This window comes from Eulemur rufifrons, chromosome 8, assembly GCF_041146395.1.
Source record: "Eulemur rufifrons isolate Redbay chromosome 8, OSU_ERuf_1, whole genome shotgun sequence".
In the NCBI taxonomy this organism is placed as follows: Eukaryota; Metazoa; Chordata; class Mammalia; order Primates; family Lemuridae; genus Eulemur; species Eulemur rufifrons.
The window spans coordinates 28,109,809-28,180,204 of NC_090990.1; the positions used below are offsets into that span (position 1 = coordinate 28,109,809).

Genomic DNA, 70,396 nt, shown 5'->3' on the forward strand with positions numbered 1-70,396 from the left:
TATTATTATGAAGTGTCCCTTTTGTCTGTAGTAATAGTTCTTATTCTTAAAGCCTATTTTGTCTGATATTAACATAGCCACTTCAGCTCTCTTAGGGTTACTGTTTACATGATATATCTTTTCCCATCCTTTTACTTTCAACCTCCTTGTGTCTTTGAATCTGATATGTGTGTCTGATAGCATGTAATTGAATCTTGCTTTTAAAAACATCTAGTCTGACAGTGTCTGGTTTTTTATTATGTTTGTGTTTAGTCAATTCACATTTAATGTAATTATTGATAGAGCTGGATTTATGTCTGCCATTTTGCTATTTGTTTTCTATATTTCTCCTGTCTTGTTTTCCTGTCCCTCCCTGACTGCCTTCTTTTGTGTAAAAAAATATTTTAGCGTATAATTTTAATTTATCTATTGATTTTAAACTATATTTTATTGAATTTTTTCACTCATTAATTTTTTTAAAAAAATGTTTAGAGACAGGGTCTCACTCTGTCACTCGGGCTGAAGTACAAGTGGTGTGATCATAGCTCACTGTAACCTTGAACTCCTGGCCTCAAGTGATCCTCTCACCTCAGCCTCCCAAAGTGCTGGGATTACAGGTGTGAGCCACCATGCCCAGCCATCTTGAGTATCTTGAATCTGTAGATGAATGTTTTTCCTCAAGTTTGGGAAGCTTTTGGTCATTATTTCTTCAAATATTCTTTCTGTCTCTTTCTCTCTCTTTCTCTCTCTTTTATCTTTCTGAGACTCCCACAGGTGTCCCACTTATCCATACGTAGGTATGTTTCATGATATACCACAGATCTTGGAGGCTCTGATCCTTTTCTTCCATCTTTTTCTCTCTGTTCTTCAGATTAGATCATTCCTATTCAGCTGTCTTCAAGTTCAGCAATTCTTCTGGCATTTCAAATCTGCTGTTGATTCCATCTAGTGAATTTTTAATTTGATATTTTTTTCTTTTAACAATTTTTTTTTTTTTTGAAACAGAGTATTGCTCTGTCACCTGGGCTAGAGTGCTGTGACATCAGCCTAGCTCACAGCAACCTCTAACTCCTGGGCTCAAGCAATCCTCCTGCCTCAGCCTCCTGAGTAGCTGCGACTACAGGTATGTGCCACCATGCTCTGCTCATTTTTTCTATTTTTAGTAGAGACGGAGTCTCACTCTTGCTCAGGCTGGTCTCAAACTCCTGAGCTCAAGCGATCCTCCTGCCTCAGCCTCCCCGAGTGCTGGGATGATAGTGCTGGGATGATAGGCGTGAGCCACCAGGCCTGGCTCTATTTTTATAATTTTTGACTCTAGAATTTCCATTTGATTCTTATTTATCCTTACTAATTCTTTATTGAGATTTACTATTTGTTGAGTCATTGTCATTAAATTTTTTTCTCTAAACATGGTTACTTATAATTCTTTGAACATATTTATAATAGCTGCTTTGATGTCTTTGATAAATACAACATGGAGGTCCAGTCAGTGACAATTTTTGACTGATGGCTTTTTTTTCTGAGTATGAATCACATCTTTCTGTTTCTTTGCATGTCTCATGTATTTTTGTTGAAAACTGGAATTTAAAATAATACGCTGTTTATGATGCTGAATAAAGTGTGAAAAGTAAAAAAAGAAAATAATATAAAAATAAATTTTCAAAATAATACACTGTAGCAACTCTGAATTCTGATTTATTTATTTATTTATTTTGCCCAAGGGTTGTTTCTGTTGCTGGTAGTTTTTTGTTTGTTTGTTATGTGTTTTGTCTTTTAGTAACTTGCCTGGATTAAATCTGTAGAATTTGTCTTTCTAGCAGTGCCCTAGAGTTGCGTGTCTCAGTTTTTTGTTTTTTTTTTTAATTCTTATTTTTATTTTTCTAGCTTGGCTTCCTAGGGTATGTTAGTGGTAAACCAATGATTAGTCAGAGGTTTTACGCAAGTACCTTGTGCTAGAAAGGCTTCCACTCTCTGCCTATGAATCTGTGTGTCGGTTTCAAAGCGCATTCAAAGTCTGGGCATTTTTTAAGTCTTTCCCAGGTTTTCTTTTTCGATGGGCTTTCCTGGTACTTCCTTGTATTTGGGGACAGTCTCCAAGTCTGCCAGGAATGTGTGCAGAGCTTGAGCCCTCTGGATCTTGCCTGTATACGTGTGGTGCAGCCTTCCAGCCAGCCAAGGATGTGGGGAGAGTGTATCCAGGGCCTCTGCAGTTTTCCCATTTTCAGGATCTCCCTGCTAAATGTCTGGCTTCACTGCCAAGTGGGACTGCAACCTCAGGCCAGCAGAGCTACCGGCTTTCCCAGTTTAATTCTCACTGAGTTTGGTATTCTTGCTGACAATACTCCTTGCATATGTTTTTTTGCCTCTACTGTAAATCAAGTCAGCCCTTTCCAACAGCAGCAAAGCCGCTGGTTTTCATAACCGGCTCTGCCCTGGCAGTGCGGATGGAGGGGAAGGGAGAGATATGAGTACCCAGGGAAGAACACCACAGAGTCCCACTATTCTTAGCTGAAGTTCAGCAGTTTTTCATGAATAAACACTTCTCAATGTGCCATGTACATTTAGTCAATTTCTAGAGCTCTGAAATGGTTGTTTTTGACAATTCTGTCCAGTTTTATAGTTGTTTTTCCTGAGAGAGTTTGTGAACTCTTCATTCCACCATCACCAGAAGTCCTGCCCAATCAACTATGCTTTTTGTTGTGGCAAAATACACACAATATAAAATGTGCCATTCTAACCATTTTAAAGTGTACAATTCGGTGGCATTTGGTACATTCACAATGTTGTACAACCACTATCACTACCTAGTTCCAGAACATTTTCTTCACCCCAAAAGGAAACTCTGTACTCTTTAAGTAGTCACTCCTCATTCTTCCCTAACCCTGGCAGTAGTAACCACTGAACTGCTTTCTAAGGATTTGCCTATTCTGGACGTTTCTTATAAATGGAATCATACATGATGTGGCCTTTTGTGCCTGGCTTCTTTCCTTTAGTGTAATGTTTTCAAGGCTCATCTGTGTTTTAACACGTATTGGTTATTATTCCACTTTATTCCTTTTTATGGACAGAATGATATTCCATTATATGGCTATATCACATTTTTTATCCATTCATTTGTTGAAGGGCACTTGAGTTGTTTCTACCTTTTGGCTACGGTAAATGGTGCTACTATGAACATTTGTGTACAAGTTGTTGTTTCAATTCTTGTGGGTACCTACCTAATATTTGAAGCACTTGGTCATATGGTAATTCTACGTTTTTAACGTTTTGAGGAACAGGCAAACTATTTTCCACAAGGGCTGTACCATTTTACATTCCCACTAGTAACATACAAGGTTCCAATTTCTCCACATCCTTGCCAACACTTGCTACTTATGATTTTTTAGGTTAGCCATTCTAATGGGTGTGAAGTGGTATCTCATTGTGGTTTTGATTTACATTTCCCTAATAACTAATGTTGATCTTGTCATGCACCTATTGGCCACTTGTCTGTCGTCTTTAGAGAAATGTTTATTCAAGTCTTTTACCCATTTATTAATAGGCTTGTTTGTCTTTTTGTTGTTGAGCTGTAAAAGTTCTTTATATTCTCAATGCTAACCTCTTATCAGATATATTTGCAAATGTTTTTCTCCTATGCGTAATCTTTTCACTCTCTTGATAAGTGTCCTTTGACGTATAACAGCTTTTAATTTTGATGAAGTCTAATTTATCTTTTTTTTTCTTTTCTTGCCTGTGCTTTTGGTATCTTGTCTAGGAAACCATATCCAAATCCTTAGAACAATTTTAAAGCTTATTATTTTACTGTACATTGTTCAAGGCTGAACTGTTTGCAAATATTTTGTCTTAGAAACCTCATCCAACTTCATTCCAGAAAAAAATATAACTTGAAAAAGAAAAATCACACACAACTATATATTTTTTTCATTTTAAATCTATTGTTTAAATGCAGAAATCTGTAGTGACACAGTGGTCAGAGACACAAAGTGTGTTCAAAGGGAGCTTGCAGGAGCTCAAACCATTCTGAACCAGTAAGAGCTTCTGTTCCACATAAGCACATGTAGCTCAGTCCAAGTGTCTTGGGGACAACTGTATAATAAGATTCCCAAATTAACTTTTTTATAGAATAATACCGTGTTTATTAAGGATAAATAATAAAAACATGCCAATTTGAATCACATTCAAGAGTATTCACAGCAACTATTTCAACTTAGAAACAATTGAAAGTTTTTTTCAGGAGGAGTATTTTGTGAATGATATTGTTCAGAGATGCCTGAGCACAATGGAATAAAAAGTGACTGACTTTTTAGTTGTTTTATTATTGTTCTAAAATTCTCTCCAGACAATATACCACCTTATTGTTTGCACCCAGAATAGGCTGCTTCTACTGTCCTGTTCTTACTGTGTCATAACTTTTCATGGAAAAAGTGGTTCTCAGAGTGTGGTCCCCAGGCCAGCAGCCTCTGCATCACCAGGGGACTTGTTAGAAATCAACATTCTTTGCTTCACTCAGGACCCATTGAATCAGCAACTCTGGGAGTGGAGCTCAGCAATCTGTGTTTTAATGAGCCCTCTGGGTGGTTCTGATGTGGGCTAAGGTTTTAGGACCACTGTCTCAGAATATGGAACCTGCCAGACCTAGGAAACTGGGGTCTAGGGCACTGGTAAATCCGGTCCTAGGAGATGGTAGTGTAAGGCAGCAGAAGTGAAAGTGGCCACCAGCTCTAGGTTCTGGCAGACTTGGACATCTGTCCCTCCTGCTGTCAGTGAAGAAAAGTGTCCCTGGCTGGCAGATAGAATGTTTTAGCTTCTGGTCTTTCAAACAGTCTCCATGGTACAAACACTGACTCAGTTAAGAATTAAAGAAAGAGTCTTGGAGACTGTGGTTGTTAAGAGTGGTGAGCTTTAATTTGGTTTGTTCTTTTCTTTGGGGATCCCGCTGCTGTGTGGCACATAGCACCTGTGCCACCACACTGTGCTCACTGCTCCTCCTCGGGCTGTTTCTCCGTACAAACACACCACCTCCAGTGCTGGCAGCCCACGGCCTGTGATTCAGCCTCTGCAGGGAGCCCAGCACCCAATGTGCTAAGAATAGAATTTTCCATCTCAACTTGATTCTCTGCTTCATTCATCAGATACTAAAACTCTACTAAATGCCAAGGAATTATGCAGTGGGCTGGGGTTACAGCGGTAAACAAACCGACCTGGTCCCTGCTTTCAAAGTGCTCTTTCTCTAGAAGGAGATAAAGGAATTTAAAAAATAAATACAGATACAAATTGGGCTAAGTGTGATTATAATGTCTAACTGCTGCCTTCAGAAATACAGGGAGAAAATGATGCTTCCCACTCTCCCACTCATTTCACCTACCTAAAGCTCTCTAAAGATGAGCTTTCTTTTTTTTTTTTTTTTTTTTTTTTTTGAGACAGAGTCTCACTCTGTTGCCCAGGCTAGAGTGAGTGCCGTGGCGTCAGCCTAGCTCACAGCAACCTCAAACTCCTGAGCTCAAGCGATCCTCCTGTCTCAGCCTCCCGAGTAGCTGGGACTACAGGCATGCACCACCATGCCCGGCTAATTTTTTCTATATATATTTTTAGCTGTCCATATAATTTCTTTCTATTTTTAGTAGAGATGGGGTCTCGCTCTTGCTCAGGCTGGTCTCGAACTCCTGAGCTCAAACGATCCGCCCACCTCGGCCTCCCAGAGTGCTAGGATTACAGGCGTGAGCCACCGCGCCCGGCCTAAAGATGAGCTTTCTAAAACTTAATGCCATGTGGAAAGATATGAATCCTTTCCATTGCCTTCAGGGACCTGCATCTGGGCTTGAGCTCATCACTGGCATCACATGCTAACGTTCTAGAGCATTTAATGAAAGAAGTAGTATGGTATATAATAATTATAACTGTTGTGATCTTTATACCCTTTGGCCCTGTCACTTCTGGAAATCCCTCCAAGGGGGATAATGTAGTCTTTTGAAAAAAAGCTGTATTGCTAAAGATAGTTACTGCAGCTTTAAACATTCAATAAACAAATTGACTACTCAGTTATTTTGCTAGTGTGAGTACATTGTTTGATCTCACTGGGTGTCACGGGGTAAAATGGGGTAATAAATTCTATTTCAAAAAGTTATGAGGACTAAACGTCTGTGACAATATCTCCCTAGCACTGAGCCTGACATAGATCATTCTATATGGGTTCATATCACTTTCTCTTTCTAATTATGTTGTGCTTTATTATGTACTAATATATGAATATATATAAGAATCTGTATAGTTTTTGTATCGCCACCACTCCCCTCACAATGGATGGAATTTGGTCAGGGACTGTTGCCTCTTCTCCCCTTCCCAGGCATTGTAAATGGAAGCATGCAGGTGTTGAATGGTTGGACTGTCCTAACTTTGACCACGGTCAAGCATCATCCTTTCCTCAGTGCTAACCCTCTGCCTCTCCTGGTTCCCAGACCCCGCCCCCCCCCCCCCACTGCCTGTGGTCCATGTGCAGGGGCAGGAGCCTCTGACCAACTCCATGCTGGCCGCAGCATCCCCCCAAGAACAGAAGCAGGTGCTGGATGAATGAATGACCCCGTGCTTGCAGAAGAAGACGGGGCCAAAACCTGGTGCCAATCTGAACACCAGTGGCTATTCTTCATTGGGATTCAATCTGGTTTGTTATTAACTATCCTCCCCAGCAGAGAACGTTTGTTCCTGCTCATCCAAACAATGCATTCAAACCTGGCAGGAAAGATTAGAGGAAAAGATGCACAGGGCAAGGTGAGAGTTGAGGGGGGATGAAGAGCTTCCATGCCCTCTCCAGGCATGCCATACTCCAAGCACATCAATGTGTTCACCAACCTGGCAACTCCCCGAACTCTGTTTGGAGTTTCTATATGGGGTTTTCATTACCTGGGGACAATTGCTCAAATAATTGGCCATTGGTGATTGAACCCAATTTCCAGTCAGCCCCCCTTCCCTCCCCAGAGGTCAGGGGGTGGGGCTGAAAGTTCCAACCCTATAATCATGTGGTTTCTCTAGTGACCAGCCCCCAGCCTAAAGCTATCTAAGGGTACCACCATGAGTTCCCCCCTTAGCATAAACTCAGGTATGGTCAAAATGGGCTCATTATGAATAACAAAAGACACTGATAGCACTCAGGAAATTCCAAGTGTTTTAGGAGCTCTGTACCAAGAACTGGGACAAAGACCAAGTCTATATTTTTTATTATGCCACACCCAAATAAAGGACATCTGTTTAGACTTTTCTCAAGAGTAACCTTGTTGGTTTGGAACGGTGATGGGCACATGGTACACAGAGTTCTCCTAATCAGATCCCAGAGCCTCATTTCTATGGGCAACATCTCCCCAGTTTGGCCTGAGGTTAGTGAGGTTGGCTGCATGCATATACAGCCACTGCTTAGCTCTGGGAACACAATGGATACAGGCCTTGGTGTCAAAGATCTTGATCTAGTAAGAGAGAGACATGCCTGACTACAGTTATGGGTGTGTTCCAATTGACTTCTAGACTTGGGGGCCATGGACTGTGTTGATAGGGGATTTAGATGAGTGGACCTTAACTAGGACATTTGAGAAGGAATGGTGGGTGCCTCCCAATGGAAAAAGGAGAAAGAACCCAATGAGCAAAGGCAGAGGCAAGGAAAAAGAGCCGTGGTAAGTAGATGAGGAGCTGGCATGGAGCTCAGGTCGACTTTGGGTAGGCATGGCCCCCTTGTCAAGGGCCTTGTTATCAGCAGCAGTGATTTAAGCAGGGAGCTCTAGAGAGTTTAGGCTTAAAGGAAGATCACTCTGGACAAGCTGGAGGGTGGACTGGAAGGAGAGAGTCATGATCAAGTATTCCCTAGTCTACTGCTTAAACTCCTGGTCTCCAGGGTTCCATCCAATCCATTCTGGGCCTAGTGGTCAGTGCACTATTTTATTATTGTTATTTTTTTTTTAGAGATGAGATCTCTCTATGTTGCTCAGGCTGGACTCCATCTCCTGGGCTCAAGCAATCCTCCCACTTCTGTCTCCCCAGTAGCTGGGACTACAGACGTGAGCCACTGAGCCTGGCTCAGAGCACTATTTGAAAACATAAATGTGACCATGTAACATCCCTGTTACAACTTCTTCAGTAGCTCCTCCAGGCCCCCAAATCTTCACATGGCCTACGGTGCCCTGTATGGTGTGACCCCTGCCCACATTTCCGGCCTGAATTCATGCCCTCCACCCCACCCCCTATGCTCTGGCCTCTCAGTTCCTTGAGTGTGCAGAAGCTGTCTCCCCTCCCTGAAATCTTTTGCCGCTTCCTCCTTTCACTGTCTCCTTTTCCTTCAAGTTTCACCTTCAATGTCGCCTCGGGGAGGTCTTAACCCCCCCCACCCCCGCTCTATCTAAAACAAATGGCTCCATTATTTTCTACCACTTATGTCAACCTGTGATTTATGTATTAGTCCAAGAGTTGGGAAACTTTTTTCCTAAAGGAAAAGGGCCAAGGGCCAGATGGTACATATTGTAGGCTTTGCTGGCCACAGAGCTCGTGCCCTCGAAGCAGGAAAGCAGCCGCTGACAACACTTACAAGAATGAGCGTAGCTGTGTTCCAATACAATTTTTTCTATGGACACTAAAAATTCAATTTCATATAATTTTCACGTGTCACAAAATAATCTGTTGATTGTTTTTTCAATTATTTCAAAATGGAAAAACCATTTTTCACATTCCGGGTGGTCCAAACACAGGCGAGCGGGGCGGCCCGCAGACCTTAGATTATTTGCAGTTTACTATTTGGCGATAACACCCTGGTTTATTTGGCCACGGTTTGCTCCCCACAACACAGCGAGCACTGGGCGCGCCGCGATAACGCCCCTAATTCCAGCACCGCGCCCTTTGCCGGGCGCGGGAGGCTCCCTGCAGCGGCACGCGGGTCTACGCGGCAGGGCTGGGCTGGGCCTGCGAGCTCGGTGCAGCGAAGGCCGGGCGAGGCCAGAGGGGGCGGGGATACGGGGATGGGCGGGCCGAGTGCCGGCTTCCGGCGGAAGAGCGCAGGAGCAAGATGGCCACTACCAAGCGTGTGCTGTACGTGGGTGAGCAGGCGCGGGCGCTAGGCGGAGTCTGGGCGAACCAAGTCCCCGAGTGGGTCGCGGCGGGGACCGCGAGGGCGGCGAGCAGCTGTCAAGGCCGAGTCTTGGGGCTGTATCGCTTTGCCACAAGCCCGAGATGTAACGATCATTCCGGCTTCCTTCCTAGCCCGCTCAGCTTCAATAGGGTCTGGAGGAGTGGTAGAGGAATATTATGGTCCTCCACATCCTCGCTCCCATTCATTTCATAGACATTCACTGCAGCGATGGTTCAGCCCCAGTCCCTGCCCTAAAGGGAGGAGTTCCCAGGCTAGCCAGAAAAAAGTGGGAATAACCTCATTAGCATACTTTGATAAGCGCTGTGGTGGGGATGGGCGATGATAACATGGGCCTGGGTGCGGAGAGAAGTGACCCATCCATCTGGAGAGGTGAGGGCAAACTTTCCGGATACTGTGACGCTGGAGCAGAAGCCCAAAGGTGTGAAATGGCCTGACACTTGGGGGCAAGTGGCTCATTTTTTGGGAAACCCAGGGAATTGGGGAAGCAAAGTGAAAAAAGCTGGAAAGGTGTTAGCTCCAGGTGTAGAAACTGTTACTAAGTTTGCACTTTATCCTGAAGGCAGTGGGAAATCTTTGAAGGAATTTAAGCGGACAAGTGATGAGTTCAAAAATCAGCACTTTTCCAATGTCATTCTAGTTGGCTTCGTGGAATTGATAGAGGGAATGAAGGCAGCGAGGCCAGTTATGAACCTATTGCAGTAATCTTGGGGCTAGATGAGGGCTGAAAGAAGGGTGAAGAGAGGTGTGTGTTTCATGAGTGGGCAGTAGATGAGAGAGGGGAGGTTGTGTACCCAAAGAACTGGATGGAAGCATCCCTTCCCTTCCCTTGGCTAACGTGCTAACCAGGCTGCTGGGACTTCTCCAAGAGTATGGAGGACGATGGCTCAGAAGGCCCTTGTCTTATTTGCAGGTGGGCTGGCAGAGGAGGTGGATGACAAAGTTCTTCATGCTGCTTTTATTCCTTTTGGAGACATCACAGATATTCAAATTCCTTTGGATTATGAAACAGGTGAGTTCTTTTGATATCTCTCATGTTTAGAATCCTCCTTCTAGGAAAAGAACTTAAAAAAAATTAAAGTCACATCACAATTCTAAATATGGTTAGTATGCAGTATAAGACAGTTCATGCGGGTGCCTGGTCAGCATGAGAGTGATCTTGATGCAAAAGAAATGTTCTGAGGCCGTGTGATTGTCAGCTGTAAATATTTTGCAGAGTCTCTCCATCTCTTGGGTTTGAGATAAGAAATTTTTCAGTAGACCAATAGGAAGATGGATTTTGAACTACATCGACACCTGTTTTTTCAAACTACCTGCTGAGTACTTCATCCCACCTGCTCCCTTCTTAACAGCTGTGCTATTAAATGAGGCAGCAGGAAAGCCTGGCCCCACAGTGGGGTCTTGGCTTCTTCACAGCTGGATGGGTTTTCCTTTAATTCTTATCACAGTTATAGTTCAGTTTTCTATTTTAGCTTTGTTGTCATTTTAGGCCCATCTCTATGATTAACCTTGCATATGATCGTTAGCAAAGTCTTTAAACTCACTGGGCCTAAGGAATTTTTATTTGCCGAAGCAATGAGGTTATATTGGCTTTCTAAGGGCCCTTTTCGTCTCCAAGTTCTATAATTAACACTGTTGTGCTTGGCCTTTCTAGTTAGATCAGCATTTTCCTGAGGTTAAAGACTGAGTATCCTTCAGGCTTTAGGATTCATGCTTTATGAACGGTTGATTCACAAAATGGATATTTTGTGAATAATTGGTAGGTTAAATGACTTCATTTTTCTAGTTGCCTTGCCAGGTTAATGTTTAAAGTTTAAGTGTGGCTGTGGTAGAAGAATTGAATGCTTATTTTAAAGATTAAAATTATAGTTCATTATTTAGCTATGTCCACTAAAAAACAGTTTATTGCTTAAAATCTTATTTAAGAAGAATCAAAAAATGAAATTCCTTCTTCCTAAACAGTGATTGGGTAGAATTTCTGGTGTCTGGATATAGCATGTAACTGATTACACTTTCTTTGTTACCGTCCTGTTTCTTCCCATTGCACCACATGGTAATTACTTTCTTTTTTCCTTTTTGCAGAAAAGCACCGAGGATTTGCTTTTGTTGAATTTGAGTTGGCAGAGGTGAGAAAAGTCTGTGCTGCTTGTGTTTAATCTTTGGTTTGTGTTATTGTTGCTGATTACAGAGGAAGCTGTTCTCCATTTGGTTAGGTTTCTGGGCCTTAGTCTAATGCATCCAGACCAGAAGTGGTGTTTGAAAGAAAGTTTCTCCCACATAATCAGACTGTAGAATGTGAATAATGTCTCAGACCTTCTGCCAAGCCCTGTTCATTGAGTATTCTTGCCTGGCAGCACTGATTATTTCTTAAGCCTTCAACTAGATGGCAAATTGCTGCACTACGAGCTCTAAAGTCAGGCAGGAAGTGTGAAGTGACATTTTCCTGGTGTTTTTGGTTTTTGTCTTTTTACTACAGAGTATGTGTTTAGATGCTACAAGAAGCATTCGGCTGCAAGCCTAAACTTGTACCTTGTCTTTCCTTGGCAGGATGCTGCAGCAGCTATCGACAACATGGTATGGTGGGAAATCCTCATTCTAACTGAAGTTGCTTTTTGGTGGTACAGAGGGTCCTTATTCATATGTTGTTTTTCTAAATCTTCACAGTTATTAATACAGAGTTGCATGGGGAAGTAAAAATTGTTAACATGTGAAAATACTCACTGTGGATCAATCACTTATAAATCCTTTCACATTTAACAATGATGTAAGTCCTAATCATCCTTGTTGGCCAGTCTCTCACTGGCTGCCCTGTGTCTAAGATAGTAAGTTGCAAACACAATGTAAATTGATTGCACAGTGAAACTGCATATTTTGCAAAAGAGGCAGGATTTCGTGAAGTTTCAGACCAATTAATACCTGAGAAGAGAAATTTAATAAGGATAATGGTATGTGCAAATCACTGATACAAATGATTTGCATATCCTGGAAATGTTCTTGGGAAAAATGCTGCCACTCTTCAGTATCTGTGCCCTCCTTGAGATCCTTTTAATTTTCATGTCTGATACGAAGTGCAAAGGTAGCGTATCATACTGTTGATAGAATTTTGTTGGAAAAAATACCTCAAACTAGTCAGCATCTGTTACGTCTTTGTTCTACAAATTGTTGCATAGTTAAATGTGATTATTTGTAACAAATTTATTTTCATTATTTTCAGTTTCGTCACACTAAAGTCCCAAGCTTTTTTTAATTTTCACTTTTTACCATGAAATTTTCATCACTGCCTTAAGTGAATACACATGAAGTGACCTTTCCTGGTACCAGTTATCTCTGGATAATGCAGTTCTCCTTTGTTCTCTGTTCTCTATTACACATTCACCAAACATATTCCTCAGCTGTCAGAAAGAGATCATTTTTCACCATTTCAAAGCTGATCCTTACTTTTGAAGGTGAGCTAGCTATTGGGAAACTGCATTATCCTTGTAATTTCAGAGCACTCTGAACCCAGAGTTACTTTTGGTGGTACAGGTCTTTGTCTGCTGGCATTGCAAGAAAGGAGGTGTGTGATGGCTCAGGGGCGGAAGTTCCCTGTAAGCCACAGGCTGCTTTGTGATGGGTACATAGCTTGCTATCAGGGGCTCAGAGATTAAGAGAGGACAAACGTCCTAGAAATAAATAAAAGGCTGAGTGTCTCTCTTTTAACCTAACAGTTCGAGCAGCCGGATTTTCAATTTTTTTCAGAATGAATCAGAGCTCTTTGGACGAACAATTCGTGTCAATTTGGCCAAACCAATGAGAATTAAGGAAGGCTCTTCCAGACCAGGTGAATAGGAGCAGCTCCCTGTCCTGTCATGCAGTTTGGCCTTAGTTGTGTTTTTATCCCTGTTTACTTAGAAGTAGGTGCTAAGTGCTGCTTCCTGGTGGGCGGGAATAAAGGGTGATTGACATTGGCAAGGGCGTGCACCACCTTTGTGCGCAAACACAAAGAGTTTGAGTTTCTCAGCAAAGCCCTCTGAGGAACTTTGTATTATGAGAGAAACCCCCTTTGCTCCCTTATCTTGACCAGTTTATCAGCACTCCATTCCTGGGGCTCCGTCCAGTGCTGGAACTGGCAAGGGCTATTCCTTTGCCTCTGGCATAGCTTTTTCCCTTAGCCCTGCTGAGAGGGGACTTCAGGGCTGACATTCCCCGTGGAGACTTCCTCACCTTAGGGAGTTCTCCAAGGGAATCCCCTGGCAGAGAGGACCACATAGTATCTCCTACTTTGCTGACCAAAGCAGCTACTTTTCAATTCGCGCTGATAGCTTAAATTTATTAACATTTGTTTGGTTCTTTCCTTTCAGTTTGGTCAGATGATGACTGGTTGAAGAAGTTTTCTGGGAAGACTCTTGAAGAGAATAAAGAGGAAGAAGGGTCAGAGCCTCCCAAGGCGGAAACCCAGGAGGTGAGAGTGAAGGCTCGCGCTTCCAGAGGACAGGCCACCCCTTCCACAGGAGACCGTTTCTTATAAAAGTTGTCATGGAAATTTGCAAACATATGTATACAAAAGCAGAGAGAGTGAATAGTGAACTCTTAGTATTTTGGTAAAGACACTATTGACTGAATTAAAGGGAAGAGCTTTGGGTCTCTCACCCGTTTTGTGTTCTACATAGTGAATGTCTCCACTCTGCCCAGGTACAGATTTGTGATGAGGAAGAAGTGAAAGTGCTCCTCTTCACCCGTCTTGACCAGTCCCCTTCCTTCACTGAAGAGTTTGGCACTAGGCTCATGGTCTTCCTATTCCTGTCCTAACGGGAGAGATAGAATAGGGTAGGAGTGCCTTCCCTTCGGCCTGCTCACCTTAGGAAGACTCAGCGCTCTCCTTTGCTAGGAGAAACCACATTGGCACTTCCTCCCGACTCGGCATAGCTCTCTGACCACTGCTTCTCAGTCTTCCCCTCCTCTGGTCACCTCGTTAATGCTGTCATTCTTCTGTATTTCTTTCTTGGCTCACAGCTTCTCTCCTCTCTGCCGAAACAGTAGCAGTCACTTTCTGATTTTCTGCAGCCTCTCCTCTGCTGTCATTGACTTTCATAGTCTCTGTTTCTAGTCCTGAGATTTTTGCCTGCAAGACTCATAGGCAGCTTAAAGTTGTCTAAAATGGATTCCCTCTCCTCTCTGATCCTGTCTTCTTGTGTTCTCAATCTTGGTTAATTTGCCACCATCCATCCACACATTGACCCAAGTCAGAAATTTGGATGCAAAGCAGAATGCATGAAGTGGCCATCACAGTCAGAAGAGTCCCTGTGGATCATCCTGGACCCCTCTTTTAAGGAGGAGCCAATACATTTTTCTCTTAAATCTGCCTTGAAGCCTGTTTGTGCCATTGTCCCAATTTGGCCTCTTGTCTCTCATTCAGATAATTGCAGTAGCTTTCTGGCCAGCCTTCTGGCTGCAGTCTTGCTCTCCTCCAGTCTTTCATAAAGATAGCTAGAATGGTCTTTCGAAAGCACATGTCCAGTCGTTAACTCTCCTGCTCAGAACTTTTCAGCTCCCCATCACCTGTCTCCCAGGAGGAAATCCAGGAGGGCCTCTCCCCGTGCCTGACCCTGCCCACCTCTCCAGTCTCGCTTCCCACCTCTCCATGGTGTAATCCTCATTTGGCACTTTGGTGAAACCCTGCTTTGTATTTCCGAGTGCATCTTGGCTTTTGCACAGGCTACTTAAGTGCTTATTGCCCTTTCTTTTCTAGGCAGTAAATTCTGTGCAGATAGGGGCCTTGTATTATGCATCTTATTAATAGAAATGTGAAGTGGAGTAATGTGATTAAGAGTGTGGACTTCAGGGGGATTGGTGATTTAGGTGTGAATTCCAGCTCCCCACTTGCCACCTTCGTGACCTTTGGCAGGTTACATGATAAGTGCTATGTGAGTATTTGCTGCTACTACTGAGCTACTGCTGCTATTAGCAGCAAATAGTATTAGTATCCTGGGTGCCCAGCATGACACCTCAGCACGTTTGTTAAACTGAACCACAAACAAGTTAATAACATTTGACTTTTCTTTTTTTTTTTTTTTTTTTTTGAGACAGAGTCTCACTCTGTCGCCCAGGCTAGAGTGAGTGCCGTGGCGTCAGCCTAGCTCACAGCAACCTCAAACTCCTGAGCTCAAGCGATCCTCCTGTCTCAGCCTCCCGAGTAGCTGGGACTACAGGCATGCACCACCATGCCCGGCTAATTTTTTCTATATATATTTTTTAGCTGTCCATATAATTTCTTTCTATTTTTAGTAGAGATGGGGTCTCGCTCTTGCTCAGGCTGGTCTCGAACTCCTGAGCTCAAACGATCCGCCCACCTCGGCCTCCCAGAGTGCTAGGATTACAGGCGTGAGCCACCGCCCGGCCTCATTTGACTTTTCTTATTGGAGTAAATGTGGCAGTTGTGTCAAATGTCTTTATCCTCTGCTTAGTCTTATCTACTTGGAGCACAAAGCAGGCCCAGCCTCCTCCATTGTCTTCTGAGCACTTAGGCCCAAGCAAGAGAGCTGCCCCTGTGGCTTCTGCGAAGCCAGGCTGGGAATATGCAGGGCTGAGCGTAGAGGGAGGAGGTGGTGGTATGTGAATGAGTTCACAAAGCTGGGGGGACAGTGGGCTTGAGCTGGGGTTTGAAGATATTGAGAGTTGTGAATCATGGGCCAGAAAAGTGCTGTTCTGGGACTGCAGGGCAGGGGGAAGCGAGCTGATGTGTCTGAGGGTGAGCTTGCTGAGATAACATACAGTGTGGGGGAGGCCTCCAGTCAGATAGTTCTGGGGTCTCTGGTCACTAATGTCCAGGTAGGTGCTGTGGCCATGGCTTCTGCCTCCTGCAGCCCTGTCAGGGCCCCAGGACTTCCCTGTCAGCACCTTGCTGCAGCCTGCTCACTGGAGTTGGGTTCTGAGTGTGTGTACAGAGGAATACTTGTACTCCTACTTGGGGAGTCAGAGAGTTCTCTCTAACCTAGCAGTTTCTTCTCCACCTAGGGAGAGCCCACTGCAAAAAAGGCGCGCTCAAATCCTCAGGTGTACATGGACATCAAGATCGGGAACAAGCCGGCTGGCCGCATCCAAATGCTCCTGCGTTCAGACGTCGTGCCCATGACAGCAGGTGAGCAGGGCTCCGTGGTCAGGACGGCGGGAAGCTGGTGGCCAAGCAGTGAGCCTTCCCAAGGCTCTTGCTGCCTCAGTCCTGTGCCCTTGACATTATTTCTGACCTAAGTTGATTTGAGGCATCGCAGATCTAATAACAGATGGGTCAGAGCAGGCATTTTTAAAGCGTTATAGGTGCTGGTTGACTCTTTTTTAATAATACTTTTTTTAAAAAAAATACAAATAAATTGTGAGAGGAAGGAAGGAGCAAAAACCTACCTAACAGGCACAATGAACACTATTTGAGTGATGGCACACTTATAGCCCTGACTCAAGCCATGTAACAAACATTTGTACCCCCTTAATATTTTGAAATAAAAATGAATGAATAAATAAATAATACAAGTAAATAATATATTCATGGTAAAATATATATATTCTATTAATACTGAAAGCAATGAATTGAAAACTTAAGTCTTTTTTCCTTCTCTACATCCAGTCCTGAGCTCTAGAAGTAACTAGGGGTGTTTCTTGAGTATTCTTTCTAGTTTTGTTAAATATTGACTTTTATTTATTCTTTTATAATTTAAATTTTATTATTATCTAGACATACAGTTTATTTTTTTTTTTTATTTATTTTTTTTTTTTTGAGACAGAGTCTCACTCTGTTGCCCAGGCTAGAGTGAGTGCCGTGGCGTCAGCCTGGCTCACAGCAACCTCAAACTCCTGAGCTCAGGCGATCCTCCTGTCTCAGCCTCCCGAGTAGCTGGGACTACAGGCATGCGCCACCATGCCCGGCTAATTTTTTCTATATATATTTTTAGCTGTCCATATAATTTCTTTCTATTTTTAGTAGAGGTGGGGTCTCGCTCTTGCTCAGGCTGGTCTCGAACTCCTGAGCTCAAACGATCCGCCCACCTCGGCCTCCCAGAGTGCTAGGATTACAGGCGTGAGCCACCACACCCGGCCTAGACATACAGTTTAAAGAGTGAATTCATTTGCCCAAAGCTTGTTTGGAAAAAACAGTCCACTGGTGCTATCCCCGTGCCCCACCGCCAACACCATTTGCTGCGCCTCAGAGACAGCTGATTTCAACTCTTAGCTCTTTTGATTTTTTTCTTCCATGTTTGGAGGTAACAGGTTTATATTTCTGCTTCCTGGTTTTTCCATATTAGACATTATCTTTTGACTTCCTACTTCCAAAGATATGGAATCAGTTTTTTAAAATCCCCTTCCCTGCCCCCTCATCTTCCCTATATAGTTACCATAATTTTGGTTAGGTCATAGATCATTTTAACAATGTAAGCGTAGTGTGATAACTTCCTTTCAGGCACAGCATTTAGTTTTGCCTGGAGTTGCTAATTGCCTTGTTTTTACATTTGCATAGTTTTCTATGTAATCTTGATTCTCTCCCAGATCCGCCTGCTGGAGGCTCTACATCTAGCTGTTGGCCATCTTGGTCAGGGGAGATAGAGGCGAGGTTAATGCCTCAACATTCAGTGTATAAACTTTCCCTTAATCTCCATTTTTCATTATGGCACCTCAACCTTCAGGCATGTGTAGGGTGGCCTAGTCCAGAAGCCTTCTGCTTTAACCTACCAAAGAGTAGACCTCCAGCTGGCTGCCAGGGTGGGGAAGGGGCAGCACCCAGCTGCAGAATCAGGGAGAGGATCCCAGGGATTAACTACTTTCTTAAAGAGGATTTCAGCCAGACTCAGTGTTTTTAGGATTAACTCCACCCTTGTATCTGAGATTTTGTAGTGCAAATTGAGTTGCTTCTTTGCTTTTACCGACTTACAATTCAGCTTTCTCACATCTGCTATCAGCTATGACTTCATCTATTTGTTTTCTAACTTTCAAAAATTTTTGTTGCTATTGTCTCCTCTCCCCTCCCCCCCCTTTTTTTTTTTTTTTTTTTTTTTTTTTGAGTCAGAGTCTCGCTCTGTTGCCCGGGCTAGAGTGAGTGCCGTGGCATCAGCCTAGCTCACAGCAACCTCAAACTCCTGGGCTTAAGCGATCCTACTGCCTCAGCCTCCCGAGTAGCTGGGACTACAGGCATGCGCCACCATGCCCGGCTAATTTTTTCTATATATGTTTTTATTTGTCCATATAATTTCTTTCTATTTTTAGTAGAGACGGGGTCTCGCTCTTGCTCAGGCTGGTCTCGAACTCCTGACCTCAAGCGATCCACCCGCCTCGGCCTCCCAGAGTGCTAGGATTACAGGCGTGAGCCACCACGCCCGGCCTATCCCTCCCCCTTTTAAATTTATTTTTTGGCTGTTGTAACCATTTTTAAGTGTACAATTTGGTGGCATTAATTACATTCACACTATTTTCAATTTTTTTAATCCCCCTAAATAAAAACTCTGTACCCATTTTTTTAATTGCTCTAACAATAACTCTCCATTTTCCTATAAGGCCCCCCGCCCCCCAACTTCTGGTAAACTCTCATTTTTTTGTCTCTATGAATTGGCCTATTCTAGATTTTTCACATAAATGGAATTATACAATAATTGTCCTTTTTTATGTCTGGCTTATTTCACATAGCATCATGTTTTCAAGGTTCATCCACATTGTAGCATGTATCAATGCTTCATTCCTTTTTGTGGGTAATAACATTTCATTGTATGTATATATAATATTTTATACTTCAACATTGTTTCTACCTTTGGGCTATTGTGAATAAGGCTGCTATGGACATTCGAGTGTGTGTTTAAATCCCTGTTTTCGATCCCCTGGGGTATATACCTAGGAGTGGAGATGCTTGGTCATACGATAATTCTACATTTAACTTTTTAAGGAATCGCCAACCTGTTTCCATAGTAGCTGGACCATTTTACATTTCCACCAGCCATGTATGAGTTCCAGTTCTTCCACATCTTCTCCAACAGATGTGAGGTGGTATCTCATTGTGGTTTTGGTTTATATTTCCCTAATGACTAATAATGTTGAGCATCCATCTTTCCCTGTGCTGTTGGCCATTTGTGTATTGTATTTGAACAACTTTTTGACATTTATTAACTGGATTGTTTTCTTTTTGTTGAATTATAGGAGTTTGTTATATATTCTGGATATTAAACCTTTATCAGATACGATTTGCAAATATTTTCTCCCATTCTGTGGGTTACCTTTCAATCTGTTGGTAGGGTCCTTTGATGTACATATTGTTTTAAATTTTGATGAAATATAATTTATCTATTTTTTTACTTGTATTTATGCTTTTTGTGTCATCTTTAAGAAATCATTGCCAAATCCAAAGTCATGAAGGTTTGCCCCTATGTTTTCTTCTAAGATCCTTTGGATTTTTTTTTCCTTTCCTTTCCTTTTCTTTTTTTTCTTTTTCTTTTTTTTTTTTTTGAGACAGGGTCTTGCTCTGTCACCCGGGCTAGAGTGCAGTGGCATCATGATCACTCACAGCAACCTCAAATTCCTGGGCTCAAGCAATCCTTCTGCCTCAGCCTCCCAAGTAGCTGGGACTATAGGCATGCGCTACCACACCCGGCTAATTTTTCTATTTTTGGTAGAGACAGGGTCTTACTCTTGCTCAAGCTGGTCTGGAACTCCTGGCCTCAAGCAATCCTCCTGCCTTGGCCTTCCAGAGTGGTAGGATTATAGGCGTGAGCCACCACACATGGCCCAGGGTTTTCTACTACCAATTTAGTGTGGTTTTGGGAGGGAGCAGAGCTAGAATGTGTGTTTTCAATCCTCCGTCTTTAATGCCCCCTTTTCCTAACTGCTGTCTTGTAGTACCCATCTTTACTATGCTGAACTGAATCCCCTGTAGTCCTTTAAGAGGTCCGTATCACCAAGGTTTATAATGAGCATCACTTATTTTAAAATGAAAATATAAACATTAAACAAAATACAGTTTCTCAGAGGTTCATTTGTTTTTTGTTCTGTACTTTAACCTCAGCACTCTTTCCTTTCCCCACCCCAGAGAATTTCCGTTGTCTGTGCACCCATGAAAAAGGCTTCGGCTTTAAGGGAAGCAGCTTCCACCGCATCATCCCCCAGTTTATGTGCCAGGGTGGCGATTTCACAAACCACAACGGCACCGGGGGCAAGTCCATCTATGGGAAGAAGTTTGATGATGAAAATTTCATCCTCAAGCACACAGGCCCAGGTAGGAGCCGATCAGTGTGTGGTGAGGAGTGAGGCTGGGCCGGGGTGGAGTGGCCATGCAGGATTGGGGGACGGGCTGTGGTTTTCACTGGAGGGATGGAGTCTGCAGGAGACCCAGCTACTGGGCAGAGGAATAGCCTCGGTAGGGTGCACTAGGAGCTTCTGTGGTCTGCCATTGCAGGTTCTCTCGCCTGCCCTCAATCTCACCTGGTAAAATCTCTGTGGTTGGTTCCCCAACAGCTAGAGAAAAGCACAAAATTGTACTGAATGGTCCCACTTGAAGTTTATGACTGCAGTTCTTAAGGGGGCCCTGGGCAGCCTGAGCAGAATTTAGGTTTCCCTGGTTGATGCTTGAACCTGATCAGAGATGAGAGCTGTGTGCCTAAAGCCTCCATATCATCCTCCCCCTCATCTGATGCTTCCACGCCTGCGTGCTCCAACTTCCCTCCAATTGCAGGGATGAGCTGTTTTCCCTGAGACCAGCCCCTCCACTTGTTCCCTGGATCCCATCCCTTTCCTCTACGCAGGAACTTAGCTTCTGCAGTTGTCCTCCTCTGCCTGGTGTAATCCATTTCCCCTGCTCTGCTAGATCAGCCCATCAGTGTAGAAGTATGTGGTATCGATCCTAACAAAAGTCATCCTTGGACTCTTGTTCCCCCTCCAGCTATCACCCATGCCTCTGGTCCCCTTTTTAGTAAAGGGCGTAGACTTGCTGCCTTTGTTCTCTCTAAGCCCTTCTAGCCCCACTTTGCCATTAAAACCACTCTCACCAAAGATGCCCACAGCCTCCATCTTGCTAATAGGCAGTTTTTGGCCCTCATCTTATCCCACCTCCCAGCAGCATTTCAGATGCAAGTGGAGTAGCTCTCATACAAAATGCTTGGGACCAGATGTGTTTTGGGTTTTACATTTTTTTGGAGTTTAGAACATTTACAGTATACTTACATTTGGGGTAGTTGAGCACCCCAAATCCAAAACTCTCTAATGAGCATTTCCTTTGAGCATGTTGTTGGCACTCAAAATGTTTCAGATTTTGGAGCATTTTGAATTTTAGATTTTCAGATTTGGGATGATCAACCTATACTGACCCTGTGCTTTGTGAATCCTCCTCCACCTGGCTGGCAGGACTCCTCCCTATTCTGGTCTCTTTTTACCTATCTCCTTTTACTGTACATCTCGCATTCCAGGTCCTCACCCATTAAATGCCAGTAGCACCCCACAATATATCTGATAATAAAAAACACACTCAGTGCTGGGTGCAGTGGCGCATACCTGTAGGCCTAGCTACTTGGGAGGCTGAGAGAGAAGGATGGCTTCAGTCCAGGAGTTTGAGGCCGTGGTGATCATGCCTTCAAATACCCACTATACTCCAGCCTGGGCGACATAGCCAGACCCCATCTGTAAAAAACAACTACAGAAAAAAACCACATTCAGGTTTCTGGAGGTTCCAGACTCCTGCCCAACTGCCTGCCTATTGTCTTTGCTGGATACCCCATGAGCATCTCAAACCTCACATGTCCAAAATAATTCTTGCCTTCTCCTCCTTACTGTTCCTCTCCCTCTTACCTGTTACAGTAAATGACACCACCTTCTACTTAGCTGCTTGGTCAGAAACTTAGGAGTCATCCTTGACTCCTTTCCTGTGTCCTTATCTGTCCAGTCATCTCTGGCGCGCACACGCGCACACACACCTGCCTCATGCTTCCATTCCCCACACAAATGTCTGTCACTGGGCTTCACTATGTCATAGCTGTCATAGCACAATTACCTTTTGACTGACTCTTTTTGCACTGACTTTTAGGACTATGTCTTGCTCATCAGTGTTCTCGGGGCTTAACAGGGACCTGGTTACAAAGTAGACTCTTTGTTTTTTCTTTTTTCTTTCTTTTTTTTTAAGAGACAGAGTCTCACTCTGTCACTCAGGCTAGAGTGCAGTGGCACAATCATATTTCACAGCAGCCTCAAACTCTCTGGGCTCAAGTGATCCTTTTACCTCAGTCTCCTGAGTAGCTGGGATTACAGGCATGAGCCAACACACCTGGCTAATTTTTTAACTTTTTTGTAGAGACAGGGTCTTGCTATGTTGCCCAGCCTGGTCTTGAACTCCTGGTCTGAAGCAATCTTCCTGCCTCAGCCTCCCAAAGTGCTGGGATTACAGGCGTGAGCCAATGAAAGAACAAACCAGTATAAAATGATTGAAATAACCTTGCTCATCTCATTTCACTGACTATTAATTGAGTGAAACACAAGTGGCTGTATCTGCATGGTCTCTGAGCATCCCATAGTCTGAGCCTGCCTGGCTGAAGGGCTGTCAACACTGCACAGATGTCCTTTAAGGGTTGGTTGCTAGGGGTGGGGGAGCTGACATGGTCATACTCTCCCCCAGGCCTACTGTCCATGGCCAACTCTGGCCCAAACACCAATGGCTCCCAGTTCTTCCTGACATGTGACAAGACAGACTGGCTGGATGGCAAGCACGTGGTGTTTGGAGAGGTCACCGAGGGCCTGGATGTCTTGCGGCAGATTGAGGTATGTGGCTGGGAACAGGCCTCCTCCTCGCCTGGGAGCTCGGTGCACAGCTTGTGGGAGGGCTGGAGAGGGTGCTCTGCGGCCTGGGAGACGTGGGCCGGGCTGCTTCCAACAGAAGGGGCTGCTTCTGCCCAGGTTCCAGGGTGGGCGTGGGTGTCCCTTAACCACTCTTTATTCTCCCCACTCACTCCCCTGACTTCTGTTCTGCCCACAAAGGCCCAGGGCAGCAAGGACGGGAAGCCAAAGCAGAAGGTGATCATCGCGGACTGTGGGGAGTTTGTGTGAGAGGCGCTTTCTCTGCTGCCGGCCTCAGCTGTTTGAAGCAGGCAACGTTTGTGGCATGAGCACTTCCTCAGGGTCAGCCTGGAGCAGCCCCTCTGCCGGCACAGCCTGGACTTTTCCCAAGCGTGGCTGTGGGCCCCAGAGCCATGGGCAGGCTATACGTGGCTACCGGCTTTTCCCAGCATTTGCTGCTGGGTCTGTCCTGGGCTCCTGAACATTGTCTTTGCTAAAATAAATCCTAGTTTTTGTACTGCTGCCTCCAGCTATTAATAGTTCCTGGGAGTTGTCAGAGATCGTCTCTGTGGCTAAGCTGCCCCCCTGAGGCAAGCTGGCAAGTGGGTAGCGCAGAGCCTCTTCCCCATAGATTTTATTTCCTCCCTTGGGCCAATCCCCTTGGATGCCAAATGATGTATCTTCACGCAGAGACCCTTGTCAGACTGTGTCAGGACAATGGAAATCAAAGATAGCGGGAAAGTCCCGTCTGCTGCTGCCTCCGCTCCTAAACTCAGCTGCCAGTCTTGCAGCCAGCAAGCGTACTGATCAGTCTCAATGACTCATTTGTTTGTTTGTTCACCTTCATTCTACAGATTTTTTTAAATGATGTTTTATAACTCAAAGTGCCTTCTCTATACAAGGGTACTATGCTTACTTGTCAGGAGACAGGAGGTCAGCAAACTACACGGGCCTAATCTAGCCCACTGCCTCTTCTTGTGAATAAAGTTTTATTGGAACACAGCCACATCCATTTGTTTATGTATTTTCTATTGCTGGTTTCTCATACAGCAGCAGGGTTGAGTAGTTGGCAACAGAGACTGTGTGGTCCTGTATTAGAGTTCTCCAGAGAAACGGAACCGACAGGATGTGTATATAGACAGATTTATGTTGGGGATTAGCTCACGTGGTTGTGGGGGCTGGCAAGTCTGACATCTGCATGACAGACCAGAAGGCTGGAGACACAGGAAAAAACTGATGTTGCAGTTCAAGTCAAAAGGCAGTTTGGAGACAAAATTTCTTCCTCCGGTGACCTCAGTCTTTTTTCTTTTTAGGCTTTCAACTGATTGGGTGAGACCTGCCCACATTAGAGAGGGTAATTACTTACTCTATTGACTTACTTTTGTTTTTTTTTTGTTTTTTTGAGACAGCGTCTCACTCAGTCACCCGGGCTAGAGTGCCGTGGCATCAGCCTAGCTCACAGCAACCTCAAACTCCTGAGCTCAAGTGATCTTCCTGTCTCAGCCTCCTGAGTAGCTGGGACTATAGGCAAGCACCACCACACCCGGCTAATTTTTTCTGTTTTTAGTAGAGACAGGGTCTCCCTCTTGCTCAGGCTGGTCTTGAACTCCTGAGCTCAAGTGATCCTCCCACCTCAGCCTCCCAGAGTGCTAGTATTACAGGGGTGAGCCACGGCACCCAGCCCTGACTTACACATTAATCCATCTAAAAAATACCTTCATAGCAACATCTGGACCATTTGACCAAAAACTGTGTACCATGGCCTAGCCAAGTTGACACATAAAATTAACCACCACAGTCCCAAAGCCCAAATGTTTACATATTTACGATCTGAGCCTTTATGGAAAAAGTTTGCCAACCACTGAACAGAACAAATGGCCCCACCCTCTGCTGGGCTCACAGTCTGGCCCTCCTGTGCGCGGCCACTGCTTGGAGCTTGAGCCAGGCTGGCTTCTCCCTCTTCCCCTTCAGATGCTGCTCAGCCAGGTGGCTTTAAAGAATCCCTCATCTGCTGAAGGCTCTGAGCAGGGACGGAGCCCTGGTGTCCCTGCTGGACACCTCCCTGTGGGTTGGGTTACTCAGACCATTCCGAATCCACTGGGCTGGGCTTTCACATCTTGAGTTGAGATCTAGACAAGGCAGGAGAGGCCTGCCAGCCTGTGGCCTGATGACCCAGGGTAGCTCCTGCTGAGGGATGGTGGCATTCTGGCTTTATCTCTGGCTACCATGTGCCAGCTGGACTTTCCAAGCTCCTTCTGGTATAGTTGTCTGTTTCTGACTCCACGTGCTGGTGTGTACCACATAAGTTCCACCTGACCTCTATGGAGCTCACAAAAGAGACCCTCAAAACACAGAGCCACAGTGCAAACTGTGGCCATCAGAAGTCAGTAATAAGTGCTAGGGCAGGCATCTGTGAAGCTGGGGACAATAGCACTGACCCAGGGTTTGTACAGGAACCAAGAGAGGCTGTGTCTGAAGAACTTAGCAAAACCAGCCTCCCACAAGAGGATGGACTCCTGTGACGATGACCCTGTCACTTTCTGCTCCTCCCTGATAGCCAGGGGAGGTGGAGGCCAGTGGGCAGTTCTGAAAACTCAGCAGGTTTGGAGTCAGTGGGTGCCAACTCCTCTCCCCATGCTCTACCTGGTGTTCATAGATGTTATCTCATTGAACCCACACTGGAGTCCTGCACAGGTAAACCAGAGCTCAGGTGCCGTGACTGCCAAAGTCACCTAAGGTGGTATGGCAGAGCTGGGACTGGAAGCTTGGCCTGTCCCTCCCCGGTAGTAATAGGATCCTGGGAGGTGTGCTGGGCTCTGGCCTCAATCTATGGCAGCTGGGGCCCAAGGCTCTGGAGGAAGACACAGTCATGGTCCCCATCATTGGCGTGGACCCTTGTGGGGAGACATAGGGAACAGGGTCCTACCTGCCAGGCTGGAAGGCCCCAGAGCCTGAGGAGCAGCGTGCCCAGCAGTCTGACCGCCTGCTTCGGCCACTCACGATGCAACAGCAGCCCCCTGTTGCCTCAGTAGGGCTCTGGCCCATCTGGGAATTTGAGCCAGAGGCACTGCGGGGACCCTTCGCTGCAGCTGGGAGGGCAAAGCTGCTTTCCCTGGGACAGCTTGGCTCCTGTCCCAAGTGACCTCCCAGGCCCATGTTCCTATTGCTCCATTGCTCCAGCACAAGGACCAAGGGCACAGGGCTCCTTTTTGCTGATTCATTTCCTAACTCATTCAGAGTTGAGCCATCCGTGTGCTGGTCGTGTAACAGCTGTACAAAGGCAGAGACCAGGGACAGTGGCCCCAGGATCTGTGCCGTGACTGTTGGAGTTTCCTCTGACAGCCACCTCCAGATGCTACTGGCATCTGTCATGGTCGTGGCAGCCTTTGCAGCCATCCTCCGAGGAAGGAATTATGGGACTGACTTTTCTGTGGTGAAAAGGGAGTCTTGGAGAGTTCAGGTGACAGGAAGCTAAAGTGGAGGAAGCACATCACAAAGCAATTTATATAGCCCGGTGTGATGCCAACTTCATAAAAAATATCTATACTATGTAAACATAGGTATTTATATGTATATCTTAAGCAAAAAGGCTAGAAATAAAGTCACCAAAATATTGTGTGTTTATCTGAGTTGTAAGACTATGGTGATTTAAATTGTATTTTATTCGTTGTATATCCCACTTTCCTCCCAAACTGCACTATTGTTTTTAAGAAATGAAAAGCCTTTTTTAAAAAGGGGGTCAAGTGCTTGCATAAGGCCTGCCTGTGAGTAGTATGAGAATTCCCCCTTCACACTGGGCAGTTCCTCCATTCGGATTGCTGTGCAAGGCCCTGGTAGGCCCAGACCTCTCAGCAGGATGTGGGGTACCCGTGTCTCTGGAAACACTAGAGCCCCAGCCGCTGCCACAAATGAGACACCTGCCAGGCCTTTAAAGGCAGTGAGAATACAAATCCTGCTCTCCAAGTAATGCCATGTATAGATTTTTTAGGCAAAAGCACAGCTCTGAAATAAAGGCACCAACACTTGCAGAACACATTTTGTTTTAATGGACACAGAAGTGACTCAAAAGCAAATTCATTTGTAATAATACCAAGTACCAATTGTTAAGCGTTTATATGCCAGATGTCTCAAATGTTTGTGTACAGATCTAATTTTTATAATAGCTTTGGGAGGAAAGAACCAATATCCCACTCTATAAAGGAAGAACCAGGATTCCAATCCATTCGGCTCCAGAAGTCTGTACTCTGGCTATGCTGCCTCTTTTCCTATTTCTTCGGAATTTTTCCAGAACTTGTTACTTCCTACCTTCATTAGAAAACAGTAAACACTAACCCTCTGCTGACTTGGCCTCAAGGCCAGTATTGCACTGCAGGTACCAAGACTGCTGGGCATTTCTCCTTAGCCTATTTTTTTATATGTTCTCCTTTCCTGTCAACTGTCATTGATTTCTCATCGCCGTCGGTGATGTGAACTGACCACCCTTGTTTATCCTTGTCTGGTGCAACACATCAACAGGCCATGCCCTAGGCAAGGCACGGGGAGATGGTGGTATCTGTGCTGCCAGCCTGGCCGCCCACTGCAGCCGTCATGCTTGGTTCAGCAACCAGACAACTTACGGAATAAAATGCTTGGGCTTTGTGTGTCCGTTCACAACGGTTTCACTGCTCAAGGGATTCCTCTGTTTGATTTCATTTGGTGACCATCTGGATGGCAAAAGTTGCTGGAAGTCCCACAGCCAGGTAGATAGGCAAAGCCTTATTGTTTCTCAGTTCTGCATGAACCAGGAGGATCACGGCTCCCATGGGTTCCTGCTTGGGCACAGCTTGACTGATGGGTAAGGTGTGCTCCACATTACAAACCTTTGGGTAACTAGACAGACATTCCTGCCGCACTCCTAACTGTGCCAGATCATTGGCTGAGCACTACAGATACCAGATGAAGTAAAAAATTAGTTGTCAAAATAATTGGCTGATTTACAGTTGCCTAAAGGATAATCCTTGATGTTGAGAAGAAAGAATTGTTAGGTAAGTACTAGAAGGGCAAATAGGTTCTATGTTATGTGCCAGCTCTGCTCCGTGACAGCCACCCGAGCTCCACGTTCAGGGTTATGAGGATGCTTCTGAGCTCAGTGGGAGATGTTGATAGATTCCCTGGCTGAAGGCTCTTTGGAGGTCAACAAGTCCAATTCCCTGTTGTAGAATTGATGGAAAATACACCCAGAGAAGGAAGCTACCTACAAGTCAGGTCTCCCTGCATCCAGGCCACAGGTGAGGTCTCTGCAGTGATGGGGAACCCAACACCTTCCAGACAGCCAGGCCCGCCCTCATGTACATGGGAGGGGGTCTTCCTCTGCACTCGCACACAGAGGCCCTCCCTGGTCCAGGTGGAGGGGCTGCTGTCCCGCAGCGTGGCTCCAGCCTCCACCTCCGCTGCCAGGCCTGCCCTCCGAGGTTCCTCCTCGGGGTGCAGTGTGTGAACTCCAGAGAAGCGCAACCGTGGGCACAAAGGTGGTTCCACCTCACTGGGCTGTGCCTGTGGATGGGACAGGCCCAGGATCTGCTTTTAATGGCAGAGTCCGAGCAGCTGGATGCTGTCTGTTCCAGCAGGTAAATTACAGGCTTAGCAAGTCAGAAATCAAATAAACACCCCAGCTCCCGGCGGCTGCTCCAAGGAGAACAGTGGTTTCCGGGAACAGTGGGGGCTGAGACAAACCTCCCCACCCAACCCAGTCTAATTACCACCTGTCACTCCCTGGGACGGGGCCTTTTCTTTGACTCACAGGCCCAAGACACAGGACAGGGCTGCTGGGCACCCGGGGTGATGCAGACTTTGGTGACCAGCCTGTTTTTGACAACTCCTGCACACAAACATACTGACAAGCCCCTGGCCTCGCCACAGGCCGCCCAGTGTTGCAGATACATTGCTCTGGGGGGAACGGGTTGCCTTTAGCATGGCAGAAGATGGCAAACGGTTTTCACTTCATAGGCCCACTTTGCTCTGTTGGCAGTGGTTGCCTGGAGTCCTGTGCTGATGATTTGGAAATTCTGTCCAGATTTGAAAGAGTAAAATATCAAGATCGATTATTGATGTCTGCCGTGCAGAAAGGAAAGAGAAATGATGGCATCTGCGCTGTGCGTTGTCATCCTGGGCCACCCAATGCAATAGCCGTGCTTGCTCAGCAGAAAGATAACTTTGCCCCAGAGCTGAGCTCCTGATGGGTCAACACAGTGGCAGATAGGTGGGTCAATTGGAAGCCTCCAAGATTTTCCTGTTTCTCCAAAGTAAAATGTCCACGCACTGTATTTCTTTCCCAGATAGCACAGGCAGACGCAGGTTGAAGGATGAATGCCATTGGCTTTAGCCCTAAATCGTGTAGTTCATTCAGCTTTTTCTTGAGTTGACCCCACATGCCTACCTGTGGTCAGTGGATCAATAACTTAGAACCATGAATATACAACATGGTATATTGTATACCATGCAGGTCCACACTTTTAAACTGTTCTCCAGAAATGCCCAGTCTTGTACCTGGGAGTGGCAGGTAATTGGTGGGGGTGGAGGGGCAGACCCCTCCTCTACACATACCCAAAGCCTGTAATGGATAATGAAGAGCCCAAGGTGGACAGTCGTGGTCCAGGTGCCTCCCAGGTCATCCCACATCCTCTGACAGCTTAGGCCACTGATGGGCATGGACAGGACCTCAGACAGGAATTTCGTGCCAACCCCAAAGAGCTGGTCCCTATGTGGCTTGGGGTGGGCGGGGGGTGACTGGGCAGCACAATATGGATGACTCAGACCACCAGGGCTAGAGGCAGGATGGGCACACATACATCAGCCAGAGGGAGGGGAGCACAGGGTCCTGGAGAGGACCAAGCCCTGGCCTGAAGCAGGGAGGGGCACGGACGTGATTTTGAGGGCCCTGCCTGGGGTCTGGCCGAGACTGAGGGTTTCCTACCCTGGAGCAGGGCCTGACCTGGATGGGAAGGGGCGGCTGCAGCAGGGCCGGGTGGGAGCTGGGTGGGCAGGGCCTCAGTGGCAGCCGCAGGCCTTGACCACCATGTTGCGGTGCTTGCGCAGGATGACGTTGTTGCTGCTGTCATAGTAGAGCACGGAGGTGGCGCTCAGCTTGGTGGGCGCACAGCACGCCTTGGGGACTGTGTCCGGCTTCATCAGGTGCACCTGGGCAGCGAGGGGTGCACGCAGGGGCATGAGCCTGGCGACCTCCAAGGCCCCCCTGCTCAGCCTGCTCCCCGCCCTGGCCTGTCTCTAGGATGTCCCATCAGGTGACCACAGCAGCCCTCACTGGTCTGCCTGCCTTTCCCACCACTCACCCCTACTGCCCACCTTCCCACAGCAGCCAGGCCCTGCTAAACGCCCCCACAGCTTCCCAGGGGACTTGGAATAAGACCACTCTCCTTTCCAGGGACCCCCCAGGCCCGAGGGGAGCGGCCTGCCCATCCCCAGCATCACCTCCCTCTTCCCCCATCACCTCCATCTTCCTCTCTGTGCCCCAGCCCCACCTCCCTGCTGGCCCTGAACCCCCCAGGCTTGCTCCTGCCTGAGGGCTTCGCACTTGCTCCTTCTGCCTGGAACATTCTTCCTCCGGCTCCTCACACGGATCCTCCCTGCCCAGAGGCCCAGCCTGGCACCCTCCCCTGAGGGCCTGTTCTCTCGGTCACAGGACACGTGGCCGTAGTGGTGGTTTGCAGACCTGCTCACCCACAGCCTCCCCCAGACGACAGTGCCCGTCCTCCTTGCTGCCTGGCAGGTGCTAAGTGCCCACTTTTGTTGAGCCGCTGGGGGCCTGGGCTGAGGCAGAGGCAGGAGTGTGGGGCAGAGGGGACGGGGTGCGTGGGCGTTGTGGTCAGACCGTAACCGGCCCCACAAACAAACACACAGTGACACCCCGTCTGTGCCTTCCCTACGGCTTCCTTATGCTTGGGGTTCCCGGGCCGTCGGGCTCCACGACCAGAACGTTATAATCTTGCTGTTTCACCAGCCCTTTTCCCTTCTGTGTCGTCTCCCGGAAACGGACACAACAAAGGACATCAGCGCACGCTCACCACCATCGGTGACCTGCGACTTCTGAACTAGCCCTCCTGCCTGCGTCCCTTTCAACACAACCGCCCCATACACGAAGCCCCCGTCCTGAACCCCTTACAAAACCCCTGCCCTCAGCTGGTCGGATTTCAGGCATTTCTCCCGTCTCCCAGGTGGTGTCACCTGTGATAAATTATCACACTTCCTTGGCAACCCTGGTCGCCTCAGTAATCGGCTTTCTGTGCGGTGAGCAACAGGACCGGAACCCCCTTTGTGGGTTTGGTAACGAGACACGCCAGTGCACACAGGCACACGTGTGTGTCAAGATCACGCAGGTCCCCGTGCGAGCGTGCGTGTCTACTGTGTGCTATGCCTATGACCGTGAGGAGCGGTGCCTATCAGTCTGGGTGCCCACACACAGGGACATAGTGACCCCATGCGCGTGTGCGGTGCACGGATGTGTACGTGTACTGAACTGTGCAGTGTGAGTGCGGGGTGCAGCCATGTTCAGGGCTGTGCGTGCGTGCACAGGCGTGGCCGCGGGGGAGCGGTTTCTGCAGAGCTGTGGGTTCACTGCCCCACTGACTCCACGCAGAGAAAGCGCCCTGAGGCCCGGAGCAGGTGCCCTCACTGCCCTCCTGGCTCAGCAGCCCCCTCCCCTCAGGGCCCCCACGCCGGGCCCGGGCATGACGGTGAGTCACTCACCAGGGACTGCAGGATGGCGTGGTTGGTGGCGTTCATGCAGGAGTCCAGTGGGAAGGAGCACTCCCCCTCGCAGTAATAGGCCGAGTAGCCTTGGGGGGCGATGACCCAGTCCTGGGGGACATGGGGGAAGGTGAGTCCCATCACGTGTCCCCCCTCAGCCCCTCAGTCCCGTCAGAGGACGTGTCACAGGACGGCTCAGGGCTGCCCCTCACCCTCCCTGAGCCTCAGGGCCCATCCACCCACCCTCAGGGGCCTGAGTGCACCCAGGGACCCCCGGCAGACAGAGCTCCAGCTCTGTCCCCTCACACCCACCTCGCTCTGTCCTCCCCCAGCCTGCCCTCCCGCCCGCGCCCCCGGGGCTGCAGTCACAGCAACGCACGGGGCGCCGCCACCCGTCTCAGGTCCCTGAGGCAGCGCTGACAGCTTAGCTGGCTGAGGATTCCGTCTTCATTTTCATGGTTTTTACAAAAACAAAAACCAAAACAACGAAAAAACCCTTCTTCACTATAAGTAACATACTCTCACTTTAGAAAACTTGGAAAACACAACAGAAAAACACAAAAAGAAAACGGGAGCCGGGCTCAGTGGCTGCTCGCACCTGTAATCCCAGAACTTTGGGAGGCCGAGGCATCCAAGACTAGTCTGGGCAACATAATGAGACCTTGTCTCTACAAAAAATAAAATAAAATAAAAATTAGCAGGGCATGGCGGTGCCCGCCTGTAGCCCTGGCTACTTGGGAGGAATGAGGATCCCTTGAGCCTGGGAGTTCGAGGCTGCAGTGAGCTATGATCGCGTCACTGAATGCCAGCCTGAGAAAAAGTGAGACCTTGTCTCAAAAAAAAAAGGAAAGAAAGAAAATTGCACTAGGTGTGGTGACTCATGTCTGTGATCCCAGCATTTTGGGTGGGCGAGGCAGGAGGATCACTTGAGGCCAGCAGTTCAAGACCAGCCCAGGCAATATACCGAGACTGTCTATAAAAAATATAAAGAAACACGCTGGGCATAATGTCACACGCCTGTAATCCCAGCCACTCAGGAGTCTGAGGCAGGAGGATCACTTGAGCCCAAGAGTGCGAGGCTACAGTGAGCTATGATCCTATCACTCCAGCCTGGGTGACAGAGCAAGACCCTGTCTAAAAACGGAGAAAGAGAAAATGGAAGTCACCCATAATTCTATGTCCTCCCTGCAGATCCACGTGTGACCTACAGGTGGGGGTTTTCATTTAAGAAAGACGGAGAAGGGTCAGAAATTACCAGCCAGCCGAGGTCCTGGAAGCTGACGTAGAGCTCGTGCCGACGGCAAACCTGCCGGCCGCTGGAGCCATGGACGTCATCTGCAGGGACAGATGGAACAAGGTCTTTTCTGGGGTTCCTGCTCTGTGCAGCTCCCATGGGGTACTGGGGTGGGGGTCGCCCTGATGGGCACGTTTGTTGAATAAACAAATGTTAGGAAACCATTTGGTCTCATAAAGCCACCCCTGGAGCTCTGCTTGTGCCATGGCCCAGCTCAAGAGCCCTCCATGGCTCCCCACAGCTAGAGTAGCCCTGTGCTCGGCTGGCCTCCTCTGCCTCTCAGCCTGTGAGCCGCCTGATGCTCCAATGAACAGCCCAGGAGGACGCTCGGCCATCCTGTGCCTCCTCTTTCTTTCCCCTGGAGACCCCTCTTGATTCACAGCCACCCCCTCTCACCACACCCATTCCATGTGTTCAAGTGGCTCCCGTCAAGGCCGGCCAAAGGGCTGACTCCCTGTGAAGGAGGACACATGGCCGGGTCAGAGCTATCCCTGATCCCGAGGGACCTGGCCCTGTTGGGGGGAGACCTTCCCATAAACAGCTGAGGGTCCTGCAGGGTGCCCAGGCTCCAACTGATGTAGGCTCCTGGGAAAGGCCTGGGAGACCCAGGGGAGCAGCGACGGGGACTTCCAGGTGGCAGGGACAGGCAGGACACAGGCTCCGAGGCCTGGAGAGAGTGAAGTGGCTGGTCATCACGCTGCCTCAGAGCAAAGACAGTGTCAGGGACGGTTGCTGGAGAGTGACCAGGGCTTAAACCAAACCGAGGGCCCCGAGGTTCTGTGCCATCGCCTGGTCCTTGCCCCACCTCTCTCGGCCAAAGCCTGCGGGGCCGCAACCCAGGCCCTGGCCTGGCCCTCACCGAAGATCCCCGGGAGTCTGTTGGGGTGCGGCAGCTCGTTGGTTCTTTTCGGCTGCCTCCTCTTCAGTGGCCTCACTGCCCGAGGGGTGCGGACGGGGTTCAAGCTGGCCCTGAAGAAAGTGACCATGAAAGGCTGTCTGGCGCGCGGTGCCCGTCGCCCCAGCAGACCGGCCAGGCCAGGATCCACGCTGTGCCCTGAGACAGAGGAGAGAGGCAGTCACTCACGGGTGGGTGCCCTGTGCGGGGACACAGAGGGACCGCTCCCCCTGCAGGTCCAGGGGCGTGGAGCCTGAGGTGCCGGCTGAGCCTCAGTTTCCTCGCCTGAAGCCCAGAGTCCTCAGTCCAGCCCCGGCTCCCTGCATTGGCATTAGGGATAATCATGACACAGACATTTGTGACACTTTTTACAAGTTGCAAAGAATTTCCCCACTGGTGATCTCATTCGGTCTTTACAGTAATCCCGAGGTGTGTGCTTTGCAGAAGACACTCGAGGGGCTTCTGTGCTGACCAGAGCCCCTGCCAGTGACTCCCAGAACAGGGCTCTCACCTCCGCCTGAGGACCCTGAGGCCTGTGTCCTGTCTTCCTGCCTGCACCGTCTGGGGTGCGAACCTGTAACCTCTGAGTGGGACAGCCCGGGGCAGCACGTGCGGGTTCAGTGCATCCTGCTCTGCCCGGGCAGCCCAAGGGCCGGGCCTCGACCGACCCCCTGATGCCCGCAGAGGAGGCGCCAGGCTCTGCGGGGCAGAGACCGGCCCTGCAACCCAGGCCCAAGCCCAGGGCTCAACCCGCGTCGGCCTCTTTCCAGAGCCCAAGTTCCCATGATGGTTGAGAAAAAGAGAGAGACAGGAGGCTGCAGGCGAGGACCTGGCTCGGGCTCAGCCCCAGGTCCAGCGAAGCCTGTAAAAAGGGATTTTTCCCACAGCTGCCCTGAGACAGAGGAAGCCGTTAAAAAGGTGATCCCTGACCCTGGAAACGCAAAGCCTCACCAAAACCCACAATTCCTCCGCACTTGTTTGCATTTCAAGTGATCTCTTTTCTTTTCTTACTGTGAAAGCAACATAACAACAACAGTAAAGAAACCTTTGAGAAAAAACATTCCTAACCCCCCTCCTCAACTCCTATATATTCATTTTCATTTTTCTGGGCTATTTTCATTACATGGATTTAAGTTTTAAACAGTTGTCAGCCCAGGAAAGAAGTCTGTATTTTCTGCAATTGTTTTTTTCAGAGACGGGGCCTGGCTATGCTGCCAAGGCTGGTCTCAAACTCCTGGCCTCCATGACCCTCCCGCCTCAGCCTCCTGAGTTGCTGGGATTACAGGCATGAGCTGCCACACCCGGCTTTTCTACTTTTTACCATAAACATTTTTCCGGTTGTTAAAATGTCTGCACAATAAACATTTCCAGCGTATAAAGTCCCGTCGAGCGCACAGCGTGATTGACGTGGATGCGGCTCATCCTTAGTCACGGGGGCTCTTTCCCGGCTCTCATTATAGAGATGAGGCTACAGCGGAGCCTCTTCACTTTGCGCATGTGGGGTCTCCTCACACTGAGTCCCAGAAGCAGGATCACTAGCTCATTTGTGCGTCTCTTTAAACACAGTGCCCAGTGGTCAGTTTACACGAGAGCACGTTTCACTTCCATGTTACAAACACTGATAAACATAGACATGCACACATGCACATACATGTACATGTGTACATATACACACCCAGACATACCTACATGTTAGGCACGTTATACAATGTGGGTCTCCATTATACACCACAGGTCAAGGACACCGCCTGCCCCACCCTCGGTCCCTCTCAAAGGTCAGCCCTTAAGCAGCTGTGCCTCAGACCAGGTGTCCACTGGACACTTGACTGAACCCATCATTCCAGAGACCAACCTTGGACCCGTGACATCACCTGCCACAGACAACTGCTCTGGGCCCGGGAGAGGCTCCCTCTGAGGAATGTGGACAGAGCCCCATAGACAGGGAGGGTGTTGGGTGCAGGCACCGCCATCGGAAGGCGGCCCGGGAGAAGCCATTCGGCAGAGTTGGGTCTGGCCAGTCAGGATCACGGAAAGTGGCAGAGCCACAGGAGGCGGAGCCTCAGGAGCAGAGGGACAGGTGGGAGAGGACACATGGGAAAGGAACAGAGTGCCCTGAGTGGGGTGGCCGGCAGTCACCGATGCCGGGATCTGGAGGGGAACTCCGCAGACTGGCCCCACATGGGGACGACTCTGGACCCAGGGCAGCCCTCCAGGGCTGTCTGCTGCTGGGGAGCCCTGGCTGCGGGGGGCAAGGGGCCATCAGTCCTCCAGGCTTTGTTCGCTATTTGCCTTTCTTTTGTGCAACTACCTATGTTCCAGGGTCTGCAGTTATGGGTGTCTCCTGAGCACAGAACATGACGATATATCAGATCAATTCCCCAATAAACCCTTGCAGACCTCTTCTGAGCCAGGGACCGTTTGGTGCTGGGGACCCCTTCACAGGCCCCACAGGCCAGGTGAGCCTGCCAGGTGAGCCTGACTGAGGACCCTTGCGAGCACCTGATCCCAGGCACCCATTATACAGCAGCAGCAACGAAGGCCCAAAGACAGCAGCAACTGCTCAAGGTCCCAGGGCAAGGTGGGACAGAGCCAGGACAGTCACACCCTTCCCCGGCCAACTGCAGAGGCCTGGCTTGGGAGCCGTGGGGGGAAGGGGACTGATGCCTGGTCTCTGTTCAGAGCTTGCATCTGGCAGGCCTGGGGAAGCCCCCCAGCCCCTCCCTCCAGAGCGCAGAGCCCCCCTTCCCCTCAGCTCTGCATTGTGCCCACCCGTCCTTGGGCAGGACCTCCAGCTCCAGCTGGCTGCAGGAAGGCCGGGCAGTCCTGGTGGTGGCGGTCCCTGGGCTGCCCAGCTCTGGCAGACCCTCCCTGGGAATGAGAGTGGGGCGTCTTGCTGTGTGCTCCTGGTACCTCTGCCTTTTCCACGCTCCTGCTAGAAACTCTCACAGCCGGGACCAGTCAGCTGCGCCTCCCCAGAAGCCCACAAAAATGTGCCCCACTGTCCACTCAACGACATTTCATCCCACCCACCCCCAGCCATGGTCCCTGGCCACTTCCCCACACCCCCAGGCTGTCCCCTCAGCGAGTGCTGTCCCCTCAGCAAGTGCCGTCTCTCCTGTCCAGGATCCGGCCCTTCTGTCAGGTGAGGCTCTATTGGGGCCTCTCAGACAGGCCATCCTTGACCACCTAGAACTTACTGCTCTGCCCAGCACGCTCCCGTCAGCTGTGTGAACCCCTGGAGCTCACTTACAAGGTGCATGTTCTGCGCCAGGCTTGGTCTTCAACAGCACACACACACACACATGTGCGCACACACATGCACAGGCAAACACAGGCACACACAGGCACATACACACATGCACACACACCCACACACATTCTTCGCACTTTAGTTTTGAGACTATAGACTCAGGATGAGACACCTCACAGTCCTTCCTGGGTTCTGAGGGCTGTTACACAAGAGGCCACTTAGGGCCTCTAACAGGGGGAAGGATGTAGGTGTCTGGTTTGGAGGATGCAGGATGCAGCTCAAGTGGAGAAAACCCCTCTAGTCCATCGCTTAGGTTTCTAGACCTCCTTTTAGCATGAGCTGTCGCCTTGGGCAACACAGAGACTGCTTCTTTCTAGGGGAACCTTCCCTGTGGGCTGTCAGCACCAGCAGTCTCTCCCCGCCTCTCCCATCACCAGGTCCCAACCCCTGGACGTGGTCCTGTTTTCCTTCTAGGGTCACCTATTTAGGCACCAGGAGAAGAGACGTGGGAGGAGGAGGGGAGGCTGCCGGGAAACAAACTTCACCAACAAAGTGAAAGGCCCCAGAAGAAAGTCAGAGGAGCTACAGGGGAAACTTCCATGAAGACCGCATTTCTCCATCACAGATTCACACGTATGTCTGTCTGTGTGTCACGGCAGTAGTGAGACGGCCCCTTAGCTCTACTCTGGGTGGGGGTGTTTTCTCCCTCATCTTTTGTCTGGATTTTGTGACTGGATTATGAGGGAGGCGCGTGGGTGACATTCCGCTAGGACGCTCTCCAGCTGCTAGAATTTGATGTGAACACCACAGAGACCGAAGAGGGCATGTTCCTCATCGACGGTCGCGGAGCGCCTTGCTGTACTCAAGAACACACCAGATGCCCTTGGCTGTTTTCCTTTTGTGTTTATTAAAGTCATATCCCTCTAGAGAGAACACCAGCTGTGCAATAAAGTCTGAGAGACCAGCAGCCAGCCCGTCACAGCACTGGTGAAATGCTTTCCTGAGGTGACCCAGGTCCTCTGAGGATGCCCTGCCAGGTCGCCCTGAGAAGCCCAGCCTGGGTGCCCGAAGGCTGCCTACCGGGTCAGGGCGCCACCTGCTGCATGGGCCTGAGGTTGGGGCACACAGCAAAGGCGCACCCCGTGATCTTTTTGATGTCGTCCACGGTCAAGCCCTCCCAGAGCTCCACCAGCGTCAGCCCCTTCTTCTTGTGCACGTCGAACACGGCCTTCTCGGTGATGATGCGGTCCACACAGCGCTTCCCGGTCAGGGGCATGGTGCATTTATCCATGATCTTGGGGGTGTTGCTCTTCGTGCAGTGCTCCATGGTGACCACCACTTTGGTTTTGGGACTGGACACCAAATCCATCGCACCGCCCATTCCTTTCACCTTCTTGCCGGGAATCATCCAGTTGGCCAGGTCGCCGTACTTGGACACCTGCATGGCTCCGAGCATGGTGAGGTGGAGGTGCCCCCCTCGGATCATAGCGAAGGACTCATCGCTGCTGAAAAAAGAGCCCCCGGGAAGCACGGACACGGTCTCCTTGCCTGCATTGATGAGATCCGCATCCACCTCAGCTTTTGGAGGAAACGGGCCCAAGCCCAGGACCCCGTTCTCGCTGTGCAGGTGCACGGTCATGTTGGGGCTGATGAAGTTGCTGGCCAGCAGGGGGATCCCGATGCCCAGGTTGGCGTACATGCCGTCCTCGAACTCCAGAGCTGCCCGTTTGATGATACGCGTCCTTACGTCGTCGTCCCCGACTTTGGCTTCTCCAGCCTGCTGTTCGCGGAACCTTAACCGCTCGATTCTTTTCTCATATTTCGGCCCCTTTATCACGCGATCCACGTAAATGCTAGGGACATGGATGTCCTCTGGGGGGAAAGTCCCCACGTCCACGATTTCTTCCACCTCCACCGCCGTGACATCTGCGGCTTTGCACATGGGCGCGTTGAAGTTCCTGGCGCTTTTCCTGAAGACCACGTTGCCCTCGCGGTCGGCCTTCCAGCCCTTGATCAGGGCGAAGTCCGCCCTGATGGCGCGCTCCAGCAGGTAGTGCTCCTGGCCGAACTCCCGCACCTCCCGGGGCTGGCTCATGATGGCCAGGTGGCCGTCCGGGGCGTACCTGATGGGGGCGCCCCCTTCCTGCACCAGGGTGCCGTAGCCCGTGGGCGTGTAGAAGGCGGGCACCCCGACGCCCCCCGCGCGGATGCGCTCGGCCAGGGTGCCCTGGGGCGTCAGCTCCAGCTCCAGCTCGCCCGCCAGGTACTGGCTCTCGCACAGCGTGTTCTCGCCCACGTAGGAGCACACGACGCGGCGGATCTGCTTGGTGGCCATCAAGAGGCCCAGGCCGAAGTCCTCCACCCCCACGTTGCTGCTGACCACCTTCAGGTCCCTCACCCCCGTCTGGAGCAGCGCCGCGATCAGGTTCTCGGGGATCCCGCAGAGCCCGAAGCCCCCGACCATGATGGTGGCCCCATCGGAGATGTCCTTCACCATCTCCACGGGGTCGGTGTAGAATCTGGCGCGGGGACGGGGGCTGGTGGCAAAGCTGCGCCGGAAGCAGCCCTGGGACAGCGCGGGCCCCGTGCGGCCGGCGGGGACGCAGCTCCGGAGCGCCGCCGCCAGGAGCCGCGAGGCTGCCATCGTCCGCCGGGCTCCGAGGTCCCGGGCACAAGCCGGGGGCGCCCCGCGTGCGCGCCCCAGGCCGCCTCCGCGTCACAGAGCAGGGAGGGCGCCAGCACCGTGACACGTGCCTCGGGTCGTGCTCGGAGCCAGGTGGTCGCGGCCAGGCGCCAGGCTCCTGCCGGCCCGCCGCGGGGACAAGGAGGGAGCTGTGCCCGCGCCTGCCCCGGGCCTGGGGGCCAGAGTCTGCTCTCCGTCCACCCGTGTCCCGCACACAGGCTCCAGGCTCAGGGCAGAGCCGAGCCCAGGCTCCGCGTGGAAGGCGTCACCCCAATCCCTCCTGCCTCCTGGGGCCTCAGACAGAAACTGCAAACCCTCCAGAGCCTCCCCAGAGCTGCCAGTGTCTAAGGAACAGGCACAGCAGGGTGACGCTGATGGTGGTGATGAGCCACCCCTCTCTGAGCAGTCCCTCTGTGCGGGGCACCCTGGTTTAATCCTGTGACAACCGGGAGAGTGGATGCCTGCTCCACCGCAGACACCTGGGGCTCAGGCTCACCCCTCACTGTGACAGTGGGGCACACTGTCCCTCCCACACAGCCATCAGGAAGGGCCCCTGCACCTGAAGAGCCTGCGGCCAATGCCCTCTGTCCCTCACCCTTGAACTGGTCCTGAATTTTGCAGTTTTCGTCCCTCTCCACTGAGTCACTCTCCCACAGAAGTGCAGGAGTGTCGCCTAACCGGTAAAGACACTGCCCTGTCCCCCATTTCTCTCCAGCCACCACCCCATTTCTCTGCTCCCCTTCCCCAGCAAAGGTTCTGGAAAGAGCTGTCTACTGTCTCCGCTGCCTCTCTCCCTCCACCTCCCCATCAGACTTTGTCCCCACACTGAGCTCTTGGTCATCAACATCCTCCTGTCACTAAATCCTTTGGTTACTTCTCTGTTCTTGTCTTCTGCGCTCACAGCAGGACACAGATGACAACTCCCTGATTCTGCAAACACTTTTCTCTCTTGGCTTCTGGGTCACCTTGCCCTCCAGGTTTCCTGGTCCCTCCTGTTGGAGGCTGCAGGGCTCTGGGCCACCCCCTTCGTCTCCAGGGACACATTCCTTCCCCAAGTGACCTGGTCCAGTCCCGTGGCTTTAAATCCATTTACATTCCAGCGCTTCCCACACCTGGATCTCCATAAGGACCTGTCCCTGGAGTGGCATTTCCATGAGGTCCAGGGATCTCGGTAGGACCCCAGAGGGTCTCCATATTCCAACCACAGAAGAACTCTGGACTTTCTACCTGAAACCTGCCCTTCCTCTATTTTCCACCAACTCAGGCCAAAATTTCTATTAAAAACTATCCACGGGTTGGGTCCACATGTCATCCACCATCCCCCTCTTCTCTCACCTGTTCCCCAGCTGGACCTACATCCTGACTTCCCTAGTTCATCCACCTTTCTCCGTCTCCACACCAACGAGCCCTCACAGCCCCCGCCTGGACCGCTGTGTGGCTCCGACAGGTCTCTCTGACGTCACTCTCGTCCTTCTCAGTCTGTCCTCCCCGCTGAAGTCAGGGGGTTGCTTATTTTATGCAGATGTTCTGTAAAGTTTTAATTTTACAACAGTTGAGATTTACAGAAAATTTTTCAAAGGTAGCACAGAGCGTTCCCATATACCTGGACCTAGTTTCTCCTGGGGAATGTTAACATTTTACACTACTGGGGTACGCCTGTCACAACTAATGAACCAATACTGATATCTTATTACTAAGCACATGCCATCATTTATTCAGATTTCATAAATTTTCCCCTAATGTCCTCTCACTGTTCCAGGATCTCGCCCAGGACACCATATCACATTTAGTTGTTACGACTGCTTAGGCTCCACTTGCCTCGTTTTTGATGACCGTGACAGTTTTGAGAAGTACTTGTCAGGTATTCTGAGGAGAGTTTTCTCGTGGCTGGATGGGGGCTATGGGCTTGGGGGAGGTGGCCTCCGAGGGGAAGCGCCATTGTCCACAGCGCGTGTGGACGTGACCTTCCTCCCGGGTGACATGGAGCTTGTCCGGCTCCTCACTGTGCAGGTTCTGCCCCACCCTGTCCACACGGCGCTTTCAGACAGCGAGTCCCTGTGGGTCGCCCCCATGGACGGGTGGGGAGTCACCCTACCCCTCTTGAGGGCAGCATCTCTGAGGGTTCTTTGCAAAAGCCTGAATCAGGTCCTGCCATCCTCCCTGCTACTACGTAAAATCAACCACCCCAAACTCTGAACACCTCGCCCTGGTTTACCCTAACTCAGCTACCCCCGCCGCCCTCTCTCAATCTCAGCTCCTTCCAACTGCTCCCTGGCCGGCTCTGCAGCGCCACTTGCCCTCTTGCTGGACCACAAACACACCAACCTCGTCCCCACCTTCGACCTTTCCCACTGCCTGGTATGAAGGAGGCCGTCCCCCCAAATCCCCGTGCAGTGAAGAGAGAATCCTCGTTCTCTGGATGAGAAAACTGAGGCCAAGGCCACCGAGTGGGGCATTGCCGAGCTGGGATTCAAACCCAGGCCTCTTGGACTCAGAGCCTGCGTGTGCAGCCACCTCCCCTCCTTCCCTTCCCAGTGCAGAAGCTCCCAATGTAGCAGCCGCTCCGGGGGCAGAACTGCCTGTGTCCCGGGGAAGGAAGACAGGGACTCACTCTCCTAGCGACTCAAATGTGGGTTCTGCAGGAGAGCAGGGCCACCTGCCCAGGACCTCCTCTCTGGACCTCATCGACCTTCACAGTGGGCACAGCTGAGAACGGCGGGACACCAGGGCCAAAGGAGGCCACCACCGCGGCCTCTGCCGGGACAGCCTGTGAGGGCCCCGGGGAAGCAGCCCCTCAGCCTCACCATCCTCGGTTTCCACATAGAGGCGGAGTCCCAGGTCCTTGTTACGGTGCAACAGCCAGCGGTCACTGGCTGCTGTGACATCCAGCACCAGCCAGCCCTCGTCCCCAGCTCGGAGCGTCTGAAGATCCAAAAAGAACAAGTCAGACTCCCTGTGGACACGAAAGAACAATTAACCGGTGGCCGGCACAGCTGCCTGTGAGTTTCTAGTGCCCGCCTGGGGACCGTCTGACTCTGGGCTGGCTCCTTCCACGCCTTATCTCACTGAGTCAGCCCACAGAGGTGTTACTGCGCCTGAGTACAGATGGAGAAACCGAGGCTCAGTGACCCGACCAAGGTCCCACAGCCAGGATGGCAGGACAGGGACCTGACGCCAAGACTGTCTCTGGGCTCTTCCCTCAGTGCCCAGAGGCCTCGGATCAATCATCTTTCCCATCTCCCAGGCTCCCTTTTCCATCCTCTGGGAACAGATCCTCCCCTCCCCCACCCCAGCCCCCAGTGGGTGGGACACACCACCAGGGCCTTGACCATGAGACCGTGAGGCGGGGCGGGCGCCCGGGCCCAGGGGAAGGCACCTGTTGGATTGCTCCTGGACCACCTCGAACATGCTGACGTGGAGGGTCCTGTTGAGTGGGTGGGTGCTGGGCACCTTGTAAATCCGGAACTCCGCGGCTGTGACCGCCTCCCCCGCTGGGATCTGGGTCAGGTCAAAGCGGAACTCCTTCCAGTGGGGCTCCTGGTGGCCCAGGGCTCGGTCTCGCTCCACTGGAAGACAAAGCGGAGCCAGTCACTCGAGATGACTCAGGCTGCTGAGTGGGCAGAGCCGGGTGACCTGCTGTCACCCACTGCCTTGGGGGGCCGTGGGAGGCCTGGGCAGGGCCAGCTTCCTCCTGTGCAAATGGTCTCGGTCTAGGTCTGCCCCACGGTGTAGACAGGATTCCACAATGTAGACAAGGCTCTGAGAGGTCGTGTAGTCAGGCCACCCTGGGCCCTGCCCCTGGCGGGTGCTCAACAGGCCCTGAGCCCCAAACCTGGCTTGCAGCCCCCCAACCCCCGGCTGGCCCTGGGACCTGCAGGTGAGACAGAGGCTGGGCCCTCCTCTGGGAGCTCCCAGGCCAAAGGGAGACAGACATCAGACCCAAGGCAGGAAAGGGCCAGGCCCTCCCGGGGAAACCTGGTGGACAGGGACATAACCGAGGGCATCTCAGCGGGACACGGGCCATCCAGAGTCTGCCCCTTGCCTGGATGGGAGGGCAGGGGTGAGGTGGGGGGCTCAGAGCTGACAGCTGAGCTGGGCTGAGGCAGGAGTGTGAACCTGCCACAGTGTCAGGGCACCGCAGGACACAGGCCTAGAGTGGAGGGACCCGAGGACACGGCAAACAAGTGATCACCCAGAAACAGCAGAGGGCAAAGGACCCAGTTTCCGTTTTTGGAACAAGGAGAAGGAGGAAGGATGGAGGAGGGAAACATGGAAAGGAACAAGAAGAGCCAGGGTGGGAGTGACAAGCTGCTGGAGAGGCCCAGTCAGGTGCTGGGGGAGTCCGAGGGTCCCACTGGGTGGTGTGATCTGAGCAGGCTCCATGGAGGAGGTGACACCTGAACTAGCCTTGAAGGATGGGATGGAGTTCTGGTGATTGGAGAAGGCAGCAGGGAGGGTGCTCTAGGCAGTGGGGACCCCACCTGCACAGGTGTGGAGGTGCCCTTAGGCCAGCAGGTGTGGGGCACAGCAGGGGAGCCGGGCCAGGACATGGGCTGTGCCTCTGGCCAGCGGGGAGCACAGGAGGTGGGGGCAGCAGGGCCTGGTGGGGCGAGTGGCGGGTTGGAAGACTCCGTGGAGGCCGAGCTGGTGCACAGGCTGGAGGTGGGACCCGAGGCGGCCCCTTGGCGGGGGCTGGTCTAACAGTCTGGCAGAGTCCGCGGTTGTGGAATAAATCCCACATTTCCCTGCACGGAAATGCCCAGGATGGTATATTTAGGGAGGTCTCACTTTAGCGTCCTGTCACTTTCAAACACTAAAAATCTGTGTTTCCGGAAAGCAGGGGCGGGAGCCGCCCAGCGCCTTCCTCAAAGCCCAACACTGAGATTTTAATTATATGTTTGTGAGTCTTTTTAAAAATTCTCTCTCTGGCTACTGGGCTCAATGACCACAGCTAGGTTTTTAAAAAGCACCGGCTGTGTGGCCCAAGGCGGATGTGGGAAGCACTTCCTGTCCTCGTGGTGGGGACCTGGCCCAGTGGCGGACGGGCAAGCGGCTGTGCTGGGCAGGGGCCGGGGCCAGACCTGCTTGGGCAGGAGGAGACCAGGGCGGAGAAAGACTGGGTCGTGCATTGTCCAACAGCACCCGAGGGTGTCTTTTGATGTCTTAATTTTTGGTCAGAAAAAAGACTTTGAATTATCTTTTCATAAATAAACGTATTCACTTACTCGTTTATTTATCCATGAATTCATCATGTTCAATTTATAAACAAATTTACCAAGGTCTTACTCTATGTACACTATTCTGGGCAACAGTGAACAAGACAATTTCTCCACATGCAGGAAGTTTATAGTCTACTGGTGGAGGCAAGATATAAACAAAAAAAAAAACAAGTAAAATAGGGAATGTCATTTCTATCGGAAGTGCTATGAAGGAAACGGAGAAGTTATGGGCTCTAGAGTCATGGGTGTTCTTCACAGGGTGCGCAGTATGGCCTATGAGAGAGAAATAATTTAAGATCGGACGCTCTTATGCTTGCTGATAGGAATGCTGTTCAGAGCGCGAATCTGGCTATACCTGACAAAATGACATGCGAATTTACCCTTTGACACAACAATCCCAAAGACACACTGGATACAATATGAAAAGACATCCACAGAAAGCAATTAATTGGAAACAGAGAAAGCTATACCTAGTTCCACAGGCACCTCTAAATGTTTATTTTCCACAAAATTATAAAAGCTGCCCAAATTGGTCAAACGGTGAACTGCCTTCTGTCTGGAGAAGCAACAAATGGATTTACTTTCTGAACTGCCTTAATGTGGCCCCAGGAAAATAAACAATCATGAATCACCAATGTGCGCTGATGGAACCCTCGGCCTCCTCCTCCAGCCTCGGCTAAAACAACCTCTGGATCCCACGATTCCAGGAAAGGCCTGCTGTGGGCAGGAGGCGGCCTCCACCCGCCACGGCCACTGGCCACGTCCGGGGCGCTGCGCCTGCCACTTGCACGCCAGCCCTCCAGATGCCCAGCCCTGCCACCATCGGCCCAACACCAACAAAGGCTCCAGCTATTTTTGAGCCATGGACAAAATTTAGACTCACCCAGACAATCTAAATCTGTCTCGTTTCTGACCAAAGAGTAAGACTTCTAAAGACACCCTCTCCCTCCAGCTCTGAGTGGCTGCTCGGAGAACAGAACTTCTGACCTGTGTGACCCGTCCTGCGTCCCTCAGACCCCTCCCAGCCCTGCAAGGCCTACGGGAGCGGCCTAAGCTCAGCTCTGTGTTCCAGGTCCTCCTCGAGCTGGCCCTGCCCTCTGTCCCTCTCGAGCTGGCGCTGCCCTCTGTCCCTCTCGGCCTCTTGCGCCTTCTGGCTCCAAACACCCTCCCCAGAGTCCCTCCTGAAGCCGATCTCTCTGGGGTCGACCCTCCCGTCATGACAAAGGCTGCTTCCCTCTCGGTCCGGCTGAGGAGCCTCCTTCTCTGACCCCACACGGATCAGGCCGTTGGCCTCTCCCTTTCCCCTGTGCCAGGGGCCCCTGTTCCTGGTTTAGCTGCCCCTCCGGACAGAAAGCCCTTTGACGGCAGGGACGGAGCCACGTGAGGTGGACACGAGAGGCTCTCAGGGGTCAGCTCAGCAAGCCTTCTGTGCTCCGGCGGCCCGGGGGGCGGGGAGGGGACCCAGCCCATTCTTCCCAAGGGCTGCCTGTCCCCAGGACAGCAGCTCAGTGACCATGACTCCTGGTCTGGGAGTGGCTTCCACGTCACAGCGTCTCCATCAGATGCCACCGACAGTTCGCGTTGCTGTGGGACTTGCCTCCTTCCAGCCTGGCCCTGAGGTGGAGGGCAGGCTCCCCCGGCGCCCCGGGGCAGACAGGCTGGGCCCGTCTGGCCAGTCCTGCTCGTAGCGAAGGCCAAGGGCCCACGTCAGGCCTAACGCGAGGCCCACCCGGGTCGCCACGGCCTCCACAGGCCAACGGAAGAGCCGCAGGATGGATGACCCGTCAGTCTGCGTCCTGAAGGGGCTTCTCGCACCCAGCAATCTCAGCGCTGCCCAGCGCAGGCCGGGGCTTCACTTCTGAGGCATTTTCGGCCAGGTCTCCTCACTGGCTTTCTCAGGAGCTGTTTCCATAACTGGCTCTGAGCTCGTAATTACCGGTCCGGGCCTCAGACGGCTCCGGGCCCCAAATTAAAAGGGAACACCCACACGCGCCACCACATCAAGCCCGCCAAGGCCAAGAATAGATCCCAGGAGATGTGAGCAAGAAAGATGCAACTCCTCCGGTTGAACCGCGGGAAAGAACTGAACTCTGGGAATTTTCCAGAGAGACCTGGGCACGGTGACACGTCCCTCCTGCCTGTGGGGCAGAGGTTTCCGTGAGGAGGAGCCCCCGTGAGCGGGCAGGGAGTGGGCACATCCCCTGCAGAGATGGGGAAACTGAGGCCCAGAAAGGGCGGAGGCTTTCCAGGGGTCACAGGTCAGGTTAGCGGCCCACGACATGGACATTCAGGCTTGGAGCCGGTGTGCAATGAGTGGCCCTGGATTCACTGGGTGGCCGTATTGGGAAGGAGGGTCACCTGTCCACAAGGTTCTTCTGTCAACAGGTGCCTGAGATGCCTGCTAAAGCCACCCTCCTCCAGGCAGGGCCCTGCAGGGACTCGGGGTCCCAGGGGAGGACCCAGGGAGCTGTGGCACCCACTGTCGGCTTCCACAGAGACGGGAGGGCTGGCCCCCTTCTGCCCACCGACCAGGCCCAGCTCCTGCCTGGCTCTCGGGCCCCTGCCTGCCGCTGTGCTCCTCCCCCAACGCTGCCAGTCTGCCCGGAGCTCCCGCCACGCAGGGGCTGGTACACGGTGGGGTGGGGGTGCCGTGAAGAGTCAGATTTGGTCCCTGTTTTCAGATTGCTCAGGGTTTCCCGAGGAGTAGGAGGAACAGGGGCTGGATGTGCCCCTGAGTCACACAGGCAGGTCACCAGACCCCTAAGGGAACTACAATGAAGGATGAGCACTGTAGTCACGTAGGGCGCCTTGGGGAGAAGGGCTCAGAGACAGCTTTTCTAGAAAACATTCGGGAGTGGTGGAAGAATTCTGACAAGGAGAAATGAAGAAGAGTCATCTAGGCAAAGGCACAAAGGTGGGAAACAAGGTGCCAGTTCCCATTTTTTAAGCACTGAACTATGTGTCAGGCACCGTACTAGGCACACTGCACGGGCCATTTCTGTTCCTGCTTACCTGATTGTATTTGTGATCTGCTGTGTAACAGATCACCCGAAACGTAGCAGCTTAAATCAACAAACATTACTTCACATTGTTTCTTAGGGTCAGCAGGCTCAGAGCTTAGCTGGTAGGTCTGCATCAGGGCCTCTCATGGGATCACAGCCGAGCCGTCAGCTAGGGCTGCAGTTGCTGGAGGCTTGCCCTGGGCTGGCAGGTCCATTGCCACGCTCACTCCTTCATTCCTCAGCACGGCGGCCTCTCCCTGGGGCTGCTCACCTCATGGCTTCCCCCAGAACAAGTAATCCAAGAGAGAGAGAAGCCACGTTTTGTGTAACCTAATCTTGGCAGTGACATATCATCACGATTATCATAGTCTATTGGTCACCCAAACCAGAGCTGGCACAATGTTGGAGGGGACCACACAAGGGTGTGCTGTCCAGGAGGCAGGGACCGTTGAGGGCCACGTTGAAGGCTGGCTACCCCAACAACCCTGTGAGAGTCAGTATTCATTATTCTCATCTACAGATGACAATGCAAAAGATCAGGGAAGTTAACGATTTGCACGATGCTATAGTTAGAAGCATCCAGGGTGGGATGCCGGTCTGGGTACGTGTGGACTCCACAGTCTACGTTCTTTTCTCATCCATGGCCTCCTCAAGCTGGGGACGTGCCAACATCATGTGGTTCAGTTGACTAGAATGCTGAACTTTGAATGCCAGGCTGGGGCACTCGAATTCTATTCTGGCTTGAAGGGACACGCAGAGGGATCTGGAGCAGTAAAAGCCATGATTGGATTTTCACTTGAGGAATTGCAGTTCCAAGAACACTCCAAGAGCTTTTCACCTGCATGGCTCCCCTCTGCCTGGAGATTAACTCATTTAACACTCCTAACCATCCTAGGGGGTAGATCTCCCATTTTACAGATGAGGAAACTGAGGCACAGAGCATTAAATGACTTAGATGAAAATCACATAAATAGTATCTCAGGTTGGGCCCCCTGGGCAACAGACTCTGAGTTGGAAATGTACTGGGGAGTGCTCTTTGTAGGGAAGGAAGGGAGCAGGACTGAACACAGTGGAAGAGGGATGCAATCCCAACAAAGGCCTCAGCCAAGTCCAACTGCACAGGGAGCTCTGGGGCCAACGGCCTTTCAGAATTGTCCTGCCTTGAGGGAAGAGGGCTGGACATTTATACCCCACAAACCAGTTATTGGGAGGGGGGTTCCCCCAAGGAGGGTGTCTGACCTTGGGCAGCTTCTGTGCACCCAGTCAGCCAATGCCCAGAGAAGGATTCTGCCTGGAGATGTCAGCAGCCCGCACTCCACACACCAGTGGCATGCACTGAAGAGCTCTGAGCAGCCCGCCACAGTATCCACCATGAATAGTAAGTGGCAGAACGGGGATTCCGGCCACGCAGCCAATCCTGGAGGAGTGTGCTTTCCCACTCCTCTGTAGGTTCCTAAGTACAGGACTGGCAGGCGGGTGGAGGGGTTGGGAAGTGGGGGGCTGATAAACACAGCAGGCCCTTCCTCCATCATACCGTTGGCCATTCATTGAGCAGTGCTGGGCACATGCTAAGTTTTTACGTGCCTTAACCTATTTAATCACTGACTATGATACAGGTAGTATATTATTGCCCCAATTTTAAAGGTGAGGAGACCAAGATGCACAGACTTTAAATAACCTGCTCAACAACTCACAGCTCTCAAGTTGTAGACCCGGAATGAAAACCCAGTGTGCCCCACTCCAGAGTAATTAAGCACCCTGCCGCCCCACCTCCAGGGCCCACCCTCCTCACTGCTGTGATCTGGTTCTCATGTCTGCTCCTGTTGGTCTGGAGATCCAGGACCTGGGACCAGTCACTCTTTGAGACTCAGCTTCCTCCTCTGTCAAATGGAGGCAACAGTAGGTGTTTGCCCCAGAGGTGAGAAAGCACCCAGGAGATAGGAGGGACGAGTTGTTTGGGATCCACAAGGCACACCTTCCTGCTGGGTAGACAGCATCCTGGGGAAATCAAACACCTTTGGGCATATGGTCACTATAACAGTCAGCTTTTAAGATGGACAAAAGAATTATAGGGTTTTTTTTTTTTTTTTTTTTTTTTTTTTTAGACAGAGACTTGCTCTGTCACCTACACTAGAGTACTGTGGCGTCAGCCTAGCTCATAGCAACCTCAAACTCCTGGGCTCAAGTGATCCTCCTGCCTCAGCCTCCTGAGTAGCTGGGACTACAGGCATGCGCCACTATGCCTGGCTAATTTTTTAATTCTATTTTTAGTTGACTGGCTAATTTTTTTCTATGTTTAGTAGAGATGGGGTCTCGCTGTTGCTCAGACTGGTCTCGAACTCCTGACCTCAAGTGATCCTCCCACCTCAGCCTCCCAGAGTGTTGGATTACAGGCGTGAGCCACCACGCCTGGCAGATTTATTGTTTAATGAAATACAAAGTAGCAAAATGGTTAGCATTTACATCTCACTTAGTAGAAAGTAATACCGCAAATGTTAGTATCTGTATTGATAAAATATGGGGGGGGGGTCGTTGCTACACCAAAGGATTAAAACACTGGTTTTCTCTGGGGTAGACGGAAGATTTCTAGGAGTTTCCATGTTATATATTTCTGAATACATGGTACAAACTTTGTGTAATTAAATTCTATAATTAATTTAGTCTTAATTCAATAAAAGGAACATGCATTAGTTCTATAAATCCCAAAATAAAAATATTTTTAAAACAGGAGTCTCCATTTACATTACATGTTCACATTCAACGTAGTCCATTTCGGCAGCACTCGCTGCACCCTATGATAGGCCAGGCCCTGGGCTCGGGGGACAGGCAGCCACTGTGTAGAAGAGCAGAGGATGTGGAGGCAGGGAGACAACCTGCTGTGTGCCCTGGGGAAATCACCTAACCTCTCTGAGCCTCACTCTCCTTTCAGGACAAAGATGTGACAGTCATTGTGAGATGCAAATTAAGTATTAGATGTGGATGTTCTGGGCATGTGGTCACCACTGGATAGCATCTCACACAAGCCCAGAACAGCCCTATAAGCTGAGGACATCCATGTTCCAGAGGAGGAAACTGAGGCTGGGAGAGGTGGGCTGGGAAGCCCAGATCACGCTGAGAGCAGGTGTGGGAGTCAGGATGTCAATTCTGTGTGTGCGAGTCCCAGGTCAGAAACCCTCACCCCAGTCCTGTGTGCCCTGCTGTCATTCAGCCCTTCTGTTTCCAGAGAGGGGGTCACTGTCCAGCGTACCTGGCAATTATCTTTATGGCTCGTGGATTTATTATTTGTGTCTCCCACTGGAAGGTCAGCTCCATGACGGCAAGGACTTGGTTTTGTTCACTGTTGTGTCCCCAGCAACTAGAACTGTGCCTGGCAGGTAACAGGTCTACATAACTCATTTGAATGAACGAATGGGAAAGTGAAAGAGCTCCCTAGTAAAGAACCAAAGGATGTGACCTGTGGAGATAAAGCGTTACCCTTCAAGGCCACAGGGCTGACAAGGGCAGCGCAGGACCCGGGCAGGTTCCTGATCCCCACACAGTCCCCATTTGCCCAAACCAGCAGCTCAGTTAGTTCATCAGCACCCCTGTCCTCAGCCACCAGACACCACGGGGATAAATCAGTCTGGTTCAGGAAAGGGTCAGGGCAAAAGGGCCCCTGGCTAGACTTCTGCCTGCTAGTGCTGTTTGTGCCTCGGTTTCTCCATCTGGAACACAGGCATGTGCCTCTCCGGGGAGCCCTGGTGGAGAGGGTTCAGGGAGAAGGAGCGGAGTTGGTCCTTCCTGTCGCCCTTCCTCCCTCAGGAGGGGCCAGGCTGGGTGAGGCACTGGGGCAGGGGACGGGATGCTGTGAGAAGATGCCTCCGACACTGAGCCACAGGGCCAGAGCGGGGAGCACCTCGTTGTTCTGACACCATCACTGTAGACTGGACGAGACAGCAAAGGCCCAGAGAAGGGAAGGGACATGGCTCGGAACAAGCAGGAATTAATGGCGGGCCCAGGCGGTACAAGAACCTGGGTGACAGATCACTAGGAGCCCCACTTTACAAGGAGGGGCCCAGGCTCAGGGGGACCAGGGACAGGATCCATCTGCTCCACATGGTGACAGCCCCCATTACTGTTGGGACAAAGAGGAGCCGCGGGTCTACGGGCTGATGTGGACACCCAGGCCAGGCTGGGGCACCGTCTGACCACGGCCCTGGCCCCCAGCACAGGTGCGGTAAATCACGACGGGCTTCCTGGAGCACCTGCTCCACACGACGCCTGGGCCATGGTGGGAGGCCGGGACAGGCCCCGGCCTCTGGGTCCCACAGGCTGCCATCGGCGGGCAGGGGCCTGGGGGCACCAGGCCTGGCTTCTCAGGAGCCAGATGAGGCCGATAGGAGAGGTGGGGCTGGAGGCAGCAGGTGTGGGAGCCGGGGCGTGGGTGCGACACCTCAGGGGCCCTGCTGCTACACCCGTGGTGGTTCTGGGGCCTCCGACCTTCAGGGGCCTGGGGCCTGGGGCTCTAAACGCAGAGAGAATCTTGGCACGTGTCCAGTGCCCCAGACGGCCTCCGTAATCACCAGTTAACACTACCCTAACCGAGACAGTTCTACTAGTGCCATTAGTGCATCAGGATAAAGAAGGCCCTTCTGACAGCCGCTGCGCCCGCCACAGCCTGGGCTTCCCCTGAACAAAGATCTGCTTGTTAATCCCACAGCGTCCGAGGCCCCGGGTCTTAATGAAACACGCAGAGCTGGCGTGGGAAGAAGCTGGGATTTGGAATCCATAGCCGTGGATGTTGCCCTGGACATGCTGTGTGGCTGTGGGGTGGCCACTTAACTTCTCTGAGCCCATGAAATGGGGCTGGCAAAACAGTTTCACAGGAATTGAATGAGGAATTGTAAGGCTGTGAAAGGTCACATGCTAATTTCTACTCTAAAATAGCTACAGACACTTTTTTTGGCCATTTCTGGGTTTCACATGTGTACAAGTCACGTGGGGAAGTTCCTGTCACATCCATGCCAAGGCTGGGCTGTAGCGGGGAGGGACTGGGGGCTACAGTGGCCAGGCACAGGTGCACCCTCTGAGGGGCGGGGGGCTGACTTTATGCTGCTCCCCCTCTACCAACCAATCACACAACCACCCTGAAGAGCGATCACTAGGAGCCCTACCTTACAAGGAGGGGCCCAGGCTCACAGAGGGCGAGGGACTGCTCTAAGGTCACACAGCAGGAGTAGGCTTTGCTGGACTCACAGCAATAGCTCGCTCCAGGCTGTGCATGCCTTGACCCACCCCAGGGCATGCCGGGGGGGAAACAGGACGTGGGCTGAGTGGTGATTCATTCTGATGGGTGGCTCCCCTGGGCATATTCTTGGGTGACTCTATCCTCAACTCTTCTTGGTCCTGAGCCCCGGGTCAGCCTGTCCTGAGGATGGAGCCCTGGTACCAGCCCCACATATGGGCTCCTCTGTCCCAACTGTCCACTCTGCCGTCTAACCAGGAAGGTGGCATCCAGACCCCAATGGCCGGAGTCCTGTGCCTGGCGCTGGGCTCTCAGCACTGGCTAACGGCTGCCTCCCGCTGCTCATCCCCCACCTCGGCCCACCACCAGCTCTGGGGTAGGGGGAGCAGAAGCTTGGCTGTCCCCTCTCCCTGCCCTAGTAGTGTAGGAAGCAAATGGCTGAGGACCCCACAAAACCTGCAGCTGCTCAGTCCCCCGTGTTCTTCAGCCCAAATCCCTCAGAAAGCTCTCTCTACCCTGAGAGCCCAACCTGACAACAGAAATGTCACCTCCTTGAGCACTGGATGTACAGTCAGAAGACCTGGGCCTGTCCTGGCTCAGCTGCATAGAGGCTGTGCCATCCTAGGTGTGACATTGCCTCTCCGAGCCTCCCTGTCCTCATCTGGGAGATGGGATGAGGATCACGGCTGTGAACAGGGTTGCTGGAGGGTCAAGAGCAATGTGTAGGTGACAGGAGGCTGGTGGCCGTGGCCAGGGTCCTCTCCCTGCTCTCAGCCCACGGCTCCCCTGACCACTTCAGGCTGAGCTGTGGTCCTTGGGTCCCCAGGCCCAGCCTGCTGTCTGCCCAGCCCAGACCTCTGCCTGTCACTAGCCATAGACAGGAGGAAAAGCAGATGGGGGCCCGACCAACAGGAAGTACTCAGGGCGGTAGACTACAGAGAGTTTTCTAATGGAAAAAAGTAACTTTGAGACCTTTAAGAGTAAATGGCTCCATGGTTTAGAGAAAAGTGTCTGCAGAGAGGAAAAGCCAGGCTTTGCCTGGGAGAACAGAGAGGGTCCAGGCTGCCCACTGGGCCATTCCACAGGCCTGGACACTCACTCCACGCCAGGCCACATCCTAGCTGCGGGGGCCCAAGGTGACAAGACACAGTCGCTGCCCCACCAAGCTGAGAGTCTGCTCCTTCCCCAGCGGCTCCCCTGATAGCCGGCCCCACCCAGGCTCTGCAACTCTGCACAGGGAAGAGCCTGCTGTGGACTCAGGGCAAGTGGGTCAGCTCTGGTCACTCTGATGATGTGACCACGGGTTTCCACACTGAACTTTGTCCCTCTCCTCAGCACTGCCCTTATCACAGTGACAGCATCCCAGCCTCTGTTTACTCATCTGTCTCCCAGCACCAGGCTGTCTTCCTGGTGCAGCCCGGGTGGGCACCGACATCGCCTGACTCTTACTCCTGGGTGTGTTGGGGGCGGGCGAATGCAGCCCCTGGGAGTCCACATTCCCTGCTGCTCCTGCCCACTCTGCAGCCCCGGGAGCCCCACGTGCCTTAGACCTTCCCTGACCATGGCAGTCCCCACGCCCCTGTGGGCTGCGTCCATCCCCCTGTGACTCCCGGTTCCCAGTCAAGGTCTGGCACCGCCCAAGGATGCAGCTCGTGTTCACTCCCCGAGGGGCCACCGTGAGGGCGCCGGGCCCCTTACACTCAGCCCGCCGTCCACACGGTCACCGCGGGGTCCCCGATGCCATCCTGGCGGCCCGCACTTACCCATGTTGACGAAGCTCATGACCAAGTCTGCGCGGGCCAGGCGCCCCTCCGGGGGCCCGCCGTCCTCGTCGTCGTCGCCGGCCATGGCGTGGTAGAGGTCCAGCATGAAGAGCGGCGCGGACGCGGGCAGGCGGGCGGCGGCGGGCGGCGCGCGGGGCCGGGGCCGCCCGGGCAGCCCGAACACCGCCAGGATCTCGCGCTGCATGTCGCGGCGCTCGCGCGCGCCCAGACGACGCTGGGGACAGCCAGGCGGGGAGCGCGGGCCGGGGCCATAGCCGCCCAGCGCGCACAGCGCCAGGCCCAGGAGCCAGAGCGGGCCGGGGCGCGCGGCCATGGCGGGCCGGCCGGGGCTCAGCGGGCGCGCATCAGCTCCGCGGCCCGCGCGGGCCGGGACGCCCTGACGGTGAGCGGCGGGCTGGGCTCGGCGGCCGGCGGGACGGGACGAGCGTCGCCCGCGGCCTCAGAGCGATCCCCAGAGCCGTCCCCGCGCGGCACCTGTCCCGGCCCGGGGCCGTGCGGACGCGCACGCCACAGCCTCTGGGCAGGGGTACTCCGCGGACTGGGGACCGTCGGCTAATCCGTGTGTCACCGCCGTGCCCGCCAGTCCGGCTGAGGCCGAGGTCCGCGCAACGGGCAGGGGAGACGGGCGAGCTCCCGCAGCGATCCCGGCGGCGCGAACCCGCGAGTCCCTTGGTCCGGCCCCGTCTGTGCCGCCCGCCGCGGCCGCCCGCGCCCTTCGCCCCGCCCCGCCCCGGGCGCGACCGACGGGGGCGCGAGGGCGGGGCCGAGGCCGGGAACCGACGCCCGCGAGGACCTCTCGGTGGCTGGTGGGCGGGCCGGGCAAGGGGTCCGCAGCCCCCGCACCGGCACCGTCAGGGTCGCCCTGGGCTCCCACCCAGCCTCTAACCTCCGCTCTGGGACCCCAGCGCGGCGGCACCGTCCGGAGAAAGCTGGAATATGCGCTCCTGCGGGGCGTGTCCTTGATGCTCTGGCCCTGGCGGGGATCCCCAGTCCCAGTGCAGCAGCTCCGCGTTAGTGCGCGGGGTGTTGCCACTGGGCCAGACACATGGCCTCAGTCCCGTCTGGAGAGGCCAGGCGGATGCCAGCCAAGCCCCGAGGGTGGGGCACATTCTTTTGCCAGCAGCAGCCGGGCCCGGGTTTCCGGCCACCGCAGCACCTCGCCGCATCCAGGTGCCTTCCCGGAGGTTCGCTTGCGCGCGCTGCTGCGGGTCCACCTTCCCCGACACCTGCTCAGTGGCTCCTCCTGGAGCTACCACCCACCCGGCTCCCACGTCCTCTCCGGCAGCGCCCCTGGCAGCGCTCGCTGCGGGCCCTGCCGACCCGGGTGCGGACCCAGCCGCGCGGAGAAGATGCGCACCCGCCTCCAGCCTGGCTGAGGAGTTCCGGGGCCCTTCACCAGCTACCTTTGAGCATTTTTGCAATTGTCGCGGCCCCAGTGCAAGGCTTGCAAGAGAAGGATCCTCACGGAAACGGCTCTGTCGACTCAGCCCCTTTCTGCACACCTTGATCTTCCCTAGCTGCTCCCTCACCTCATTTATTCATTTATGGTGTGGGAGGAAGTGGCACCTAGACTGAGCTTGTAAAGCTGGATGGAATTGGTCTGGAAGGACAGGAAAGGTGAGTGGGAAGAAAGCGTTCCAGGCAGAGGGAATAGCTTGTGTCAAGGCCCTGAGATTCCAGCGAGCCTAACAATGGCAGGTAACAATTAGCACTGACCAGGTGCCAGGCAGGTTCTGAGTGTGTGTGTCCTGTGTCACTTCTGTAATGCTCCCTCATTGTCACAGGATACATACCATTGGAACCCTCTCTTTTTAACAGGTGAGGAAACTGAGGCACACAAAGATGAAGAGACTTCCCCCAGGTCTTACAGCAGTGGAGCTGGGCTGGAGCAGGTGGGCAAGTGCATGTTAGCTGTTCCATGGAGGCTGGAGAGCCCAGGGGATAAACGGCCAGGGATGAAGGGGCTGGCAAGGGACAGACCACAAAGGACCTTACAGGGGGCTAGATGAGGGCTCTGGGCACCAGCTGATTATGGTGTCCCCCCTGTGGATTCAAGATTAAACCTCCAACAAGTGTATAATACCCAACAAAATCACATTTTGAAGTGATGGCTTCAAAAACGTTTTTCAGTATCAGTATATTCTTAAGGTAAATACTGGTGCCTTAAGCACATGCCTGGTCTGTGTTTTACCTAACAGGTAAATTTTCACACTGCTTGTAAACCCCATGAGGACACTGAGCTTTATCCTCAGGATAATGCAGATTAGCCATTGAAAGTGCCCAAGGCAAGAGCAGAACCCTAACGCAGAGGGCAGTATGGATAGGCCGGAAGGAGGCAGGAGCCGGGGCCCTGCAGCTGGAGGCAGGCACAGCTTTGGCATGGGGGTTACATTGACAATGAGCCTCTAACAGTGAAGGGGTGGAGGGGCAGAGGACAAAACTCTTTAGGAGGCTGAATCCACAGGGCTTGACTGGGGCAGAGGGCAGAGTCAAGGGGTCATCCCTATGTCAGCTTGATCAGGGTCTCTGAATCTTCTGCCCATCCCCTCACTGTCCTCTCTGCACCCTCTGTGCTCCCCTTTGAGGCCACACCACATCACCTGGGGCCTCAGATCTAGCCTGCAAATCTCAGGGTGCATTTTGTGCAATGCTGGGCTCCCAGGTAGACTGCAAGCTGCCCAGCGCTGATTCTTATGACAGAAATGATTTCTATCGATTTAGGACGAGTGGAAATTGGTATGTTCTCTAAACAATGGGCTTCACATTGCCATAAACCTAAACAGCAGGTGTTAGCCATTCCAAAGGGTCTCAGCCCATGGCTCAATTCAGCAACAGCCACCGCGGGCGGCTGTGTGCTGTGCCCTGAGCCAGAGATCAAGTGGACAAGTCCCCTGACCCCGAGCAGCCCCCACTCTTAACAGGATGACAGTTGGTGGGCACAGTCATTTCCAGAGGCAGAATGTGTGTGCCCACAGAGGAGCGGGCGAAGAGTCTGGAAGGGCAGAGGAGGAGGGGCTGGGAAGTGGGGGCTGGGCGACGTGTGAGTGGAATCCGAGACCACCAGAACCGGAAGGGAACTGAGGTGGGGAAAGTTTCTTGGAGAAAGTAGTGTCAAAACAAGGGCTTTCCCAGCTGCCTGGCAACTCTGTGACCTCGGGCAAGTTACTTAACCTCTCTCAGACTCAGTTTCCCATCCAGGAAAGGGGCTAATGATCATAGGCCTGTGACGGGTATTAAATGGGAATGTATATACAGCACTTAGCACAATCACTGGCTTATATAACAGTAAGCAGTCAATAAATGTTAGCTATTATTATTATTATAAAAATAGTATTATACTATTCAAAGCACTAAAAATATTTTTTCCTGATGACAAAGGTAACTTGTTTATTATAGTAACTTTTGAAAATATAGAAAAGTAAAAAGACCACTGCCCAAAAAAGTTTAAAAATCACCCAAACCCATGTTCCAGAGATAATCACTGGTAATATTTGGTGTATCTTTTTCTTACACGTTTGTGTGTGTGTGTGTGTGTGTGTGTGTGGCTTTTTTTTTTTTTTTTTTTTTTTTGAGACAGAGTTTGGCTCTGTCACCCTGGGTAGAGTACAGTGGCATCATCATAGCTCACTGCAACCTCAAACTCCTGGGCTCAGGGAATCCTCCTGCCTCAGCCTCCTGAGTAGCTGGGACTATAGACACATGCCACCCTGCCGAGCTAATTTTTCTCTTTTTTATAGAGATAGGGGTCTTGCTCTTGCTCAGGCTGGTCTGAAATACCTGACCTCAAGCAATCCTCCCCCCATCAGCCTCCCAAAGCTAGGATTACAGACATAAGCCACCACGTCCAGCCGGTATAACAGGATCATATTGTTTTATTCATTTCATGATATTTTGCAACATTTCATCATGTCATTAATTATTTCACACATATTTTTAATTGGGTTCATGGTATTTTTCATCATATTGTTATCATAATTTATTTAATCAAGCCTATGTTATTAAATAATATGTTTATATTTTATATTATGTACAATGCAGTTATGAACAATCTTATAGAATTATCTGTACCCATCCATGATGATTTCTTTAGGATAAATTTATAGAGAAGGAATATTTGGATCAAAGGGCATACATACTTTTGAAGATTTTTGATACATATTATCTGTTGCCCAAATAGCCTGAGGATGCCCATTTTCTTTCACACTTGCCAACACTAGGTATTATTGTTAAATACATAAATAAATAAATCTCTGCTGATTTGGTAAGTAAAAACATCTCCCTACTGCTGTAATTTGCACATGCAAGGTTACTACTAACTGCTCTCTTCTTTTTGAAACACTCTCCTCCCTTGGCTTCAAGGACACCTGCTCTCTTGCCCCTCCTTCCTCCCTGCCTACTTCTTAAACATGAATATGCCCTGGGTCTGTCCACAGTTCCGTTTTCCCTCTTAGGCTTTCAATCTAGCGGTGAGCTCCTCCACCTGGGACTTCAGTCCCATCACACGGTCATGTCCAACTCCAAATATATTCACAGAGCAGGCCTTCCTCCTGGATGCCAGAGTTATATGCAATGACTGATTAGACACAACTGGTGCCAGAAACCTGGAAGCTGACACATGTCTCTCCCTCCAAATAGTAGTTCAGCCTACTGATTCTACCCCCTAATGCTCCTTAAATCCCAAGCCTCTCCACACCCCCTTACACTGAAGTGTTTCATGTAGCATCTCCCCCCAATGGTCTCCTTGTTTCTCATCTCATTACCCACCCAAACCTCACTCATTCTGTAGAATTAATTTCTAAATAAAAACCTGATATCTCCAAACAGCTCAGAATCCTTGCATGTTCTTTCATTGCTTATATCAAATTTCCCAAACTGAGCTTTTTGAGGGCTTTTCTACAAAAGAAGTTTGGTAAACACTGTACTCTGTGTTTTCCCCCTTGGGAGAGCCCTCATGCAATTCATATTTCGTGGGCCCTAAGAAGTCCTGCAGTAAAAGGATCCAGTTTAGCTTTAAGCTGGCGTCTTCCAAATGCGTTTGACCTCTTGGGGTCCAGGAGGGTGCCACGCGACCAAGTGCCCAGCAGGTGGCGCTCTGGCATCCATCACCTGCTCTCTGGGGCTGACCCCTCTCCAAGCCTGTTTGGCCACTGGCCTCATACACTTGGCGGCAGTCACACGAGACTACTTGTGGTTCCCCTACTTGTCCTGCTGTGGACACTTCTGTTCATCTGAACATGTGCTATCCAAGATTGTCCAAATCCCCTCTGCCTGTCTGGTCTGTGTTAGTTCCCTTTAAGATGCAGCTGAAGCAACACCTCCTTTCCATGGGAGATGGAGATGGGAGATGCCCTCTCCATCTCTGTAGGCAGAGCCATCTCTCCCTCCCTCATTCTCCCAACTCACTCATTTTATCAAACGGAAGGACATTTATTTATTCCCATGTTTGCTCCCTGCTCTAGGCTGAGAGCTTATCGAGGCAGGGACAGTCATCTTAATTTACCTTCTAATTCCAGTGCCAGGCTCATGTTTAGGGTTTCAATAAGCATCTGTGAAACTTAGTAGCCTCTATTTCTCTGAAATATCCTCTGGAAATGGAGCAGACTCTCAACAGTTCCAGGAACGAATCTCACAACCTTCCTGACTTCACCGAGAAGTGCTTCCACCAAGAAGAGCTCATCACTTCATGGGGGACGAACAACAGAAACATGGAGCTGGGCTGAAGTGTGGGGGTCGTGGCCAGCGAGGCTCACTCTCTAGCTGTGTGACTGACTCTCTTGCACACCAGCCACAAATGCAAAACCATGAATTTTCATTACTGAAACTACAAGGTTAAATTCATGATGGCCAACATCTACTGTACAGAGAATATGAAAAGAAATAGCAATTTAGAAGAGCACACAGAACAGTTTTCCATAAGAAGGATACTACAGGAATAGAGATTATCACCGACACATTTAACCTTTGCATTTTTGTGATCTGAAGACCTGCTTAATCCTATCACAGGATCCTACGCTGAGCTCCTATGTCATGACCGTGTCAACTCGAGAGGACATCATGGGGTACATGCCTTGTAATGCCTTATTAAATGACTGCTGAGGGGCCCAAAGTGTGCCCCATTTGCTCTCCCTGCTGGGTGCATGCAAGATGCTGGGAAAATCCAGTCCATCATGTTCCCAGGCTGTGCTCACACATCATAAAGAAGCAAATAAATATAATGAGACGGTCCTGTCCATGGGGAGTCTTCAGCCGACGGGTCAGGTCACCTTCTACTAATGAACTAAATGCTCCACTTTAAAGTCAGAAGCTGCACACGATGGCACAGGTCTATAGTTCTACCTACTCAGGAGGCCAAAGCAGGAGGATAGCTTGAGTCCGGAAGTTCCAGGTTGCAGTGAGCTTTGATCCCGCCACCACATGTCAGCCTAGGTGACAGAGTGAGACCCCATCTTTAGGGAAAGAAAAAAAAAAAAAGGACACTACCAACAGAGTAGGCAACCCATAGAATGGGAGAAAATGTTTGCAAATCATATATCTGATACGTGATTAATATCCAGAATATATATATTTAAAAATATCTCATACAACTCAACTACAATAAAACAACCCGATTTTAGATGGCAGGTAGTTTTTTTTTTTAATTTTTTATAGAGATGAGGCCCCACTATGTTGCTCAGGCTGGTCTTGAACTCCTGACCTCAAGTGATCCTCCTGCCTCAGCCTCCCAACATGCTAGGATTACAGGAGTGAGCCACTGCACCTGGCAAATAACCCAATTTTAAAATGAGCAAAAAAGTTATATAAACATTTCTTTAAAAAATATATATAGAGAAGGCCAAATAAGCACATGAAAATATGTTCAATATCACTAATCATTAGGGAAATGCAAATTAAAACCATGATACCGCTTCACAATCATTAGGATGGCTATTATCAAATAAAAACAAACACAGAACATAACAAGTGTCAGTGACTATGTGGAGAAATTGGAACCTTTATGCATTGCTGGTGGGAATGTAAAAATGTGCAGCCGCTATGGAAAAAAGTATGGCAGTTCCTCAAAAAATTAAATACAGGATTACCATATGGTCCAGCAGTTCCACTCCTGGGTATATACTCAAAAGAATGGAAAGCAGCAAGTGAAACAGAACAGATATTTGCACATCCATGTTCATAGCAGCACTATTCACAATATCCAAAAGGTGGAAACAACCCAAATACCCATCAACAGATGAATGGATAAATAAATGTATATACACACAAGGGAATATTATCCAGCCTTAAAAAAGGAATGAAATTCTGACACATACTATAACATGGATGAACCTTGAGTACATTATACTAAATGAAAGCAGCCAGACACAAAAGGACAAATACTGTATGATTCTACTCATATGAGAACAATCATATTAATAGAGACAGAAAGTAGAATGGTGGTTGCCAGGGGCTGAGGAAAGGCCAGAGGAGGATTGCTTGTTTAATAGGTACACAGTTTCAGTCTGGGGAGATGAAAAAGTTCCGGAGATGGATGAAAGTGATGGTCGCAGAACAATGTGAATGTACTTAACGTCACTGAACTGTATACCCTGAAATGGTTAAAATAGTAATTTTATGTTATATGTATTTTACCACAATTAAAAAAAGTGGTCAAGAAAAATGACCAGGTATTTGAACTCAAATCAGTCTCTTGAATGGACTAAGGCTTAGTCACTAAGCAGAATGCAGGGACAGGTATACAGCACCTCTGACGTCATATAATCCAATGACTCTGCTCATGGACACACCCTGGGTGGCCCAAAGCTGCATTCATTCCTTATACCCTTCCTGCAGTAACAGGCGTCTGTGATTGAGGGCAAGGCACTGGCACGGTCCAGAGCACCCTCTCTGTAGCCAGGCAGACAGGAGTTCATATCAAAGCGCCACCTCAGGCCCGCCGCGGTGGCTCAAGCCTGTAATCCTAGCACTTTGGGAGGCCGAGGCGAGAGGATCGCTTGAGCCCAGGAGTTTGAATCTACAGTGAGCTATGATGACGCCACTGCACTCTAGCCCAGGCAACAGATAGAGACCCTGTCTCAAAAAAAAATTCAGCCGTGTGACATGGAAACTCTCAGCCTCTGACTCCTCCTGTGTAAGATGGGATCATAATTGTACCTGCCTAGAGAGGTGTGGAAACAACATGACCCAGGGCCCTACCCCCATTCACCCCGGGGCCAGGCTCAGAGCACATCCTGTACCACCGCTCATTTGATGGATGAGTAGAAGAATCGCCCAAAGGAAGAGGCAGGTGTAGACGTGGCCACAACGGCCTGAGTGCCAGGGATCCCCTGCTCCGCCACTCACTGGCTGCGGGAAATGGGATTAAAAGGCCCCTGCCTCACGTGGCTGCTGGGCCTTTTCGTTACTATGACTAATGAAAACAGCGGCAGCCACAATACAGCTGCCACTCCTTGAGAAGGTCCTCTGTGTTCAGTGCCGTGCAGGAGTCCTCATGTCAGTCCCACCAGGGAGGCATCGCCCCGGTTTGCACGGAACCTGGTGATCACTGAGCCCTGCTCAGGAAACGGCAGCTGTGTCCTTCCAGTGTGCAGGGGCAGGGGAGGGTGAGAATCCGCGCCCACCCACAGCCCTCCCACCCCCACGTGCTGAGGGTAACCAGAGTCCAGGGCTGGGGGCAAAGCTGCTGGGAGCTTGGAGTCCTGGGCTCTGGCCCCACTTGCGCTCCCGATTGGCTCTGCCACCTGGGCCGGTCACTACCCCTCCCTGGGCCTCAGTTTACTCTACGGTAAAGTGAAAACTAGGGGAGTCAGAGCCCTTGATCACCAAGATCTCTCGCCACAAAAAAGGCTAAGGGAGGAAACCGTGGGGTCTGTCCCGATTCCCGGCCTCTCTCTGCCCCCTGGTGGCCGCCAGCAGCCTAGCACCAGCGGGAGATGACAGCAGAACACTGTTGTGACCTCCGCCTCAGCCCCCATCCCTCTGAGCCCTAGTCCCCATCTGTTAAATAATACCTACCTCTTTGAGCTGTTGTGAGGATGCAGAGAAATAATACATGCAAAGTGCTTGGACGGTATGGGTACTGCCTACCCGGTCAACAGAAAGCAGGTCCTACAATTAGGATGGCAACTTCCGTCCTCAGTGAAGAGTGTAATGACTACAAGCTTCAAAGACATGCTTGTTTTTGGAAACCAAAGTGTTTGACTTAAGCTATAAGTAGATTTGTGGTCCCCGGGATAATTAACCTGCCTCTGGATAACCCACTAGCCTTATGTATTTTATTAACTGTTTTCAAAAAACCAAATTTAAAATATTTTTCCTTCTTTTGTTTGTTCTCTTTCCTTGGTTTCTGATTTTTTTTAATTTTCTTTCTTTTTTTTCCTGAGACAGGGTCTCACTCACTGCAGCCTCCAACTCCTGGGCTCAAGGAATCCTCCTGCCTCAGCCTCCCCAGTAGCTACAACTACAGGTGCATACCACCACATCTGGCTAATGGTTTCTGACTTCATTGTTTCCTTCCTTTCTGTTTTAGGGGTTTGTTTTATCACTCTTTTTTACCATCTTAAATAGAATTCTTGCCTATTGATTTTTAACAGTTTTATTAAGGTATAATTTACACACCATAAAATTAATCTGTTTTATAATTAGTGTACTATTCAGCAATTTTTAGTATAGTTACGGAGTTGTGCAACTATCATCAAAATATAATTTTAGGATATTTCAATCATCCCAAACAGAAATATACCCATTTGCAATTTATCCCCCTTCCTATTCCTAGCCCTAGGCAAACACTAATCTACTTTTTCTATATATAGATTTGCCTTTTCTGAACATTTCACAAAAATGGAGTCACACATATATGACATCTTGTGTACAGCTTCTTTCACTTAACATAATGTTTTTGAGGGTTCATCTGTATTGTAGCGTGTAGCAATACTTCCCTCCTTTTCATTGCTGAGTAGTATTCCATTGTATGGATGGATATACCACACTTTGTTTATCCATTCACCAGTTGATGGACATTTGTGTTATTTCCCCTTTTTGGCAATTTTAAACAATTGTTGCTATGAATATTTGCCTACAAGTCTTTGTGTAGATATATGTTTTCATTTATCTTGAGGGCTTGTTTATTTTTATATGTGTATTTTTTCCTGATAGTGTACTTAAAGATATCAATTTGCCTTTAAGTGCTGCTTTACCTCTGTTGAACAAACTTTGATATGTGGTTTTGCCATTAGTGTTAAGAGCTAAATGTTTCTCAAATTTCTTTATGACTTCCTCTTCCACCAAAAGTTATCTATCAATATGATAGTTTCCAAACATATAAGCCATCATTTTGTTTTATAATTTGTAATTTTTCTGAATCATGGTTGGGGAGCATAGACTATGATATTAATTCTTTAGAATTTGTTGAGGCCTCCTTTACGACCTTAAAATATATATTCCAGCTTTTGTAAATGCTCCATTTGTATTCCTTGGGAACTGCTTGAAACGGATCATTTCTCTGGAAGATTCTAATGCAAACAAAACACGAAACCTTACTCTTCCACACATTCCCCATACAAGGGCTGCCAAGATCCCCTGAAAAGGTTCGACTGGCAAAGAAAACTACAGGGCCATCGATGACTCTGCTCTCCCTGGCTTCTTAGTTCCTCATCTCCCCTCCACCATTGATCTCCTCCACTTCACTGCCCTCCCTGATGTCCCTGACAACCCTCTGCATGATGTCACAGCCCAGGATGACTGCAGGCCCACAGACTCATGTCCTTCCAGCTTGCTTGCACCACCAACCAAGCCGCTTCCCCTCTTGCACCTCCTTAAGGCCTCCAAGCCCCTGAACCCTCCAATGTGTCCCTATTCATCAACTCATTTCTGCCTTCATTTTCCTCTTTAACCAGCTTAAATGTCATGTTCCATCATTTCAATCACATCCTCACAAACATCCTGGCCTCCTTTGTTCTCCCTTTGTCCTCAGCACCTATCAAAACTCCAAACTGTAGACAAATCCAGCCTCTCCTGCACACTTACCTCCAGGCCAGTAAACATTTTCTAAGAACTGATAGACACGTAAATGACACTGTAAATTCACAGTCACCAACCTCACTGCTGTTAAACAATTCTAGCGTGGTTTATTGTTTAGTTATTTTGTCCTCAGACTTCTAGCTTCCCTTCTACCCCTCTCACTCTCAGAGGATGACCTAATGTTATACTTGGCAGAGAAAATAGAAGCTATCACACACAGCTGCCTAATCCTTCCTTCCTTCCTCCTGTTGAAGGACACTCCTTCTGTGCTCAGAATTCCATTCTTCCTGGCTTCTCAGGAACTTTGGCACTGTGCATGGGCGGGGTGAGCCTATGTATGTGGAGCGAGAGGAGTTAGGAGGCAGTTGCAGAGGTGCTTGCTTTAAAATACCAATCAGATTATATTTCTCCCCAAAAACAAGTAGCCTTTCAATACCTTCCCATTGCTCTGAAGATTTTTTTTTTTTTTAATGCTTGGCATGGCCCTCATATATAATTCACACACAAACACAATAAGAGATGCAAATAAACTTTAAATATGTTGAAATAAGTTCAACCTCATCGTGATAAGATAAATACAAATTTAAATTACACTGAGCTAAAGTTTGTCACCTATAAAAAGGACAGAAATCAAAAAGTTTGATCATACAGACTGATGACTAATGAGGCTGTGGGAAAACAGACATTCTTATAAATTCCTAAGGAGAGTGCAAAAATGACACAACCTATATGGAGGGCAATTTGGCAATATCTATCAAAATTTCAAATGCATTTACATTTGGACCCAGCAATCCTTCTTCTGAGAACTTACTGTATCTCTGCACTAAAAAAATATATATGTATGAGGTGATATTCACATTTAAGTGGATATGATAACATCTGTATGTACACATATTTATAGTGATAGGTGTATATAGCAATAATTTTTAAATACTTCATTTTATTCTCTAATTTATCTAAACTATACGTTACATGACTGGCTAACAAGTGATATAAATTATAGGTGCTAATATATTCATCAGATTGTTCTAATGATTTCCAAATCATATGTTGGTTTTTAGAAATTATTGGCATATTATTCGTATAATGCAGTTGTCACTAGCTAAATGGTACTCCTGTCTGAGCCATGATTTGACATCAAACCCTTCCAATGCCTTCTGCATTAAATTGATCATCATTAGGTGACTCATATGCTCAATAAATAGAGAATTTTTTCTTAAAAACGGTGCATTATTCATGGGCTGAAACTTTTCTTAACTTCTGCTGAATTAACAGCAATTATATTAAAAATTCTTCTAACCATTGTAATACTGTGTGAGTTTTTTTATATTCCAGAGTTGTTTATTGGAGTAGGTAACATGAAAAGTTCTTACATTTTTATGTCAAGTCATTAAAATTGTAACGAATACTTATATATACAGTGAATGAAATTGAGCATTCCTCTGGAAATTTACTATTAATATTCTCTAATTTTGTAGATGTGTAAGATTTTCATATATACATTATCTCTATTATTGAACAAATTGTGAATATGATTAATTTGGATGTTATATTTAATTATCTGGCTTAATTTTAGTGATTTTTTTTTTACCTTGAACCCACAGATCTTTGCAAGCATCATTTGACCAAGTTCCAGGAGTCAATAATAACTTAGAAGAATTTAAAAGTTCATTATATGGTTTACTTTTGTTATCAAATAACTACAATTTCCACAGAATTTATTAGACAATCTCATGATTTTTCTTTCAGATTTAATACTGCTCTGGTATTCTCTGTTTTCTCTTCCAGCTCTGTTATTTATTCTTCTCCACTTTCTTCTGTGTTCCTGGAAGCCAGCATCTATAGGCTGCAGAAACTGGACTTCTCTAATCTCTGGCTTCTGATTGGGCTTGACCCATGGTGGGCACTGGCGGAGACTAGAGCATAGGAGCAGAAAGCCAGCAGGACATTTGTTCCCCTCCCCCTATCCTTCCCTGTCTGGCAGTGCTTGCATTCCTCTGCTTAAGGCTGTAACTCCGTCCAGCTGTCATCTCTTATGTGAGACTCTGGTAACCTGTCCTCCCCTTGTTCCTGCAGGCGTAGGAGTAATAACACTATCCTGCTTTAGCTAGTCCTCAGGATAATTGCTTTGCCACCCCTTGTTTTTTTTTTTTTTTTTTTTTTGAGACAGAGTCTCGCTCTGTTGCCCAAGCTAGAGTGAGTGCCGTGGCGTCAGCCTAGCTCACAGCAACCTCAAACTCCTGAGCTCAAGCGATCCTCTTGTCTCAGCCTCCCGAGTAGCTGGGACTACAGGCATGCACAACCATGCCCGGCTAATTTTTTCTATATATATTTTTAGCTGTCCATACAATTTCTTTCTATTTTTAGTAGAGATGGGGTCTCGCTCTTGCTCAGGCTGGTCTCGAACTCCTGAGCTCAAACGATCCGCCCACCTCGGCCTCCCAGAGTGCTAGGATTACAGGCGTGAGCCACCGCGCCCGGCCTACCACCCCTTGTTGATTTCCCTAACTTCAAATACCAAAGACTATTTTTTGCCTATTTTTGAACTTTAATTAAATGATTCCATTTATTCTAAAAAAAGTATATGTTCTTTTGGCTCTGGCTCCTTTCACTCAACAATAGGTTTGTAAGATTCATCTATGCTGTTGCATAAAACAGTAGTTTGTTTGTTTTCATGCTACATAGTATTCCATTATTTACACATTCTATGATTGATAGATATTTGAGGGTTTTTTTCTGCAAAGCGCATATATGTCTCTTGGCTGTATACCTATGAATGAAATTTTGGGTCACAGGATATGTATAACTTCAAATTTAGTAAATAATACCAAACTGATTTCTAGAGTGGTTGTACACCATTTGCCATTCCACCTGCATTGTATGAGTTACCATGATCTATAGGATCTATAGTGATGTCTCTCTTTTCATTTCTTTTCTATTTTTAGAGATGAGGTCTTACTGTGTTGCCCAGGCTGGAATGCAATGATGTCATCATAGCTCACTGCAACCTCAAACTCCTGGGCTCAAGTGGTCCTCCTGCCTCAGACTCCCAAAAAGCTGGAACCACAGCCATGTGCCACCACATCTGGCTAATATATATATATATTTTTTTGTGGAGATAGGGGTCTCACTATGTTGTTCAGGTTAGTCTCAAACTACTGGCCTCAAGTGATCCTCCCACCTTGACCTCCCAAAGTGATTACAGGTATGAGCCACTGTGCTGGCCACAACTACCTTCTTGAGATAGATGCTTAGCTTATTGATGTTCGGCCTTCTTTCTTTTCTAATATGTAGATTTAAATATGCAAATTTCTCTAAGTATGGCTTTACCTGCATCTCACAAGTATGGACATTTAGCATTTTCATTTTCATTCAGTTAAAGTATTTTTTAATTTTTGTTGTGAGTCTTCTTTTTCTTTGACCTGTGGGCTATTTAGAAGTAAACATTAATATTCAAATAATAAAATTTTTAGTAAAAGTTTAAATTAATTTTAGCTTAATTGCACTATAATCAGAGAACAAATTTTGTACTATTCCAATTTCTTTGAAATTTATTGAAATTACATTTATGATCCACATATGGTCAATTTTTATAAATACTCTGTGCACTGGAAAAGAAGGGTATGATGTTCTTTTTATGTCAGTTTGGTCAAGTTTATTAGTTCTGTGGTTCAAATCTTAAATCTTATTTTTTGTCTGCCTTATCTATCCATTAATAAGAAGTATGTTAATATTTCTCACTGAATTTTGAATTTGTCTATTTCTTCCTCAGGTTCTGTCAATTTTTGCTTTAAGTATTTTGAGGCTATTTTGTTGAAAAATGTAAGTTTAGAATTATTTTATCTTTCCAGTAGATTAAACTTTTTATTATGAAATGTACCTTTTTATCTCTAATAGTGATTTTTGCCTGAAAGTCCACTTTTTCTAATATTAATATAGTTATAACAGCAATTCTTTGGTTAGTATTTGCATAGTATATCTTTTTTCATTCTTTCACTTTCTTCCTTATAAACTCTTTAGTTTGAAATAATTTCAAACTTGCAGAAAAGTTGTGAATAGTACTAAGACCACCTATATACCCTTCATCTAGATTGCCCATTTACCTTATTATTCTATCCTTTTATATATACCTTGCATATATAATATATATACTTTATATAGTATATATTATATATAGATGTTTTCTGAGCTATTTAAAAACATATTGTATACATTATGCCCATTACAATTAATACTTTAGTATTTCCTAAAAACAATGATACTATCCTACATGACCACAACAAAATTAGAATCAGGAAATTAACACCGGTAAAATACTACTAATTGACCAGATAATGCCCTAACTCCATTCAAATTTTCCCTATTGTTCCCCGAATGACCTTTATAGGCCTAGGATTCAATCCAGTTGTCCTGTCTCTTCAGCTTCCCT

The 70,396-nt window shown here is 49.7% G+C and overlaps 3 protein-coding genes across 7 annotated transcripts; 1 reads left to right on the plus strand and 2 right to left on the minus strand.

The window, feature by feature from the left end:
• Positions 1-8,997: 8,997 nt before the first annotated feature.
• Positions 8,998-33,061, plus strand: PPIE (peptidylprolyl isomerase E). 5 transcript variants are annotated; one of them, XM_069477737.1, is made up of 10 exons: positions 8,998-9,047; positions 10,011-10,109; positions 11,180-11,223; positions 11,645-11,671; positions 12,836-12,917; positions 13,438-13,538; positions 16,091-16,214; positions 20,133-20,318; positions 22,704-22,846; positions 32,833-33,061. In XM_069477737.1, exons 1-10 carry the CDS (start codon positions 9,017-9,019, stop codon positions 32,887-32,889), a joined length of 894 nt encoding a protein of 297 aa, XP_069333838.1. In that variant the 5' UTR covers positions 8,998-9,016; the 3' UTR covers positions 32,890-33,061. The 5 variants fall into 5 exon arrangements, with proteins under 5 accessions (XP_069333838.1, XP_069333839.1, XP_069333837.1 ...); XM_069477738.1 differs by having other exon boundaries at positions 16,130-16,214; XM_069477736.1 differs by lacking the exon at positions 32,833-33,061 and adding an exon at positions 23,063-23,857 and having other exon boundaries at positions 9,017-9,047.
• On the minus strand, positions 29,888-55,267 carry BMP8B (bone morphogenetic protein 8b). Its single transcript, XM_069477735.1, has 7 exons — positions 54,934-55,267; positions 43,102-43,291; positions 42,530-42,678; positions 33,757-33,951; positions 32,859-32,938; positions 31,604-31,714; positions 29,888-30,037 (listed from the first exon to the last, which is right to left on the minus strand). Exons 1-7 carry the CDS (start codon positions 55,265-55,267, stop codon positions 29,888-29,890), a joined length of 1,209 nt encoding a protein of 402 aa, XP_069333836.1.
• On the minus strand, positions 38,127-39,686 carry OXCT2 (3-oxoacid CoA-transferase 2). Its single transcript, XM_069477741.1, has one exon. The coding sequence runs from the start codon at positions 39,684-39,686 to the stop codon at positions 38,127-38,129; it is 1,560 nt and encodes a 519-aa protein (XP_069333842.1).
• Positions 55,268-70,396: the final 15,129 nt, after the last annotated feature.

Bases quoted from the DNA above. Each gene is read 5' to 3' on its own strand.
- BMP8B (XM_069477735.1), bottom strand. From the start codon at position 55,267: ATGGCCGCGCGCCCCGGCCCGCTCTGGCTCCTGGGCCTGGCGCTGTGC. The intron at 43,292-54,933 runs GTAAGTGCGGGC...TTTGTCTTCCAG, and splicing joins CATGAGCTTCGTCAACATGG to TGGAGCGAGACCGAGCCCTG. The intron at 31,715-32,858 runs GTAATTTCTGAC...CATGTCCCCCAG, and splicing joins TCCAGGACCTCGGCTGGCTG to GACTGGGTCATCGCCCCCCA.
- PPIE (XM_069477736.1), top strand. From the start codon at position 9,017: ATGGCCACTACCAAGCGTGTGCTGTACGTGG. The intron at 20,319-22,703 runs GTAGGAGCCGAT...ACTCTCCCCCAG, and splicing joins CCTCAAGCACACAGGCCCAG to GCCTACTGTCCATGGCCAAC. The intron at 22,847-23,062 runs GTATGTGGCTGG...CTGCCCACAAAG, and splicing joins ATGTCTTGCGGCAGATTGAG to GCCCAGGGCAGCAAGGACGG.
- OXCT2 (XM_069477741.1), bottom strand. From the start codon at position 39,686: ATGGCAGCCTCGCGGCTCCTGGCGGCGGCGCTCCGGAGCTGCGTCCCC.